Genomic DNA, 62837 nt, shown 5'->3' with positions numbered 1-62837 from the left:
TGAAAGTCTTATTTGAATGAGAAGTGTATTGACTGATCGCTGTTCTTATTTACTGATGGTGGTGCAGCTGTTACACAAAGTATGTCCACAATGTAATACAAACATCTAGTCAGTTATTTCTCATAGAGTGAAGAGATCTTTTCATCTCTCTGCAATAAATTTACATGAAACTTGCTTTAAATAGTGAGTTGAATCCCAGTGATAACAAATAGCTAACAGATAGCTGAGGTTGGACACAGAGAGTTTTAAGTTAGTATGTTAGTGCCTTACAGCCAGAGGGCTTTTCAGATGGCTGAAACAGTGTTTGAAACCTTTTAGCCCTTTACACTGGCACATTTCTGAAACTGTCACTCGGCACACATCACCCAGAGACTAATCCTGTTTTGTTAGGTGGAAGTGAGAAAGGTTTGAAATTCTCTTGCATGGTCTGTTTTTGTTGTTTGCAAAGCTGTTTGTGACACTTTTGATTGAAATGCAGTGTAACGTGAATAATGTCTTCCAGGAGAAAGCGCGCACCACGGTTCACATCTGCGTGGCGTCGTGACGTTTTTTACTTGACCTTTATGTGGCCTTTGATTGAGGCCAGCCTAAAATAAGAGTATCAAATAGCTTGCCTTGCAAGAAGCATATAAACCACAGAGAAGGTTTGAAAATTGAGATCATCAAACTGTGAGAAGATTAATTACTGGTTCAAATCACAGATATGGTCAGATGGTGCGGTGGGTATTATGGTCTTATCTCCGCCTTACTGAAAACTTGCAGAGCACCCTTAAAAGGAAAATCTATGAGAGGGTCTTCAGTATAGCTGCAAACAGCAGCATGTAATAATAACAATACTGACATCCTTGAAATGAAGTCCTGCAATGAGCTTAAACAGTGGTTAAAAACAGCTTTTTTTGGCCACAGGATGATCTTAGGGGCCGCATCAAAGCAGCATAGGTCAGTATGAGGTCGCCAAGGATTGCTTTAAACTGTGAACTGCAATACAAAGCTATACTAGCAGACTAAAAATATGGAGTTGAAAATTAGCACCACAGTTGTTTAATTACACATATTGAACTGTTAAATGTTGAGGGTTTTTTTCACCAATTCACAAACAGTTATTCTTTGAAAACTTTTCCTACAGAGAGTGTGGTCTTTGTGGTCTTTGCTATGTTTGAGCTGCTGCTGTGTATATGGTTCAATCCCTAACCACAGAAAGTGTATGGTGACTGCCGACCTGAACGTGCCGTACTGTTTATCATGCATGGAGGCAATTCTGCCAACGATACTGTGTTTAATGGGTTGGGAACATACTGATTCACTGTAATGACTCAAATGGAGATATCAGGATCATTCACTGTATGACAAAACAGCAGCCAGCTGCATCCAGGGGAAAATGTCACTCCCACTTGTTGAGTCATGACAAAAAATGAAACATGGGGTGTGGAGAAATGACCCACACTTTAAAATAGGGAAGTGTAATTTAGCAACTGGGTTTGCTCTTTACCCTTTTTGGTAATGTAACTGCATGAAAAGGTCAACAAATGTCACTTAAAAAGCAAGAGATTTGTGTGTTTTAGAAAAGCAAGAATGTCTTAATACATATCTAGGCTGCTTGCTGCTGTTCACTTTCACCAGTTAATATTTATACTTACACATTATTTAGACTGTAGGAAATATAAAGTCTCTATTTGAAGCCAAGTCATTAATATCTGGAATTGATCTGAGACCAAAATGTCAGAGCATTTGAACACTATTATATGCATCCATTCATGCTTTATTTATTTATTTATTTATTTATTTATTTATTTATTTTATCGAAATGTATTTTATTTTTTTTACCCGCTTCTCCAGTTGAGGGTGCTGGCCTGGCTGGAGTCTATTCCAGCTCTCATAGAGTGGTCACGTCTCATGTGTATTAACTCTAAACATTGCATGGGAGGTTCACAGATAATTTCACATTCATCTGTCAGACTTTTTACTTCTGCTTGATTTATTTACTAACCGGCTGATTGCTTGTCAGAATTAATTAAGGAAGCTCGTGAGCAGTATCGCCTTCTCCACCATACTTATTGTAAGTCGGTGTTTCCTGTTAAGGATATTAACTCGGCTATAATATGTAATTCTACTAAAACTGACAGCAGCACGGAAAAAATAAGGCCCGGTTGGGATGTACCCTCCACTGCCTAGACTACTCTCAGGTCTCGTTTGAAGTCGCTGCAGGGAGGGAGGAAGGGAGGAATGTTTTTTGGGGGGGCGGGATCTTGTGACTCACCAGCAACTTCCTCAGTAGTAGGACAAAAGTAGCCGGCAAGCTGCATCCCTCTCTGCCGCAGAGGTTTATCAACAGTCAGAGGAAACACAAAAAGTTGCACAGTTGCGGGCGACACGTCGGAGGAGCGATCTGCGAACTGATCCCAGTCCTGATCTGAGCGAGTGCCTGCAGAGGAGGAGGCGGGTTACCACTTTGAAGTTCCAAAGGTGCCTCCAGACTTCAGAGACCCCTGGTAGGATTCAACTTTCTTTTAAAAAAAATATAGAGAGAGATAGAGACTTTTCCTCTCCTTATTATCACGGTATTCCTTTTTACTAAACAATGAATTTACCTTTCAAGCAGGAAATTACTTCGCAAAAGATGGATCATGGCAAAATAAAGTAACTTATACATACTGATTCTTGGTGAGGTATTCAGCTGAAAATACATTTCACAAAGAATCTCGAGTTTAAAGAACTTAAAGTGTTGTAATTACTAGTTGTGTCATTACTATTTTATATTCAGTAAATGGATAATAAATAACAGCCTATGATTGTGTCTCGTGGCAAAAGTTTACTCTTTGTGAAATGTATTTTCAGCTGAATAGTGATCAGCTTACTGAAATACTGATTATTATTAGTTGTCTTTCATGTGGTTGTACTGGTAGCACTGCACTTAGCTGCACAGTATGAGCTTCATGTATAATTTAACATCTTAAGATCACATTTACTCTGTACTATTCATGTTGGGAATTGCAAGAAAAGAGCAGGCTTGGGCTTGACATTATGACAAGTATTAATCCTTCACACCTTAGTCAAACACAGGGCCCGTGGATAAGCCTGCAAAGTAAAACCCAGAGACATTTCAGGGGGTCTGGATCTTTTCTGTCTGTCTATGTGTTTTTCTCCTTTCTTTTCTCCTTTGCTTTTCCTTATTATTGTAAAACAGTATATGCAAACATGCAAATGAGGCATAAAACAAACAATGGAGAAACAGAGTGTGTTAGTTTGTGTGACCCACTGAACTGTGTCGAGGAAGGATTAAGGAGGAACTTTTGTGCCACTGAAGCTCCTGGCTGAGCAACGTGTGAAGGCCTCACGGAGCAAAGTCCCTCGGGCTTAACTTGTCATTTCTCCAGCAGAACAAAGTGGGGTATGGCAGTGTGCGTCTGGGATGGGTGTGTCTGTACTGCAGCTTTGAGGTTTGTGTTGGGCGTGTATCGTGACATCATAATGCATAGTAGCAGTGTCATCCTTGTGGTGATTGTTTGGTGTTTCATCTGTTGTGTCATGCGGGTGCAGTGGGCATGCGGTGAGAGTAACGTGTTCACAATGGGATAAAGTTTAATCCAAGGATTGAAGATGGAAATGGTGTTTATTTTTATTTCTACAGCGTAAGCAGATTACAGACACAAAGTATTGTGTTTTTTCTCGGGTATAGTTGGAAGGGCTTTCAGGGACATAACGACTGCTGTTGTGCTGACACTACATGTGATGCCAAGTTACAGACTGAAGATGCAAATTCAGTTTTTCCATTGTGTTAGGAGGGTTTTTATTACATTGCAGTGCCTGTAACAGATCATTAACATACAAAGATTTGGTCAAGTTAAATTCTAACCATGCTTTGAATCACTAGGGATCTCAGAAACACAGAAACTGTTATGCAGCACTGACATACGATATTGTCACCATATAAAGTTGATATGGCACTTACAGTTGCATATTTGCATATCCAGCAGATAAGGAACAACACAGGCTTTTGTTTAGAGCTCTGAAGCTGGCCAAACAGTGAGCATAGCTGTGATATTGACTTTCCTTTCTTAGTTTTGTTCTCTCAACTAGTTCCTGTTTGTTAGCTTTGTCTGTCTGGAACTCAGCATGTAGTTTACAGTCACACTTTCCAGCTTTAGCTGGGAATAGGGTTTAATGAGAGCAGAGATACGCAGTGAGCACAATAAAGTTAGGATGAGGACACGAGAAATGAGAAAATAATGAGGCAAAAATGCTGATACTCTTTGCAAATGAAGGAACCTGTGGATCTGGGTGATGTCTTTGTGATGAGCGAATGCTTATGCATAGTCTCTTGATCCATTGTTAAAATTAAATTATTATTAGATTTAAAGTAAGGGCTTGACTCCTGAAACCCAGTGGTTCCTTAAAAACATATGTCTTTGTGGAGCAGCTGAGGCCTAGGAGCCAGAGGCAGTCCTCTACTAATTAGAAGGTCACTGGTTCAATCCCTGACTACTGTAATCTGTATGCTGAAGTATCCTTGGGCAAGTTTTTGAGCCCTGAGTTTACCTCAGTGCATTCATTGGTGTGTGAGTGTTGCTCATGATGGTTAGGCAAGGTGCTTATACATAAAGTAACGTGATGAAGGCTTGTAGTAGAAAGTGCTTTGAGTCCCCATTTAATGCAGAAAAATGCTAAATGAATTATTAAATAAGGTGTGTTTTAATGCAAAGACAACAACTGTTTAAATCAACATTAGATCCAGCACCCTTGTTTTCTTTGTGTCACTACAGAATTGAAGGGATGTGCTCTTTTTGAACTCTCGTTGTGCTTTCACCATTGACAGGTTATGTTTATTATTTTTACACAAATGCTTTGCCACAGTGACAAGCAGAAGTAATACCCTAGCAACCAAAAGACAGTCATTCTGTCCCATTTAGCATCTGGGGAGCTTGCCTTGACAGAGCCCACGGGCTGTATAATGTATTTGTTTGCTTTTTTCCCTCTTCCTCTCTCCCTCTCTGTTTCATTGACCATGGTCACATTCTTCAGAGGTCTCAGTGTTTTCTAAAGGTTTCTCCCTGCATGGTGGTTGGACCATGGCCAGCTCTAAACTGTAGTGGGACTGCAGCTAAATGACTTGAATTGGCTGTAGCTAGTTTTATGTGTTGGCACCATTTGAAATAAGGCCAAGGATAATGATGGAGGAACTGGTGGTCAAGTGCTTGCAGGTGGTTTGAGAGCAGAATATAGATTTGTAAAGAAGTGGTTCTCCCCTGACATTTCGCATTGTATTTTTCCTGTCCCTCGGTGGTATGTGTCAGAGTTTTATTTTGATTACTGCTTCAGCTTCTTTCAAAGTTAAGGCGTGTGTGTCTTTTAAAAAGATAGCGGTGTCTTCCTAATCCTCACTTGCATGCCCCCACGCTTTGGTTCTTGTTGTGTCTTGTTTTTCTTTTCAGTTAAAAATCTGAAAATTTGATTATCCCAGTACAGATATGAGACTGCATAACTTGTTTCCAGAATTGTAATGTCTGTGTTACATGTGAGACCATATAAGGCAAAATGTAGTCCTTTCTGCTTCATATACATACATATATATATATATTTTTTTTCTTTTTTTTCTTGAATGTGTCTCCTCCACCGTTACTCACTTCCCTCTTCATTAGGATATGGGGGCGCGTGGCTGGCAGCATGAGTGTGTCTGCATTCCGTGAAAGGGGGGAAATGACCTCAGGTTTCCTGTGTGGGGAAGGCCCAGGTGCTGTGCTGTTATTGTGAGGGTCGCAAGACTTCCTCCATGGACGCTTTGTTGGTAAACGTCTGAAACATGATCCCTTGAGCCAGGGCCCCTGTGGGAGGTAGTGCCCCCCTCGCCCCACCACCACCTCACAATTCATTCATTTTGCCTAACACGTGTAACTGCTCTTATTTCTCACTGCCACAGTGTTCAGTCCATATGAGATTTTATGTAAGGAGAACTCAAACTTCATATAGACTGCAAAGGCGTGTTAAAGGTAACTGACTCTGCGCTAATGGGGTAATTATGCTCCTTTAGGAGTGTAATTACGGGTCTGTACCTAGCACTTACAATACAGTACCTGCTATCCTTAAAGGAAATACTGTTTTCAGAAGAAATACCAAATTGTGAGGATGGAATAATAGGTAACTTATAACTACACACCTGCGAGTTTAATACAAGCTAATTATATGGCATGAAAGAGTACATCACTCCGCCTTTCACCTTATCCATTCAAGTTTTCCACACGTGTCCTATAAATTTATTACACATTGAATTTATGGAAATCATTCATAGCTTATCAGTGTTTCCTTTGCAGCCTCTCACATGAAACAGATGTTGTTTGGGTGCAGAAATCCTGTCGATTCAATGCTTCGTCATCACATTCAGTTGTGCGCTGAAGAAATGTGTTAGTCACTCATGACTCTTTCTCTGCGCCCTCACCTAAAGGGAAGAGAGTAGGGTCATGTGCCAACAGATGTACGGGACCTGATAAAAGGAATGTCATGTAAAACCTACGGCCGTTACAAAGCCTTCCATCATCTGTGTAACCTGACTTGTTCCTGAGAGCAGGATCCCAGAAAAAAACTTTCGTTAGTTTCTTGGAACTCATTCAAGTCCGCTATGTGTTGACTGAAACTTTGCCAAAAGGTGTGAAGATCTTTGAATTGCATAATGTAATTGGTTGCTTAAAAAGTTGGCACCCATAAATGATGCTGTCCTGGGAAAGTAGTAGATTTTGACAAAGAGGAAGAATAGTTGCAAGTCCCATCAAGAAAAGGGAGAAGGGAGGACTCAGAAGAAAGCTCAAATTCAAAGTCTGTGGACAAATTGCAGGGCTTTTATATAACTGGTAATAAGATGTGTGTTATAAATTCATATAACTAATGGTTATGTTGGGCTGTGGCTAAATCATAGGATAACCTATGGTTAATGGAAGTACTTGAGGAGAGGAATGTTGAGTGAGGAGAATTTCTTCAAGATCCAAGGTAATAAGATGTTATTCCATCCTCATATGTCTGCTAGGGAAGATGAAAAAATAAAGAACCAGTGCTTACACTTCAGATTGTAACACCACACTTTTTGCATGTGGAATAACAGAGAGAGATTCTTCTGGATAATATAATGAGGGACTCACTGAGTTGAAATGATCATGACTTCTGTCACAAGTAGATGACTCTCAAGTTGGTGTGTCTGTTACTTATAGATCCCTGATCCTGATCCTACCTGCTAAAATGCTTTGTAGGTTACTACATGTACATTAATCTAACAGCAATCATCAACTGTATCATCCTTTCCATTGGATGGTCTTGTACATTGGCTTAATTAGGTAATAATTTGAGAGCATGTGGCAAACAGTCCTTAACCACGCAGTGATGCACAGCAGGCAACAAACACAGCAACAGTGCCTGCAGCTTAAAATGCCACCTTTCAAAACACTGCAACCCCCAGAAAGAATGGGCTGTTAGCAAAGAATTTCTTCTAAACAACATACTAGCAGACCTCTGTTCTCATAACAGATGTCTTGGAAAGGTAATTAAAGCTTGGCTCTGTATACCTGCACTGTTTGTTCCACCACAGCACTACTGTATCTCACCTTTACCCCATGCTGCAGTAGTTGTGTCTTTATTTGGCTGTAACTTCAGTTTGCCGCAATGCCAACTGCGCTGGTGTTGATTGCTTCCCAAATACTTTATAGGGTCGGCTCTCACATCTGCACAGAATGAGCCCAGACTGTGACATCACAACAGAGGAAGTGCCGTCAATCGAGTTTGGGTGTGAAGCAAGCTGTTTAGCATGTGCACATTTTTATTTGACTGCTCACAAATGTTTGCTGTGTTGCACAACTGTCTCCAAGGAATGAACCCCAGGGAGTTTACACGATGTCCTGTGTGAAAAGCTGGTACATGTTCAGAAGTGAATTATCTTGTCTCTGATAAATACAACTCTGTTTATTTGGAGTGAAGCTGTAAGAGAGCACGTTCCCCCTTGCTTAACATAAACACTGTAAAAATGCCTGCTCTGCATGATGAAACTAGCAAATGATGAAGAATGTGATTCTTTAGCCAGAATATCTTGCTCCATCTTCGTAGTTCTTTTTTGCCTTTTGCGCGCACGTATCGCAGGCACACATGCATACTTTTCTACCATCTCACTATAATCTTTACGGGTCTGTGGCAGAGACAATAGTCTCTACAGAGAAAACAAGCTGAGACAAGCCAGACTCGCTGCATACACAGAGGTGTGGATTTATGTCAGTCAATAAATTGTGCTGTATATGACAGTTGTGCCCTTTTCAAAATACACAGAGGAGAACGCGTTCACTACTGCTTGGGTAGCATTTGGCACTAATTGTAAACCTGTCAAAGTTACATAGAATAGGTGTTCGAAGAGGGCAGGATATTTTTTGGCCTCCCTTGCTTCCCTGTCTTCTCTCACCTTTACTGGATACTGACTGGCCCTCATTCAGTGCCTTGGAGGAGCCATAAATGGCAGAAAGTGGCCGTTGTCTGGCTATAAAAGGACGTTAGCTTCTCTGTGAGAAGACGACGGTGATGTACGACTAAAACGACTAACAGAGAACTGGGAAGGGATTTTGTGGCTTCTTTGGTTGAAGTGAAAAGCGAGAATGAAAGGGTGAGATGGCTAGGAGAGGTGAGCGCACGCATTTATCAAAGGACTGTTACAGAAAGGTGTAATCAAAGGCAAATGTACATCCCTACTGTTTATAGTACACTCTGTGCACCACCTCTCTGTCTTAGAGAAATTTCTATTAATTTGCAATAATTTCAACAACTATTTACTTTTATTTCAAAAATGCAAACAAGCAAAAGAACACATTGTGCATCCAGCGATGCGTCTGGCATCATCTCTCCACTATGAAACTCCTTAAAAGTGATGCAGTGTAATCTTAACAATGAAATACTGCCGTGTTTGAAAGTGTGTTCACAACCAGCCAATCACATTCAGCTCAGGATGTTTTTAGTACTTTCAGCACAGCTCCTAATGATTCAAACTTTTCCAGCACCCCAGAATTATGTAGGCGTTGTTTTACTTTTGTTTTAGCGTAATCACCTGGCATTGAAAACCATCATTGGCTCTGTAGCAATTCCAAACCTTTTTACCAAGGACAGAAAGTCCACGCATGCAACACTGAGCATGGAGCCTTTCACTGTTTTTGAATATGAAGGGTAACTATATATTTGCTGAAAATTTACAGACAATTTCAGACACTTAAACTTAAATATTGCGTAAGTTTACATGCATTTCATATATAATTTTTGATTATTTGTTTATTATTACTTATCGGATATATGTTGGGCTGTGATGCAATTATTCTTGGATATAGTTGTCTGCACAGTTCAAAAAATTATATTAAAAAAAAATCTAAAGCCAAGATGTCGTCATATGATGACTATGTCTCTGCCACAGCTGGAAAAACATAAAAGGGCACACAAAATAGGCCTTTTTGCAGAACATGTGGTACATCAATACACATATGGCTAAATGAATTTGAAAAATAGTACCTTGGAGTGCTTTTGCAGCAATTCAGTTTCATTTGATGGGGAAAAATTATAAATGTCTGGACCTCATTGTTGCAGCCTCAATGAAGTGTATTTTTGTGTCTTTGGAAATGTCTTCTTTTTGTTCCCTTCTTGCAGCTAACCGTATAGTGTCTATGTTGTCTTATCCGAGCATTATAAGAGTCACTGTGTAGTTTTCTGCCCTTATGCGTAGAAATAAAGCTGTCTTTGTGATGTTGTAGAAATTATGTGACAGATACAGACCCCCCATTACAACTAGCAGCTTGATGTATTGTGTATGGCCTGGGCAGCGAGTCAAACCACCTACAGAGATGGTTTTTGACCGCATTAGTGGCAGCACAGTACAAATATAACATTTCTCCAACACAATGCAACATCCGGGTTTTAAAAAAAGTTTTTTAAAAGTTAGGATGCTGATGTGCAATAATTTGCAAATCATTTAAACCCCATATTTAACTGAAAATAGAATATAGGCAAGTCAGATTTTGAAGGTGAGATATTCTACTGTGTGTTTAAAATTATATTTGATAATAACTACCAGCAACACATTTGAACATAAAGATTCTACATAAATGGATATAAGCTTTTCTGACGCTTTGCTCACATATGATGCACAAGAAATAATTTGGTTTTATTTATATAAAGCCATTACACCACAACAATTGTCTCAAGGCATCTTTATATAGTAAAGTAAAGATGCTAGAAGGTAACGTTAAGGTCTCGCCTTCTTCCATCCTGCTAAACGCCCCTCAGAACGAGACAGTCTTCCATATTCATACTATATTCTCCAGTCTTTTCAGAAGCCTGGCAAAAAACACTAAGTTGTTTTCCTACTTGTCCTAAGGTCCACCATACGTTTGCAATTCTGTCAGTACTTTAATGGACCTAAACATTCAGCTTCAAACAGAACCACATCCAGTGTTGGCAATGGAAATTAGATCAATGGGTAAAATGCAGGCCAGACGGTGAGCAAAGCAAAGCAGAGGGCCAATGACACAAGCGCCATGACTTCACTGTGGAAGTATTCAACCCCCCTTAAAAAACCCCATCCCTCATCGCATCGCACACTTTCTCAACACTGGTGAGTGGAAACTGTTTAAGGTTTAATGATTGCTGAAGAAAAAAGAAGGAAAAAGTGTCCTATAGTATGAGAAGACTTGCATGATCAAGCTCATTTGAGACACTGCGTGTTTCTTGAGAAGGTCAGGCATTGGATTATCTCAGTGTCTCTGCACAGCACTTTGTGCCATGTAGCTTTTAACCTTTATCTACTGCTAGTCTAATAGTGAAGGTGGATCCATGTATCCTGATAATTTACACTTAGCATGACTTACATTTACACTTTACTTGATCGATGAAGAGGCTGTGAAACCAGGATGCTATCCTTGTGGCTTTAGCTAAGTCCTCAACTTGTGTCTGTTTTGTGTTCAGCACAGTTCCCAAATCATTCTTCTATATAGGAAAGAGAAGCAGGACAAAAGCTGAATAAGGTCAGACAAGAGTCGGGTAGGAGCTCTGGTTAATAGATTGAAAGAGATAGACAGGTCTTCTTTGGAAGCAACATAATTCAGCAATGCTATCAGTGTTTACCAAAGCACCTGTTTTCACATCTCGCCTCTCCATTTAACAACTGCAGCTGGGTCTTTGCATTTTATCACCGATAATGAATTAGGTGGGGAAGATGAATGGTGTTTTGCATGGCTGCATGATAAAGAGATCCCAGTGTGTGACACTCTAAGATAAGGACCTGACGGATTGCAGCTCTCTTTCGGCAAAGTCAAGAAACAAGCTTGGATTTCTGAACTTGCGGCTCATCTCGGGGACTTAAAACAATCTCAGATAAATCTACTGGGATGTATTGTGTATCACAGGGACTGCTGTTTTTTGATACTAGTGCTAATCACTTTTAGGTGACTATACGCTTACATCTACTACTATCACTCCACCTCTCCCTGGTTTTTCTGCAATGTTTTTTTTTTTTTACTCCTACGGCTTTGCCTAGGTCACTACACAAATAAATGAATGCACTTGTGCGATTGTGGCCTTGTGAGTGGATGCAAGAGCTCAAAACATAAATGATCAGAACTAGTAAGGGACAAAAGACATATAGTCTGAAGCTTTGTTCGATGGCGGCAGAGAAAAGGGGAAATCGGTAGGTGTAAGAGCAACTGAGGGACGTGGGGAGGTAAGGGTGGATGCATGTCAGTGTGATTTATGGACACCTTTTGAAGTGAGCTCATTGCAGCCACAGAGCCTACCTGCTGCATTTCAGAACCGAGACATTCTCCTAGCAGTCAGGCGAGGGGGATGTCTGACCTCTAGGTCACTAACCTCCACTAGTGCACCGCTCACATATACACATCCTGGTTTTGTAGCCAATCATCATGTGTTTTGTTGGGTTTTTTTTTCCAGAAAGCATACATGCACTGCCAAGACATCAGGTAGTCACATGACTTGGCCCAGAGTAACCTATTTAAAGGTTAAAGCAAACAGGGAGACTGACAAAGAGGAAAAAGAGGCGGCTGATCTCCGGATCCTAAAAAGTGGGTCACAGGAGATATGTTCCTACACAGTCCTTTCTTCTTTTTTTTGCATCAGTATGCAGAAATATAAATGGAAATTTATACAATCTCAAGTTGAGTCTGAATGGAAACTGATTTTTATCGTCCCTTGCACTTTAAATCTCACTCTACGGTAGTCTCACCAACAATGACATCATTGTTTGACTAAGTAAGGCTTCCATCTTCCGAACTGCTGGTGAGGGTTCGAGTGTAAGGGGGCGCCTGATCATCAGCCTGGTGTGAATTCATCAACTACTCATCATGTTTAGATTGTTGTTACCAAGATCTTCCCACTGTGTTTGAAACTCATTTCCTTAATGCATCAGACTGCTTGACCCTATCAGCTTCATTTATGTGAGCAGAAAAGCTGGAGATCATAAATATGAGAGATAATTACACCCAACAGGAAGTCCCCACAAAGAAAGTTAAACAAACGGTGTGTGTGTGTGTATGCAGCTGCTCATTGCACTCTTCGTGCCACTTATTGCCCCCTGTTTTGGTTGCAGTGTTTATTTTTTGTTTGATCTCTCTACACTCTACCCTCAGCTTTGTGTGCACTTGCATTAGGTGTGTGTAAAAACGTCCACAATTTGCTGCAGGTGTATCTGTGACTTTGCCCTTCCGCGGGACTGTTTCACTGTGTTTAGACATAATACATCTGTTTTTCATTGTGACTGTGTGTTTGCAAAATGTATGTGAACATCTCTCTGAGAAGTCCCAGAGATGTCTGTGTTTGGGGTAACAGGAAGAAGCAGTGTGTGTGTGCATACTGTCTTGGACTTCTCATTGTTATCCACCGCATACGGGTGAAAGCGGTCATCGGCCAGTAGGAAATGAACCTGGGTATGTTTCTCAGACTGATTAGCAGAGTAAAGGAAGTGGACATCACATCTTTTTTTTTTCTTTTTTTATGACCAGGGAACATGACGCTTGCGTTACAGGCTTCGCTCTTGAAATAGTGAGGAAGTCCAGAGTCGCCTTTTCAGGATGGCATAACACATCAGTTTTCACATTGCACCAGCATTCCTAATAAAACGTTGGGTAGTGCCCTCAGGCAGAAGTGAGCAGGATGAAATGAGAGCTAAACGTCACTGCCAAGAGGTTTATGGTGCTAGGGAATGAGGGCACTGTTTACTTGTTGCCATGGAAATGTGTCTGAGAAGGGAAAGAATGGCAACATGTACTGGAAATGACTTCTAAGCTAATCATCCCAGCCAGTTCACAATTGGCATGTTACCCTTATTTTCTTATCCAGTGAATTGCTTTTTTGTTGTTGTTGTTGTTGTTGTTTAAATAAACCTGTCTTTTCAGGGTAACAGTGTCAAAGGGGGAGAGAGGTGAGTGTTCTGGTCTGCTGCGGTTATGAAGGACAGTTTGTGCAGCTGTTGTCAGGAACGTAGATTTCTCTCACCCCTTATAATGCATAAAACTCATAAAATCCCTGGCGCTCAGTGAATGAAAACATCCACCTGCTTATTACAAAATGCTGAATATTCATGTCTGGGGATATTTGGATGAATGTCTAAACAGAGAAATAATAAAAAGCTCCCTTGCCTTGATATTAACCTCAGGGTCAGGTGCCATCACTGCAGCCACGAGCCGCAAGTCTAAATGAGTTAAAAATAATTGCTTGCACTTGTGAGTGTATACTCAACAGTTGTGTGTGGCATGCTCAGATTGCTGAGTGTGCGGGCTGTGAAACTCTAGCCTGATTCCTTGATGTCCTGGCTAGTTATGCTGACTAAGCAACATTAGGAGACCACCTGGGAATGACCAAGAGTCTGAAGGAGCCATTTTGTGTCTTTTGGTTCTTTAGTTAGCCTCAGGGCTGGTTTCCCAGCCATGAAGTAAGTATAGTCCTAGACTACAAACTTTTATCAATGGAGATGTTCATGGATTTATTTGCTTTTTGCTCTGTTTTGCGTTGTTTTTTTTAGTCTGGGACTAGGCTTAATCCTCGTCTGGGAAACTGCCTATAAATTTCAGTGCCCCCCTGTGACTAATAGCCACAAAATCAGTGTCTAAGGAGCAGAGGTCTGAACATGTTTAAGTTTCCCACCTCTGTGGCCATGCTTATCCAGTATACTTTAAGTTTAGACATAAAATACAAGTGCATAGTTAATTAATTGTGTTTAGCAGGTATGTGAAACATTGGTGACTCACATTATAGGCAGGATTAAGTGGATTTGTGCATGTGTGTGAGTTACCCCCAAACATTACAGTTGTTTTTACAAACTTTGTTACTACAAAGTGTCAGTTGCCTGAACCCACTTATTGAATCAATCACTCTTTTGGCAAAACCATAAGCATTTTTTACCTGTTTAGACACATCTTGTCAACACATTGTCATTGTGATGCACCTGTGTTGCATAATGGTGAGCACAGGTGACAAAAGTCAAACACAAGTAAAGCTCAAGTGTCACTGGTTGAACACAACAATTCAAAATTTATCACACTTGTGGCTAATGATGTGAGGGTACATATAAGTCAGAGCACTGGTTTGTGAGGCACTACAATGGATAGACATCCAAAAAAAGGAGTTTGTGTGAGAGGAGGTTGAGCAGGTCGAGGTGGTCAGCGAGGACAAAGAACAGTACGGTAATTTCAGATGAAATCAGAGCTACTGTGATTGATCATGTCCTTGTCCATGGTATGACAATGAAGGAGGTCGGACTAAGGGTACAACCAAAAATCAGTAGATTCCACCATACTCCCCTTTCCTGAACCCCATTGAAGAATTCTTCTCCTCATGGCGGTGGAGGGTATATGAACGCCAACCTTACACCAGGATAAATTTCCTGCAAGCCATGGAACTGGCCTGTGGTGACATGGGTGTGGAGGCATGTCAAGCCTGGATACGGCATGCCAGGGGTTTTCCCCCCCATTGCCTGGCCAGAGTAAATGTGGCCTGTGATGTAGATGAAGTCCTGTGGCCTGACCCAGTACGGAGAAATGATGCTGTGGCGGAGTAATGCACTTCTTTTCTTTGTACTTCATTTTTAATATTTGTGTGCTTTATTTCTACGTACAAGTGCTACATGTAAATGCACAGGATTTCTAGAAATGCCCAGGTATTTTGGTTTGCAACATGCATTTAGCCTAAATAAACATTTATTTCTACCACTTCATGTCCTGAGCATTGTGTTTTCCTTTTTTCTATGTAGTGTTTAGTGACTACTCAGTAGAGTATTTAATTTAGATTGACTTGAGGCATGATTTGATGGCATAGTTCAGTTTTGAGCACAGATTGAACTGTTTTGGGGTGAAAGTTTGGTTTTGAAGAAGAGTCAGAGGTTTTGTGAATGTAGCTTGAAAATTGGGTTTTGTGTTCACAGTTTGGGGAAAAGGAGAGTAGCTTCCCAGGAATGAGTCTTAACAATCGAGAAAAACTGTAAGACTTGATTTTAGGTTTGATGTTAGAATGACATAACAGTTTGACTGGGCAGTGTCCTCTCAGAGACGCAAGTACAAATGCATGTGTGTTTGTATGTTAACTAATGACAGATTCAGTCACTGTGCTACATTACAATGCATCAATCTGTGGCCCTTTCAGACAGGTCTCTAAAGGAACTCTAAAAATGACTGCTCCTCTTGTTTTCACTCAGAGTGAAAACAGCCATTCCTAACAAGGTCAAAAGTTGTATAACACAGATTTAAGTACAACAATAAAGACATAGCCATAGCAAATAGAAAAGAAAAGGAGAAATGTCCATGACTCCATCACAAGTTATTTTTATTATATCACAAAGCATGGAAAACAAAGTCAAAGCATTTCCAAACCACTGTGTAATTAGATTTAATTTCCCAAAATGCCTTAAACAGGTTATTCTGCCCTCACTGATACACTGGATACAGTTATGCAGATAGATAAACTCCTCGACAACTGACAGGTGTATCGTCCCTTTTATTGACGCTGCCTTCAATTATCAACGGAGTGAAACTACAAACAGAAGAAATAAGCAATATTCAGTCTATATATTCACACGATAATGCAAATCAGTTGGCTAAACTAGCTAACATTGGAAAGAAAGTAAATCTGAATACAGTACACCTTTAACCATAAAAGTGCATAAATAATAGCCAATATAGTTGCATTAACTCTTGTTCAACTTAAATACTCACAAGCGATGCTTTCTGTAAAACAACGAAGAGGATGGATGCAGATGTTTATCTGAACAACATGCTGAGTCAGTCTTTTCTCAAAGTGTGCTGCATTACTAACTCTACAGCTAATAACAAACAAATCTTGGCATGAAAGAACTGTAGCGACTCTTGCTGGTGGGAAGAAGAACTACACCAGCACACAGGTCAAAAGTGCCTGCCTCAAATACAAAGTAGGACCTGTGTAAAACAAGGGGGGGAAAGGACTTTGTGCAATTTATTAAGGTTAAAACTCACAAAAACCCATGCATGGAGTATGATACTCTTAACTTTATGAAGGGATTAATGGGGAAAAGTTCAGAAATGTTGTGCAATTGGTTTAGTTAGCAGGTCATTACTGAATCTGACTGTTCATGAAACAAAGGCACAAAGAGACAGACAAAAATATATATCGTTTGTTTTGCCATTGAAGATATTGTATCAAAAGGGCTCCCCCCTCCCCCTCTGGAGCATGGTCTCGTGAAAACATCCTCTCCTGGGGCTTGCAAACCAGTAAATGAATCACCCAGCTTGGAAGTGGAAGTACCCTGACCTCACTAAGCATACTTCTGTCCTTAGATCTGAATGGAGACTAGGGTGGCCACACTGAATACATGAGTAAAGAAGGGCTGTTAAAAATGGGAATACATTTATTCAAATGTTATGCACAGCATTACAAAGCAGGTGACTGAAAAGGTTCTCCACTAAACTGTGAAGGATTCAGATTTCAAAGGGATTCCCTATCCTGTGGATCATAGGGTTGGGGATGACGGGGAGGATGTGAAGATAGCAGTACAGTGACTTTCCATGCTTGTGCACAAATCTGCCATGGGGAACTTTGGAGAAACAGGTTCTTGGTTTTAAACTCTGTGTTTCTTTAAAGAGAGACACGGTCGTGGTAAATCCTCTCTGAAAGCTATATAGAAGGCTTAGAACAACTCTGTTCATTTTAACTATTCAAAGCAGGAGTAAGACTTTGAGAAAACTGAATTTTTGTCTTGAGATCTTTCAGCACCTTTATTGGCTTCCCTTTGTTGTTTGCCTTTGTTTTCTGCAGGAATCAACTTTTTGAATCGTTTGTTGTGAATTGGCTGTTTATCACACATTCTTTTCAGCGCCATTGTTTCTGAATTCCTTACTTTCCTCTCCTCACTCCACACTGTTTTCCACCTTTAAATATATTCAAAGATTAACTACAGAGCAGACTGTCAAGTTTTAGTTTTTTTTACCTTTCTTGCCAGCTTTTACATTTTTTTTGTCTTTGTCCTCGCTCCCATTCTAGTTTTCCCCATGCCATCTAAATACCAGCACAGAGAAATAAAAAAAAGTAAAAACGCCGCTTTTCCTGCATTCTCAAGGCATTGATTCTCCAAAACCTCCACTGGCACACAGGAGTTAACTGCATAGTTCCTCCAATGCAAACCAGATGTGAGGCACTAATGTATGGCAGCATTTTTTTTTTCTTCAAAGGAAGACAAATGTAGGCCAAAAATGTAGCCTTTTGACCATCTGCACACAGTGGTACAAAAATACATTCAGATTCAGTTCACTTCCAAGCTTTCCCTCATGGTGGTTGGGACAGCACTGTATGATTTAAAGTAATTGTAATGTTATTGTTTGGCGTTGGTGGAGTATTGTGGAACACTCGGATTGAGATTGGCTTCTGGAAACGGAGCGGTGACGTGTGACAATTGCATTTTCAGCTGGGTTCTTCTTCACGGAGTTTTGTGATCCATGCACACATGGAGGCCCTCTAGCTAACACGTCCTCAACTCTCAGTTGGGCCAAGTGACTGTCAGACTGTGAAAAATTTATGTTTTAAGTATAGCTAAATTAAGTGCAGTATGTGCTGGGCTTTTGTTTATCTTTTGTACACACATAAATCATTGTGTCAGATCCTTTTAATGAAGGACTCCAGAAGGTTTGAGATACAGTTCTTTCAAGCCAGCTGATATTCACTTGTAGCTTTTCCCTAATACTGCTGTGTGCACAACACAACAGACTGAAGGCTAATATTAAAAGACATTAAGTCATTTCCCACACTGGTCATTAAAAGCTGCCAAGAATGGACAAATTACAAAGGCCATGGTGACATTTGCTGTTGCAGGTACTCATTTTCTTCCTTTATGTTTATGATGTTGGCTTTAACTTGAGCCTTCTGTCGCCTCCCACTCCACACCAGGCGGTGTTTAAATGCTCAGAGGCAATAACAGGTTAGCCTTCCAGTGTCTGGTCCTGCACCCTGTACTCTGTTGTCAAGTCTGACCCATGCTTCCACAGAAGAGCAGTCTCAGGTGACCTCACACCAGACCATAGCTACGTCTCTCTGCCCTGCCACATCTTTCTCAACCATGTTGTTGAAAGAAACTCAGCAGAAGAAAGTGTCTCTGTGTACCTTTATATTCAGATGCTCCTCTAATGTACTGAGAATGTGGGTGGCCCAAGATTTCCTCTAATGAAAGACGGAGAGTGCAAAAATGACAACAGATCTAGTGGAGCCACTGGTTATCTACCAATAGCATCTTAACAGTGGCTTGGTGCCGACCCCATCAAATAAACTCTGATGACTGCAGAGTTTATTGCAGAGATTGCAGTTTGGATTTCTTGCTAAGAGTCTGCATAACAGCTACACTAAACAGCGGCATATTTGACTAAACTGTCAGTTCATTGTGGTGGATTTTTTTGCTACTTTTAAGTAAGCAAAGTTGTTGCTTAACACTAGAATTAAAGTGTTTTTTTGTATTTCCAAAACCAGCACTTATATGCTTGTTTAAATAAGCACATCTGTCTTTGAATAGAGCTGCAGCATTATCTCTCATTCATGAGCAATTTCCTTCTCTTCCTGTGATAAGACTCAGTGTGTCCTTTTGATTGCTGGACTTTATTTATCTGATCTAGTGAAAGCCAACAGGAACAGCGCACCAAACAACTGACTAATTTAGCAAATACATAGCAAAGTCCAACCCTGTTTTTGTTTTATTACAACCTAAATATTTCTGACCACTTTCAATGATCCTCACAAAAACAGCCATACTGATGGGATTTCGTTTGTTGAGTGACTTGTGGATTTGGAACATTTTCCCAGAAGGTCTAGTTGCGAGTCACTTGAAAAGAAAACAGAATGCAGTTCTTGTGACATTGTGTCATAAACCTAAGCTCTGAACCATTAAAAGAAATCTTCATTGTGCAATTCATACTTTGACTGCATTAGTCACCATAATGAAATTCTTCCTTGGTTTTGAGGAACTGGAATGAATGAACTCATCTCCATCAGGCTCTTTTCATATAGCCACTGGATGGAGACACAATTGTTTTCACAAGTGTTTTTCTTGCTAATGTGCTTTATTTTTCATATGCTCAAGTAGGCTCTAAAACGATATACTGAAATTTCTCCTATCTCAAAGCCAGAAAAGGCTTACTGTGTTTGGAAGATGTCCAGGCAGCAGACAGGACACAATGTGATCATATGTGTTTATCCAAATGCAGCTGTTTCACTTTTTCTCTAATTTATTGTAAGACTTTTGTAAGACAACATGCATTTTGCTTTTTATCTCACACTCTTTGCTCATTATCTGTTTTTGGGCTTCATTTCTACTTCATCACTGTCTCTGGAACCTTTATAGATGGTGTACTACTTGAAGGTGACCCGCACAAAACACACTCCAACTAGTTTGTGAGTCTTTTTACTGCCGAAAGATTCAGTCAGTTAAAGTGATTGAGTGGCTTTTGTTGCTACTACTTTTTCAAAGTAAATCAGGCTTTACTCTCCACAGTAAAATCCACACATTACAAGTATCCACTTGGATTTAAAAGCACACATGTCACAAAGGACGTATAAACACAGACCTACAATAACAAACAGCAGTTGCTCTTATGCTTAAATGGCTTCTTCTTAACTACTTTATTGCATGCATGCCTCATATTACAATGTAACCACAACTTTTCTGTAATTTCCACCTTAAAATTAAACAGAACAATTTTAAAATATGCTCCTAAAGTGTCACTGCTGTGCCACGGCCGTGATGCTATTTCCTCCAGTTGTCATGCTGGCTTATCTTGGTCCAACCAGTCACACTGCTTCTGCACTGGCACTATTATTAATCTTTGATATGTGACATTTCCCCATTAACTGTTTAATAAAATAGTCATAAAATGTGTTTTTCTCATTCTTGTTGCTGAAAATTGATTCAGTAGTTTCTCTGTTAATGTGGAGTATATGTATATATCTTTACATATATAAATAACTATAGGAGTGTTTATTACAGATCATACACAGCCATCTGCTTTCTGTGGTCAAGATGATCTCTGTCCCCAGTTGGTGTAGCATGATGTCAGGAGATATTTTACAAACATGTTCTCCAGATAAGCTGCAGAGGACAAGGGACAGATTTCGCACATTTGTTCCCAGCAGGCTGTGTGACTGTTCATTTGGAATTAACCAGAGCATATGCAAAGTTTGGGCTGGGGATTAACAGGCCTGCCTGTGGGACTGGACAGGGTGTTTGCTAGCTCTTCAGTGACCAACCATGACTATGTTGCTCAGCAACAGGATACAGTCTGCATGCTCTGGTTGGTCTGTTGCTTTGTGGTGTCTCACAACTGACCCTGAACTTGACCTCCTGATGCCAATCATGGATGGCTGTAATGACTATTAGAATGTGGCCTTGGCATTCTTCTGCTATCTTATAGCCTGATATACGAAAACAAGTCTGAAGGTCTGTTTGTAGCAAGTTTAAACCCAACTATAATTCTATAGTTGCGTTTTGATATGTGGTTGGAGCAAGAGCAATTATTGCAAGTTCATCCTTGGCATAGTATGAATTTGCAATTCATTTTACAGAAATTTATTAGATTTTATCTTTTGGGGTGACTGAGAGTTTGGTTGATAATGGTACTAGAAACTAAGGGCAAAACATTAGAGACCCCTGTGTCTCAAATGTTTTTGAGAGAGTTTTAAGATGACAGTTGACTGTCAGCTCTCAAACAATACCATTTTTAAACTTAACTCGTACAAGTTTATTCTAAATATGACTGTGACATTCCTGCAGAATCAACTTCACCGACCCCGCTGCTGAAACGAATGTTGCTTTGAAAATCTAGAGAATGGTATGCATCGTTGTCTGCGTAAAGTCTCTTTCTGAAGAAGCACTATATTTGAACTTTCGGCAATAATTTTGGGCCTATGTCGATTCAGTGGCGATTTTCCTGAAAAGCCCACACTTTTCCCAGGGGAATGAGTTCAGTCACACTTCTGGTATTTTTGAACATTATTAACCCAGAGTGGGGCTTTTAGTCACTTGGTACTGTACACAAAGGCAATGGAACTCTGCCAGAAAGCTAGTATATACAGTAGTAGATACACAGCCCTCTCCCTGTGAGAACTGACTTTCAGAGTAGAGTTCACTGCGGCTGTCTCACCATCTTCTCTTCTCTTCTCTTCTCTTCTCTTCTCTTCTCTTCTCTTCTCTTCTCTTCTCTTCTCTTCTCTTCTCTTCTCTTCTCTTCTCTTCTCTTCTCTTCTCTTCTCTTCTCTTCTCTTCTCTTTTGATTAGTGGCCAACAATTTCTGCATGCAGTCACGTCTTAAGCCATCACTGCAGGGTCAGTGCACTGACGTCATGCCCCTCTCTGTGAGAGTCTGTGCTGTTAGAACTTCATTTTAGGCTTTGGATTGGTATTTGAAGTAAATCACTTCACTGTAACACTAAAAGTCCTGGGAGTAAAAAAAAACAGCCTTTGTTCTGATTCTTGAAGTATTACATGCAATATATTTGTACTTGGTTCTGGAAAATTTTGCAATTACTTCTAATGTTCATCTGTGCTCCACTGAGTTCTTTGGATACTTAACCCTAAACTAGTTTTTAGACAGGGAAACTAGACAAACCTAAAAAAAAAAAAGGCAGACTGTTTAGTACTCTTTAAGGAATCGAAGTGTAAACATCTCACTTCTCTACTTTAACAACTTCTATATACTTTATTATCATAATGGACAGATCATGTATGAATATGAAACAGGCAATAAATACGTGTGTGATTTGCTGTGGAAATTTAATCTGATATCAGACGTCATAGCACTGACTCTCTGGCTTTGTGAGTCATGCCTCATCCCGTACCTTTGCCTGGAAAGCAGTGCCAGGTATGTTAACGTGACGTGCAGATAATATTAAGGTCGCACTGCTGCTTTTGAGCTTTATACTTTGCTGATCTAATCCTGACGTTGTAGTTATGTGGGCCAATGGCAGCCGTTTCTTAGATGGATGGTGTATCAAATGTACATAAATATAGTGTTAAAACACAACAGAACCACAGCTGCTTATTCTGATCTTTTCGCATAAGCCCCAGAATTTAAGACATTCAGTCATTAAATTAGAGTGACATGGCAGTGTAGTGATGTGCGCCCGTTCATACACATGTCCAAAGCGGCAGAGACGGTTGAAACTTGAGAGGCTGAGACTATTTTTTTCTTTGATGGTGGATCCTGTGTGACTTGGCTTTGTTCTTTTTTTCCCCCTTTGGTACAAAAAATGTCAGTATGTGTACTTACACGCCTCCTTTGGGATTTGTGTGTAATATGCTTGTGTGCATGCAGCCGTGGGTGTTTTTCTAAGGGTGTGGGTGTAAGACAGGCAGCAATGGAGCAGTTTAAAGTTTGATTGATTGTCTTATCAACGATGATTGTTGTTACTGGGTGGTGGGAATGAATAGCCAGCACTAGAGCCTGCCAGAGGGCGGTATAGCTTATCACTGGGCTTTTCTCCAGCCATGTTGTAATGTTTTGGCAACCTGATACTGTTACCATAATGCTCACACAATGTTGTTCTGTCACTTTGTTGTTCACTCAGTCATGATCAAGGGTGCTTTCGTACAACGGAAACCATATTCATAGACAGTTACTGCCTATTATCTATAAGGCACACACTGTAGCTGCATCTTGTCCTGCAAGGAAGCCACTTGCTGAGCAGTTGTGTTCAGACATACACACACAAACACACTTTCAAACGCTTCACCAGATTTCTGTATCTGTTGGTGGTCCATGCTATATACAAAAAAAAAACCTTGCATCATAAATATTTACACGCACGTGGATTTCATGTGATGTGCGCAGATATACTACGTCTTTCTGTCATAATCGCAGCAGAGGTTGTTCAGTTTGGCGTTTTACTCGTTAGCTTACGCTTCATAGAAACAGGAAGGTGTTTTACTCAAAGACAGCAAGTGACAGCTCCCTCTTTTGCCCCCTTCCCTCTGCACCTACCACACACTTTCATCACACAGTAATAAAACGTTAAAAGGCATTTTGAACTGCTCTAACTCCCTCCCTCACTCCTTTCCCTGCGTCTCTTTCCACTTGCTCCCACTTGCGCTGTGTATTTTGTTTGAGCTCAGCTCCATTGCTGGTACAAGCTGAAGTATTTACAGCATAAATATTGGCAGTGAAAGTCTACACTGATGTTCGGCTGCTGTGATGGAAAAGGTGATTGAATCATTCTTGAGCACGCTCCCTCCTTGTTCCCTTCTCTTGTGATTTTATTGTTTGTTCTCACTTTTGCTTTTTAGCATTTTACTTTAGAATCATTGATGACCTGAATGCATCTTTTCTCTATTTTAGGAAATTACGATGACTGACCGATTTGACTGTGACAATTGCAAAGAATCGCTGTATGGCCGCAAGTACATCCAGTCTAATGACAGCCCCTACTGCATCCCCTGCTATGACACCTTGTTCTCGAACACATGTGACGAGTGCAAAGAACTGATTGGCCATGACGCAAGGGTAAGGCATCCATTTCAACGTGACCCAACATGCAATCAGCTATGTGCTCGACAACAAGAGTAACAAGTGAAATATTTTTTTAGATTTGCAGTTGAAAAGCATTCGATAGTTGTTATAAAAAGATAAAAACATGATTGTATATATAGGATTTCCTTATGTAATAAACTACTAATAATGATCTACCTCTTTCCACAGTGTGGACTTTGTATTAACTGTTTAAACAAAGATAAATCACACAAAAGAACTACTCCAATGAGCTTTATGCCATTTTTACAGTGTTTGGACATGGCTTTGAATGGCTAAAACAGAAGTTATGTCATGTTAATGATGCATAATTCATAGTAAACGAGGCGTGATCTATATATTTTGCGTAGCAAGACATTGTAGAGGCTAATTTAACAAGCAATTATGCAGGTAATTTCCACAGAAGTCCATAAATGCCAACTAACTAATTTTGAGATCGTAAAAATGCAGCATTAGGCAATGTCTATTTCTTCCCCACAATCAAGTTAAAATGTAATCCTCCCTCAGTGGAAAACACTAATATGAAGTGGATCAGCTAAAGCCAATATGGTCCATAATGGAGTCAAATAAGTGGAGTTATGACACAGTGCTTGATAGTTTACTTAGCTAAAACATTCCATTCAGTTATCAACACCCTTAAGAGGGGTAAATGAAAAATAAAGCCAGCATTTTCCTGGCTTAAAGCCCTGTATACAATGAATTCACTCCACATGCCTGACCAATAAAATCACAGTCATGCACATGTGCAGCCTACTTGTCACTGCATATACAGACATTTGACCTAGCCCAGGACTAAACTCCTCAATGCTCATGCTATAAACACAAATTATTTTTTAGTATTTTTGTTATCCCCTTAGTTTATATGCCTGGAAATGTCACTTCATTTCTTGGACACATTTGTAAGTGTATGAAATGACTTTCAGTGTCCTTGCCTTTTCTTTGCTCTGCTGCCAGGAACTCTTTTATGAAGACCGGCATTACCATGAGCACTGCTTCCGTTGCTTCCGCTGCGATCGCTCTCTGGCAGATGAACCCTTCACTAGCCAGGATGATGCACTGCTCTGCAATGACTGCTACTGTAATGAATTCTCCTCCAAGTGTGTAGCCTGTGACAAGATTGTCATGCCAGGTATGTGTGGATGCTGCAATGTTTCTGTGCAAAGGGACTTTGAAGATGAAATGTGCATTATAGTCTTTTTTCTAAATTTTGTTTGTAACAGTTTACAGTTTTTATTTTTTGTGTCTGTATGAAGTATGCTTCCAGTGGCATTTAGAAAAGTAAAGTTGTGGGGCATTTTGAAACATGAGCCGAGCCATAAGATGAAATTCAATAAAATAGAAAAACATTGTCATAAAATATGATACCTTACTAACCCCCTCCTCCTTGTCCCTCCTTTTATTTTTATGTATTCCACTTGTTTCAAATTGAAAAGTTAAAATATAGGCACATCATTTTAAAAGAACTGTAAGATGGTAAACTCCAGAAAGCAGGGTCAAATGAAAAGTGTAAAGTCAAAATTATAGAAAAAGGCGAAACAGGATGGATTTAGAAAAAAGGATGACCAATGATAAAGAGGCAAAGACGAGGCTTGAATAGTCTGCTTGTATTGACATGTTTAAACTAGATCCCAATGGCTGACAGACTGGAAGTAAACTGATCATATCAGTAGAGAAAGCTGCAAATTCCAGTCCCCGGTACTATCTTTATCAGCCCTCATAATCTACAAATAATTCAAGGAAGACTTTGGCTTCCCCCAATTACTCCTCTTTTTTATTCAGTATTATGTAAGACAAATTTACAGGGACACTTACTTCATCCTGTTTCATTTTTGTGCGTCCAGTTGCCATCATTTGTCATCAAATAACATAAACACCTGTAAAAAACAGAAGCATACTTATCATTGTGTAATAGCTGAATGATAGCCTTAGTGCTAGCGACTTGAGGAGAAAAGCACAGTTTACACTGAATCAGTATAAAGATTCCACAGAAACTGTTTTGGTTATCAAGATTGTTCTGATAAAAGTACTGAAATTATTCCATTGCCAAAGATCATCAACCAGATGTTGTTGTGCAGTCGCAGACAATGGTCCTCTTCTTCACTTCTGAAAATCATTTAGCGTTTCTGTTGTTGTGGCGACTGAAGTCTTGCATAAGTTCTTTTCTATTTTTCAGACAGACAAAACATACAAGATATGTTCTGCTTCACCTAAAAAAACACCAAAAAGTTTAAGTGATTTAACTTTTACCTAAGCTAACTGATATCATTTTGAGTTTTTGGTCTCTGGCTATAAACTCAGACACCAAATAGTATTTCCAGTAGACGAGCTTGGAGTTTTCAAGCCTGAAGAGCAGTGCATCAGGTCAGGCACACTGGGAAATTTTCCCATAAGATCAGACTGAGAGTGCCCAGTTCTACTGTCTTAAAATGGGATTCATGGTACTGTATTTGTGCTCATTTGCGTGAGTATTCGTTTATCTCTACAGAGATGCGCTGATGCGCAGTCCTCAAAACGACAACAGTGCATGGCTCAGCAAAGATGATGCTGTGTGTAGATCGAATGCTGATGGGCAGGAAAGGGAGCATTCACTGCAAAGGGGAGACAGAAGCATGAAAAAAGAACAAAATAATACCAAAGATCAAAACAGTAGCGTGAAAAAGCCCAGACACTGGCTGCAGTTGTTTTGTTTTGAATGCTTGGTTTCACTTTAACTCTTTGCATGTTATAACATCAATCTTCTCCATGGCTGGCTGAAGGATCAACAGCATCACAAGAACAGCCCACAGACTGGTTCTTCCACACATTTTTGACTCTGCCACCTGGTGACAGTAATCAGTTACAGCATATAGATGACAGTCTGCAAAATTGTGCAAAGGCTCTGCACAGCCATGCCAGTCCTTTGAGACGTCTGAGCAAGGACGTTATGTGCAAATGAACTACAGCACACACAACTGTCCTACAAGGGCACAATCTTCACTCACCTCTCACCCTACTCACCACTTTTAGTTACTTGCAACTTGAAGGGTCGCTGTTTTGACAGGCTGGAGGAAATCCAGTGTGTATCGCAAATCTACGCCTGCGACTAGTCAAAACAGAGCTTCAAGCGAGTGATCAAAACGTAGCAGTGTATGGCTCAAGGACACGACCTTGAATGAAACGTTAACCAAATTGAAATCCTTTTATCCCTGTGCTGTAAGTGAAAGTTTTTGATTGCATCTCACATATATGGGAAATCCATTTATGGAAGTGTACTGTAAACGTGTACTGTAATAAGCAGAGTACACAGTAGTTTTGTGGTGTAAGATCAAGAGGGCCTGTAGAGTCAAGAGACTATTTAAAGAATACTGACTTTAGACTACATGCAGAAAGCATTCTTTAGAAATTCGGCTTTCTGTGCAGAGATTTCGTGCTTTGTTATAAACTTACTGCCTGTTTATAACGTTTTTAAAGCTTATTGCTATTCTTTTGAAATGCTTTCTCTTCTAAAAAAAAAAGAAAGAAAAACAGAATTCTATTTTAGCATGTTCACTTTTATTGTTTTTGTCAAATAGGCATGTCTATCAGTTATTATTATGCTTCTTGAGCCACAGTTATTAATGTCAGTTTCTAATCTGGAAAGATTTTGCTGGGGATTTCAGTGTTTTTGATTAGAGATCACAACAGCACATATACCCTAAGGCGAGGAAACGTTAGCAGTAATGCAAGATGTCAGCCCAACACAAACCACTGCGTCACTGTAGAATAAACCAACCAGTATAATAAAAATCTCAACAGCTGTGGAATACAAGATGGATTGGTTGAGGACACAGAGGGGGAAATGGCATTATCCCTTTTCTTTTAAGGCCTGCCACCAGTTTCCAGTTGTAGGAGAGAAGTATGGGGGCTGTGGTATTATGATGAAAAATAAATCTTAGTGAAACAAAATGGATTTATATGTCTTCATGCAATTCAACTGTTTTATTTCCTATTTTAATAAAACCACAAAAAATACCAAAATGATCGTAACTATCCTATAAAGACGTGTAGATGATGCAAGCTTAGCACTTTTATATTCATTCTTTCCATCATTCATTTTCTGTCTCTTGTTTCCATTCTTCTGTTACTGTAGGCACAAGAAAACTCGAGTATGCAGGTTCGACTTGGCATGAGGGCTGTTTCATCTGTCACAGCTGTTCACAGCCGATTGGCTCAAAGTCCTTCATTCCTGACAAGGATGAGCACTACTGTGTGGCCTGCTACGAGGACAAGTTTGCTCCACGTTGCACACGCTGTAAAAAGGTCAGCAAAGCTGCCACATTGTTATAAAGACTTATTACAGTTTGAGAAACTGGTAAACTGCCACACTTCAAAAAATGAGTTAAAAATTAGTTGTATTAAATCTCTGCAGTAGTGTGACAGATTTCCACATGACCCTTGATCTTTTTTTAAGACTCTGACCAAAGGTGGAGTGACCTATCGTGATGAGCCGTGGCATAAGGAGTGTTTTGTGTGCACCAGCTGTAAGACCCAGCTGGCAGGTCAGCACTTCACCTCCCGGGATGACAGCCCTTACTGCCTCAAGTGCTTTGGAAACCTGTACGCCAAGAAGTGTGAGGCCTGCAGCAAACCCATCACAGGCAAGAATGCATCACGGTGTATACATCACTATCTTGATTTGTGAATATACTTGTAGTGCTACCTTTATACACTACATACATTGAATTTCAGTATGGTATGGAAGACTGCTTGGACCACAGAGGGTAGATACAGAGAATTTATGGCAAAAAATAGTGTTGAATGCATTGAAGACCTGAAACTAATCACTAACTTATGAAGACGTTTAACATTTATTCCCTCAGATATACAAAAAAATACAATTTCAAATATTAAAAAATATATATTTATATAAATTTATATAGTAAATAATAGCGAAAAACATGAACTTTTCTATCATGTAATTTTTTTATCTATTACCTAACTACACTGCTGTAGTATAAATGACCATTGGTCTGGTGATGAAACTTTTGAAAACAGTAAAAAATTCAAAATGTATCCACTCGTCGTTAACATTTCTGAAAGCCTTCCTAACCCTGGGCCATATTGGAGTCTTTGCCTGGCCGATGCTGTCCACCGGGCCTTATGTTTGACACCCCTGTTATAGACAAAAAAAATGTCAGGATAATTTAGTGTCAAAAAACTGATATTTTATTTTCAAGTATCAACTTTCAGCAGTCAATTTGTTTTTCCTTGCTCTTCAGGCTTTGGAGGAGGAAAGTACATCTCATTTGAAGATCGTCAGTGGCATCAGCCGTGTTTCACCTGCTCGCAGTGCTCTGTTTCGCTTGTTGGTGCTGGGTTTTTCCCTGATGGCGACAGAATCTTATGCCGTGACTGCCACACCAGCCTATAGAGCATTCATTTCCTAAAATCCCACCTTTCCCTCAACTTACTCTTTATTATGGCAAGAACCCTGAGTAATTACCAAGACAGGAAACACAGGCTAACACATACTGCCTCAGGTCAATTTCTTTATATAAGACATCAGTTACTCAATGTCCCGTCTATGTCAGATTCTAATCTAAAAGCTGGTGTCCAAAATCCTGTTTTGATGCTGCATTGTTTGCATGAACCCTCACAAAGTTAAAAAAAAATTTTAAATAGATTTTGTTCATGGAGTGCCTTATTATTATAAGTGCGAATTGCTTGTAACTGTGTAAAACATTTTTTTCCATCAATAATGTAACTTCAGGTAGAAATCATACTCTGAAGAAAAGACACCAAACACTGATACAGTATAGTAGATGAAACTTGCAGTCAATATTTTAAAAGTGTAATGGAGTTACTGTTTTAATGCTCTTATAACTGCAGTTTTATGCATTTTGAATGTTTCCTTTCCTCACGTGTCAGTTGCCTTTCTCTATTGTATGTCTTTCTTTGTTCAACTTAACAATTTACTGTATATAATGATCCAGAAAGAGGTGGGACATTTTAAAGAATTAGACATTTTTTTGTAAATGGTAAAATACGAATGAGAGAACATGAAAAGCTGAGCATATGTTTATTATTGTAGTCGGTTCTTATTATTCACTCCAAATTATTTGCACTTTGGGTAAGATATGTACGTGCACATAAAAACATTCACTTTGCCTCCCTGTAGCTGTTAATTGCTGTTATGAGGACAAGGCACAAGAAATACAGAGCATTTTTTGTCTTGTATCTGCTTATATTGAGCTTTGCAATGACACTTTTTACATAACATTTTATCTTATTTCCTTTTTTAGTTGTTTTAATAATTCTTTATACATATATACATATATATATATACCTATATATAGATATATATCTATATATAGATATATAATCATTCTACAAAGAGCCAGCATTAATAACCTAAAAGAAGCTGAAACATCAACATTACTGTTGTGTGTGGCAGGCTGTGGCAGCCTGCCGTGATTGGCCACACTAATTATTTTGTTTCTGTTGAAGCTGTTATTGTTTGTTTTTTTCATTGTAAGTTTGTTTGATACACTTGTGAAAATTCTATTAAAAAATACCTTAATAATTTCATTATTTCAGCTTTGATGCTGGTGAGTCAGAGTTGGCAAATATACATTTTAAGATGGAGAATAGGCCATCAGGATTAAAACTATGAACATACCTGTAACTCAGATGAAAATTGATATGGCTGAATGCTTAGTTTTATTTTGAAGACTTGTTAAATAAATTCACACAGATTTTGATGTTTCTTAGCAGTTTTTATATTTTCTATGTTTATATTCTGTGCATCATTGTGGTCATTATGTATGAAGATTTCTGTGAACTTGTGTTTACTCTGTAAACCAGAAACCTCCCCACTTTGGCAAATGTCTTTCTAGGAAGAAAATATCTCTGTGTATGTGTGTGTGTAAAGTCAGGGGAATGAGTAGTCGAGCATGAAAGTGTGAGTGCGAGAAAATGGTAGAGACAAACCAGACGTAGGTAATAAAAGGGTGAAAAGTGTATGCCTTTAATTTTCTGATATTTTCAAAATATTTGTGTGTATGTGTGTGTGTGTAGGTGTGTGAATGTGTGTGTGCTCGCATGTGCGTGTGAAAAATGGAGCACGGGTGCAAATTTGTGTGTATGTCCCTGAATGGATATACATGCACCCGTGTTTATGCTGAGTCGACTGTTTCATTGCCTTGATGAAGCACAAATACACAGACCTCCAGATACACTCTCCTATCGGCGTTGGCGAAATGTCCTCCTCCCTGCCTCTGTTCCAGATTTTTTCACCAAAAAAGGAAATGGAAAACTCGTAGCTGCCTGGGGGAGGGCGGGTGCACTGGTGGTGGAAGTGGGAGAGTGTGGGAGACAGAGAGGAGAGAAAGAGAGGGAAGATGTTCACATCTGGAGTTGCTCTATGGCACTTTCACTAGGGGGGTCAGCTCCGCTCAAAGCCCCCTTTGAATTTATTAGAAGAAGGAGGCAGGCGGGGAGGTGATGGCTAACAGGAAGGGTCAGAGGCAGACAGTTAACTGTATCATATGGCACACGATCCCAACAAGCAGTTTAATCATTCACAGTTATTGCTTGCAACAGAAGAAAAATGTGCTTATTCATATGAAAACCTGACTATAACTGCCCTTTACTGGGGGTCATTCTCTTTGTGGTTTTCAACAACAGAATGTTTTTTCCTTTCCTTTGAGTCTGCCAGACATGTTTGTGGCCACTGTCATTCAAAATGAAGTTTACCTCACAAAACAAGTTCCTCAAAATCAGGACAGCTCAAAGAAGGCATGTCCTTGTTTGCCTTGAAGTGTGTAGACAGCAGCATTATTTGGGTTCCTACGTGATCAGTCACATAAAAATGATTATAATCACCATTTTGCTGTTAAACGTGTTTCAGTAAAACATCAACCCTTAAATAAACAGTTTGACTTGTAGGACCAGAATGCAGAAACAGGCAACAGTGATTACAGAGAGATGCCATGTTACAGGATTTGTGGATTTAAGGTCATATGTAATATAAACAGTTATCTATTTTAGCGCTTCATGCTTAAAGACAAAAATAACATTCAAGTTCCCAGTGCAGAAACGTAATTTTTTACAGTAGGAATTAGAAAACATGACTATAAATGCTTAATGCTATACAAACTCTTTATCCATTATCAAGACATTCAAACAGACAGTGTTTAAAAAGTCCAGCATAGCATTCACAAGTTCTGCTGAAGGTTGCATGTAAAGGCTGCTTGTATGGCCTATAAAACACCAGTAAAAGGAGTGAGACTGGTAGAATCATATGGGCTAAGAACCCAAAGGTTTACAGAAAGTGAATGAAAAAGTCAAATAGGACTATCAACATTTTTAAATTACTGTTTTTAACCTCTTTTAAGGCCAAGGCACTTGTTTAAGATGCATTTTCTTAAATTCTCTTAGCTATTTGGTGTTGGCTGAGCCTGATACAAAACAGAAAACAGAAAAAACTGAACATCATCTCTGAACAGAAAGCATGTCTTCATGGGAACAGTGAGTTTATTTTACAGCACAATAAAGTCCCTTTAATTTAACCAAAGTTTAAAAAACTTTAATGAGCAGAACAAAGCAGAAAAGCCCAAATGTAATGTTCCCATATGAGGACTCATGGTCTCCTGAGGATACACGGACATCCTGCCTTAAAAACCAAATACGATTTGTGCAACTCTCAAAGGCTTTAATGTTTAAATGTTTGGATTAAATTAAACTGAGTTTAGAGTATTACATTATGATCAGTTTATAATGACACAAAGTTTTCTGTGAAACTTTTCTGTGAAAAATAGTTTAATGAATTCATGTCACATTTTCCTGATTACATGATTTAATTCATTTGACTGAGTCAGTGTGTATGTGGTCTCTTCCTACAGAGCATTTTCAAAGCTGTGGTTACCATGAACAGCCTTTCTTAGTCTGGTAAATGTGTATAGGTATAGAAAATAGAAAATGACACTTTAAGCAGCAAAAAAATTGATAGGGTTAACTGAGTAATAGTAAAAAGTATTAAGATGTTATGGTTTGCTTTCCTGTGTTTGAAAGTTGTTTTCTTTTTTCTTCACTTGCCTGAAAGTTTTATTTCTTCTGATTAGAATTTGCAGCTTGCTGCACACCATCTATACAGCTTTACAACCATATTAAATCTGAGCAGTTCTAAACCTGTGGACCCTGGTCCCTCACCCAAGACCAGTTTGCCTTGGATGACCCTACGAGAAGCAAATGCCCCCAACAACTTAGCTCCTGGGATCACTGGGCCACACAAACTTGTACATCATGATAAGATAGCAATTCAAAGAGGGGACCAGACAAAGAGTAATTCATACCCCAAGACCAACAGCTGTAGGTCTTGGACACATGAATATAAAAAGGGGCGATGGTGGTGAGCAGAGATGGGCGGTAACGCGTTACTGTAATCCGATTACTTTTTTCGAGTAACGAGTAAAGTAAGGGATTACTATTGCAAAAACGGTAATTAGATTACCGTTACTTTCCCGTAGGAATGCTGCGTTACTGCGTTACTAAAACCGTGATTTTTTTGCGAGAATGTCTCATGACAGTGACGTAAGCAAGTGCAACGTTCGTGACAATAGCTGTGTGCAGATCAACAATGGATCGCCTGCGGGAGAGAGTATGAGCATGCAGCATTTAAAGCGTGGGAATGGATAAGTTTGATTCCAAAAGTGACAAAAACATTAGCGTCCATTAGCATTGTGCGTGGGAAGAAAACTTCTTTTTACAGCAAAAAAAACCCCTAAACTTCCAAGCAAGCACCGAGTGCGCCGTAATGGGAAATTCACAGAGAAACTCGCGGATTCTTTTACTGACCGCTGCGGCACACCTGCACCAGGGTAAACCTCCACCTACGCCACTCCTGCTTTACAGGTGAAAATAGAGCAACAGGACCGCTTGTCTTTGACTTTATTTATTTTCTGCTGTGTTTTACTTGCATCTATTTGAAAGACTGAGTGTAAACACAAAAAAATATATATTTTATGTGCTGGAATGTGCAGAAAATAGGTTTAAATAGGTTTAAAACAAATTTCTTCCAGTCAGAGAATGTTGCATATAATTAAATTTTTGCTTGATGCATAAAGTTAAAAGATTAAAACTAATAAAACAAGTTTTAAAAAAGGACTTTTCCATTTGATTACATTTTGTATGATGGATTATGCAGAAAAAGTAGAATTGGGCTGAAAGATCTATCGCTTTATCACCTATTCAGGTTGTAAATCGTGTTTTTAAAAAGTAACTAAGTAACTAAGTAATTAATTTTGTAAATAAGTAATCAGTAAAGTAACGGGATTACTTTTGAGGGGAAGTAATTAGTTACTGATTACTTTTTTCAAGTAACTTGACCAACACTGGTGGTGAGTTGGATCAGGTGATGAGGATGGATGTTAGACAGGGCTGGAGTATCCAAATGTATAGGGAGGGATATTTGAGATTTTATGGGAGTTTGCCCAACCACTCAACACATGTTTGGTGAAATTGGGGAAGTTAATCAACCACATCCCATGGGGAATTCTGTTACACGTGCTACTGGTGCATGGGGTACTTGACCAGTTGCTATTGGCCAGTCAGTCCCTGTTCAGCTACAGTGAGAGCTTGGTCCATATTGCTGGCAGTCAGAGCCAGGTCAGGTCCATTCCAGGACTACACCAAGCCTGCCTTTGTCACTGATTCTGTTCATAACTTTTATCATGAGAACTTTGGTGGCTGCAGGATTTCTTCTCTGCTTTTTGCAGATGATGTGGTTTTGTTTGCTTTATCAGTTGGAGACCTCCAGCTCACTCTGGGTGTGATTGCAGCCACATGTTAAGCAATAGAAATGAGATTAGCTGTAAAAGGGTGTAGTGCCTACTCAGTTTCAGGGATGGGTTGTTGCCCCAAGTGGGGGAGTTCAGATATCTCTATGTATTGTTCACAAGTGAGAGGAAAGGGGAGCGGGAGATTGACAGACAGATTGGTGCTACTTCTGCAGTAATGTACCAGTCCATTGTGGTAAAGCGAGCTAAGCATGAAAGCGAAGCTGTCCATTTACTGGTCGATTTATGTCCTCACTCTCAACTTTGGTCTTCAGCTCTAGGCAGTGACCAAAAGAATCACACTGCAGATGCAAGCAGCAGAAATTTCTTCCAAAGGGTGGCTGGGATCTCACTTACAGATAGGGTGAGAAGTTCAGTCATTCACCAGCATCTCAGAGTAGAGCCACTACTATTCCACATTGAAAGGGGCCAGTTGAGGTGGTTTGGACTGGATAACTACGGGTTGTTTCTGACTTAAATGCCTCCTGGTTGCATCATCCATCCATCCATGGGACAAACCGCAAGTGAGAGATATAATCTCTCTCCTGGGTTTGCCTATGGGCCTCTTCCCAGTGGGACACTCAACTGGTAAAATAAGTATTGAACACGTCACCAGTTTTTCTAAGTAAATATATTTCTAAAGGTGCTATTGACATGGAATTTTCACCAGATGTCGATGACAACCCATCCAATTCATACTTTACAAGAAATCAAACCATAGATGTCCATAAATTAACACTGGGAAAAGTACTGAAAAAGCTTACTGAAATGTATTTAATACATCTTACAAAATGCCTTTGTTTGTGATGACAGCTTCAAGATTTTCCTCTATGAAGAAACTAGTCACAAGGGTTACTCAGTTGTGATTTTGGCCCATTCTTCCACACAAACAGTCTTCAAAACCCGAAGTTTCTGTGGGACCCTTCAATGAACTTCGAGCTTCAGTTCTTTCCACTGATTTTCAGTTGGATCCTCCCGCTTTTCATTTGCCATAAGATCAAGACAGTCACAATGACAAAAAAAGAAAAGAAAAAAACTTGAGCAAACTTTAACAAGCCGGATGTTGCAGCAACTTCAGGTCATGTTTTTTTTTAGTGTCTAGACATCCGCACCATGAGTCAGTTGTACAGTACTATTTTTCACACCGCAGAAGTATGCAAAAAAGAAAACACAGAGCTGTTCTATTTTTTAGAAATGGGCATAGACAAAAAAATGATAAGCCTTGCAGTTCTTACATAATGAAACTTTAAATCTTTGTTAATTTTCAAGTAATTCATTCACAGTATCGATTTTAGGTGTAGCCACAAATGACACATCTATGAGAAACAATTACTATATGAAGGTTGTCTCGCCTGTTAATGACATATTGGGAGGCCCACCTGTGGTGAGTAATAAAGGTCTTTCGTTTGCTAAAATGTGTGATTTGGTTTCGCTTGTAGAGGTTTGGTGGCATTGAAACAGACTGACTATGAAGTTTGAGCAGTTTTCAAAATTTCCTTCATTGGACTCATTGAACTCCTTCAAAACCTGCTGTGATAATGTTGAACGTAAAAAATGTTACCAATACATACTTTATACAGCTTAAATTTAAAAACGTTTAAATAACATGGCTACTAATATCAGGTGGTTACACCACAGTGGGTCCTATTAGAATTCAAACCTTAAGTAAAGCTAATATTGAGTAAAATATTCCCGCAAAAACATGTGTAAGGGCAAGTCTGCAACTAAAGATGACTCCAAGAAGAAACTTACATGACCTTTTAACTGCTTTAAATTAGGTTATTCTGTAAACCCATCTGCCAGAGTTTCATGTAACCCTTTTATCATGCTCCCACATAGTGTGAGAGGAAGTGTGTGAGTCTAAAGCCCACTTTTCAGCTGTGACACAACAAAAGCTGAAAAAGAGCCTTTGGGGGAGGAAAGGTCTCTTCTTTCACACCACAGTCAACAGTGGGCTTCTGACGTTTGTGTATGTGAGTGAGGATCACTACGTGCACAACATATGTAATGCACACTCACTCACACTTTATTATGTACACTTGTTCAACTGCTCGTCAACGCGAATATCTAATTAGCCGATCACATGCTCGCGTCAGCAAAAACAGCAAACTGTTCACATGGAAAAACATTACCTGGTCTCGATTTCTGAAACATTCAGACAATAGAGACAGACTGTAGCATAAACAGCATGAAAGCATGGATCCATCCTTCCTTGTATCAATGGTTCAGGGTGCTGGTGGTATATTGGTTTCTTGGCACACTTTGAGCCCCTTTGGTACAAAGTGAGCATTGTTTAAACACCACAGTCTGCCCAAGTATTGTTGCTGAGCATGTCCATTGTTGTATGACTACAGTGTACCCATCTTTTGATGGCTGTATACGGTGCCTTGCCCAAAAGCTCAAATCATCTCAAATTGGTTTCTTGAACATGACAATGACTTCACTGTATTCAAATGGCCTCCACATTTACCAAATCTAAATCCATCAGAGGACCTTCAGAATGTGATAAAATGGAAAATTAACATCATGGATGTGCAGCCAGAAAATCTGCAGCAACTGTGTGATGCTATCATGTCAATATGGACCAAAATCTCTGAGGAATCTTTCTATTACCTTGTTGAATCTCTAGGAATTGCAGACTAAAGACATCAGTGTACGTTAAACAAATCAATAACATGCAATATGTCTTTTGATTACTGCATATAATCCGAAAGAGCAATGAGTTTTGACAGAAAACAGACTTTATGAATATTTTCCACAGTAGATCACAGAAGCAGCCACAGCTGTCAAAAACAGAACTTAAAACGTGAGCCATACATCTCTATGGTTTCATCCTGGCCTCCAATGGCCTGAGGATTTTTCAGTTCAGTGTTTGGTGTCCACTTGACGAAGTGCACTGGTCCACCGCAGCCACGCCTTCAGTATGTAACCTCAGCAGACGTGGGTTAACCCCAAATGTCTGAGAAATTATTCTGTCATTGGTAATAAAGGATACCTCAGTGACTACTTAACTGCATGTTTGCTGCTTTGATGATGCACTGTCAGGATGAAATGGAGTTACAAATCATGACAGTTTACAGTTTAACTTGTATACTGAAATATTCCCAATCCAGTAGCTAAAATGGTAAATGGACTGCCTCTTACAGAGCTCCTTTCTGCTTTGCTTTAAAACTCAAAGCACTTTATACTACAAGCTTCATTCACACAAACACTTGCTTCACTTGTATATAAGTACTTTCTTAACATTCGCACTCTCATGAACTACTCAGGCAATTTCAGGGTTCAGTATCTTGCCCAAGGATACTTTGGCTTGCAAATTTGAGGAGCCTGATTGGGACTGAATCATTAAGCTTCTGATTAGTAAATGACCTGCTCTACCTCCCAAGCCACAGCCACTTCAAAAACACTCATAAGGAACAGAGGAGAACTTCTCCCTCCATAGTGAGCTGTCTGGGAATTGATCCCAGGTCATGATATTGGGAATCACTACTCTAGCAGCACAGCATTCAAAGTAAGGCTGATTTCAAATAATTTTGTGAGCGCAGGTGTAGGTACCAGGAGACACCACCATACCAAGTTTGGCCGCTATCAGACCAACTTCAATTTTGACTCAGAAATTTCCATTACAGGCTAATATTTGTTGCGTTTTTATATTACCGTCAATTTATAGAAGGAAATAGTTATCTGTACAAATTAGGTTAACTCTTTTTGATCAGGTGCTTTAGACTATGTTGAACACCAATGATCTTATAAAGAGATAAAATATAAATAACGAACAGATGGGAGTTCGGCTCATTGGTGCAGCCTTCCACAACAATCTTAGTTTCCCATGCGACTCCTTGGGAAACTACCTCTGGGAGGGTAATTAAGCTGATACCATATGTGATAGCAGAAAAAGGTTTTATGAACCCATCTAATTTTCTTAATTGTGTGATTGGATTAATTTAACTGAATTACTGCGTACATGCCCCGACCCTGCACTCCAGATAGCCACTTTCAAACTGAAAATTTCTGGCAGCAACTGGGATCACAATAACTTTTATTTATTTATTTTCATTCCGTCGCTGAAACGTGGACTTTTTCCTTCTCAGCTGACTAATCGTTAATGAGTTCTAATTGTGTGTATGTGCATGTCTGTGTCTTAGACATCTTAGCAAACAACAGTGCCTAACGAGCTAATAGCATTAAAGCATTGATGTAATTGAGAGGTTAACTGAGTTGCAGAGTGAGTAAACATGGTCTCTTTTATAAAGACCACAAGGTTAAATGTAGGTCTTATGATCTTAACAGGGAACATTTTGAACAAAAAGAGAATTCTAGATAATTGATTTTACAAATAGAGTGTGGGACACTCACTATGTGTCTTGGTTTTTGTAATTTATTAATTATAATTTTATTTTATTTTATTACTTTTCCCAGTAAAACGCAAACTGAGTTAGATATTGCAATTTTGTAATGAGATAAGACAAACAGCACATTCTCTAACTAGAATGATAATCCTTGCTGTTTTCTCTGTATAAGCAAGGCCTTTTTAGTAGTGGTTTATGCTTAGCTGACCTAAATGTTTAATGCAAGTTAAAACAATAGGTGACTGTGAGCACCTGTGGCTACAGACCCATAACAGAATGAAGGCCTCCAATACATACCCATTAAATCCAATGTCTGCAGGTTTGCATTTAATCCATTTGAGAAAATCAGGTCCAGAAATTTAAAGTTATAGCAGCAAAAATGTAAATTTCTGAGATGTGTAATGAAATGCTTCTGGGGATCTGGGGACAAAAGCACATTCTGCTGTCCGATCTGTGAGTTAGCTATTAAATGACCTTGGTAACCCTTCCGGCCAGGATTGTTCAAATACAAAGGTTAAAATTTAATAAAAAGAGAGACTTAAGACTTATTCTTAGGAAGTTAGCACATTTATACATTGCTTGTATCAGTATTTTGCATCTGTATTTTTGTATCTGTGTACAAGGTTTTGTAGTAATGGAATGAGTGTGGAATTTGTAGTTTTAATTGAAAATGGTTTTTTTAAACACAATGCTGACCTCATATTTTCAGTATTTTCATGGTTGTCATAATTTTTTTCAGCAAATCTTTTCTTTCTTTTCTTTTCTTGTCGATGGTGAACTGATCAAATATATTGCTTATATAAAGTGATGTGATGATGAGTGATGTGACAAAGATAAAATAACTAGAAAAATACATTCCTACTATGCAAGAGTCCATTAGAGTCATTAGAGCCGTGTTTATCCTGTGGACTCTGTGAATAGCTCCCTGTCCTTTTATTGACAATAAGAATGTTTCCACTATGAGGACTTCTTGCAAATATTATACAGATTGTCTGACGAATAACCAAATTCTAACATGTTCGTATGTTAAATGATAAACAAAGAAACGTATGAGCGAAATGTATTGATATTTTAATAGTGAGTGTGTTAACAAAGAACAAGTAACCATGACATTTCTCATCGGAGATCTCCCACAACTGATATGAATAAAAGAGATGCTTTCTCATCCTCAAACTTCTTCTGAAACCTACTCTCTTTAGCCAAAGTATCACAGGAGATTGTGAGGCTCCACACAGCTGTAGTTACTCAAAGTGTTGTGAAGGTCTGTTTGCTGTGCATGGAGGGAAAAAAAACGATATACATCTGTGTCCCAAACTGACACTCCTGGGGCTGGTGCTTGTTGGTGAGGTTTGGAGTCTGCCTCTGCGGTTTGGCTCGACTTTCGTCCTCTCCATTCACTCCCATCTGAGGTCAAGGAGTTGTGCTTGTTTGTGGGAAGCGCCTTATACTGTCTCGTAATGAATGCTCTAAGCAAAAAAAGTTTTTCCAGACTTCAGAGTTGGATGTGTCCACCTCTCTGATTTGTCCTCCGTTGACAATCTTAATGTCCTGAGAATGACTAAACACAGCTCCAGTAATGGATGCATTACAGAAATGTTGTGCAGTCACTGTTGCATTTCACACCCACACTGTATTTCACACATTTGCCTCAAAATGTGTTAGTGCAAGTTGTTTGTTCTGCTGCCATTTACTCCCCCCTCATACATTTTACACTTTTAAGGGTTTAATGTGGTTTCAGACCTAAAACAGTGTATTAATGTGGGAAAGCAGGAATGTGATAAATTCCTACAAAGCCGTTCAGACTTGAACATCCCTGGGACAGAAGGACATTAAGGACACTAAGATCTATTGTCTGAATGTGGTTTTGAACTTTGTCCTCTTTTGTATTTGGTCTGGTGAAACCACAAACAATACAATGCATAAAATGTTCTGTATGTAGTAAAAGTATCTTCTTTTTTCCTGCAGAGAGGAAAGATTTGTGTCAACAGATTATTAGCTTTGCTTACATCTCTTTCTTTGTTCTTGACTTAGACTGAGAGAAAAAGTATATCTTTTCACTTATAATGCTCACAAATTCTGAGGTGAAACCAGTGGTACCGATGAAAGCTTGGAATCTCAAAGCTTGACCTTTTAAAGCAGCTAAAGTGGAAATTAAGAAAACAAAGAAATGGGCTGTTAATAAATACAGTTTTAATACCTTTTTGGGCTTTATTTTTACTCTTCACTTGACTTTCAGTGTGAAAGATTGGAGTACAAAACAAAACTCAAGAGGTAACAGGAATCAAGACAGCAATGGAGAGAAGGTCACGGTTCAGTGATTCTCCAGCAATTGTTTGGAAATACAACAGCAGTTGAAAGCAGGTCAGATCACTGGGGAAGACAATGAAAGATGGCTCAAATCACCCAAATGTGCTGAGAGGAAAAGAGGAACCTCTTGATTACTTTTCTGCTTCAGTGGGATTGAACAGTGTCTACAAAAACATTTCTTCAGGAGGATGTGTTTGAACTTCGTGGCTTATTGAGACATGAGAAAAGTAAGTGCAAAGGGTAAGGTGGAAAGTTGCTGATCACGCATGCTTTTATTTACCCAGTGTCAGATCAGTGGTCACACAGTTGCGCTGCTTTCCATTTTGGAGCAGTGCAGTATAACTCCAGTCATTTAGTGCTGCCAGCTGGGCAGCTCAGATGGAACAGTTGTTTGGGATTAGATTTTTGGAATGCAAAAGGTTTGAGGAGTGGATTGACCGTGATTGACTGTAATTTAAAATGTCAGAAAGATTTAGCAATGGACAAAACCAGGAAACCTCTCCAATTCTTTTTTTTTTTATCAGTCCTCTAATTCATGTCTTTTGTTCAGGTTAAAATAGTTAATAATAAAGTAAATTGATGGAATAAAAGAGACCAACAAAGCCATGGACGAGGGTAATCTTGTAAAGTTCATGTGATTTAAGAGGATTTATTCAAACCTACTTTAAGTGTTGAGTAAGATTTCAAGAGGTCAGTTTTCTTTTAGTATTGTAATGTGGGAAAATAGTGCTAACTGAATAGGTTTTAAACACATTCTGAATTCATCTTTATAACCTGTAAATGCTCGGCAATGCCCCCACAAAATGTAAATAAAATTAAATGAAAAAAAAAAAAGTTCTACAGGAAAGTGCTATGAAAATTTGAGGACATGAAATTAAAGTCACATAACTGTGATAAAAGCAAGGTCACCAGAAAAGCACATTTTTCTGGAGCTACTTGAAAATTGAATTAGAAATGAGATTTCCATCAAAATAAAATAAAGCAGAACATGATGTAGGGGTCGCATGATTTAAGTTATTCTTCTAGATATGGTACATCTTTCCATTTGACCTGTAACAGCAAAGATCTTTTCTTTTTACTCTTTTTTTTCCATTTTTCTGACTCACTAACTTTCTGAAATCTAACAAAATGTATTTCAGAACGGACATTTTTCTTGCTTATTTGGAATGTCACAGTGAATACTTTGTTTATGATGAAAACCATTGTAAAAATCTCTTTCTGTTTGTTTTGTTTGTTGTTGCCTATTTTGTATGTGTTCATACCTCCCTCTTGTGTCCAATTCAGTTATTGCAATCTTGAACCAAAAGGTCTTAAATTGCAATATGATATAGAATAGGGCAGCAGGTTGGCGTGGTAGTTAGCCGAAGAAACATCTTGAATTTGGCATCGACCATCTGGCTGGTATCTTTATATGTGGAGTTTGCTGTTCTCTGGGTACTCCACCTTCCTCCCACAGCCCAAAAACATGCAGTTAGAGGGGTTAGGTTAACTTGTGAATCTAAATTACTCATAGGTGTGAATATGAATGCAAAGTGTTGACTGTCTCTCTGTGTTAGCCCTGCATCACATTGGTGACCTACCAGGGCTGCAGGGATAGACTCCAGGCCTCCTTTCAACTAGATAACTTGGAGAATGGATGAATGGATGCAGTAGAAGTCTTGACCAGAGATGGGCAGTAACGCGTTATCAGATTACTTTTTTCGAGTAAAGTAAGGGATTACTATTGCAAAAACGGTAATTAGATTACCCTTACTTTCCCGTAGGAACGCTGCGTTACTAAAACCGTGATTTTTTGCGAGAATGTCTCATGACAGTGACATAAGCAAGTGGCAACAGCTGTGTGCAGATCAACAATGGATAATATATCGAGTGCGGGAGAGAGTATGAGCGTGCAGCGTTTAAAGCGTGGAAGTACTGACCTTACTTTGAGTTTGATTCCATAAAAAGTGACAAAAACATTAGCGTCCGTTGTCCGTGGGAAGAAAACTTCTTTTTACAGCAAAAAAACCCCTAAATTTCCAAGCAAGCACCGAGTGCGCTATGACGTAATGGGAAATTCACAGAGAAACTCGCGGATTCTTCCACTGACCGCTGCGGCACACCTGCACCAGGGTAAACCTCCGCCTACGCCACTCCTGCTTTACAGGTGAAAATAGAGCAAAAGGACCGCTAGTCTTTGACTTTATTTATTTTCTGCTATGTTTTACTTGCATCTATTTGAAAGACTGAGTGTAAACACACACAAAAAAATTTATTTTATGTGCTGGAATGTGCAGAAAATAAGTTTAAATGTTAAACTAATTTCTTCCAGTCAGAGAATGTTGCATATAATAAAATTTTTGCTTGATGCATAAAGTTAAAAGATTAAAACTAATAAAACAAGTTTTACAAAGAGACTTTTCCATTTGATTACATTTTGTATGATGGATTATGCAGAAAAAGTAGAATTGGGCTGAAAGATCTATCGCTTTATCACCTATTCAGGTTGTAAATCGTTTTAAAAAGTAACTAAGTAACTATGTAATTAATTACTTTTGAAAATAAGTAATCAGTAAAGTAACTGGATTACTTTTTGGGGGAAGTAATCAGTAATTAGTTACTGATTACTTTTTTCAAGTAACTTGACCAACACTGGTCTTGACCTATCACATATCTTGATAGGAACTTTGAAAGTGGGTGCACTGTTTTACTAAAATATGTGCATGGAAATTTAAACGTATGAAGTAGTGTATAAAGTGTATGGTGTATAGTGTATAGAGAGTTTGTAAGATTCTAATATGCCTGAAAGTAAATATTTGGTTTGACCACCTTTATTCTCCAACACAGCCTAAACTCTCTTAGGCAACTTTCAGTTATTATTCATCTATGTTAGATAGCTGTTAGGCCTGTCAGCAACTTCTTGTTGTGTCGTCCACCTGTCCAACTAACTGTTTTGAAGTTAGGTGTAAAAAGGTGTCCACTTTAAAAGCTGTGAAATGTTCAGATATATGGACTCAAAATAAACAACAAAGGAGCCAGTGTCTAAAGGAAAACTTTGAAAAACCTTCAGACAACCTGAAGAACGATTGCTCAACACCGCTTTAGAAATGACCAAAAAGAGAAAGCCTAGCTCTTTGGAAGGATAATAAAAACAAGGTAAAAGACTGTTACAGCATTACAGTCTTCAGCAAGGCATTTTCAAAGATCTTATAAGCTCATGAAATTTTTTTGTAGTGATACAAAACATTTTTTAAAATAAAAATCATTTTTACAAATGATTGCTTGACAAATTTGGCACCACTGTATATAAAATATAATAGAGTATTATAAATAATAATTAATGATTACTAATAAAAAGGTATGTGATCACTGTAAGTGTATTTATTTTAAACGACACACCTTACAGACCTTTACCATTTAAACATATAAACAGACGCAAACGTCAAATCAAAATTACAGTTTTTCTCAGTCGCTTTGGTGCGTTTCTCAGAACACCATTAACATTTGCACAGCAGTTAGTGCATTTCCCAAAACAATTAGTGCAAACTGCAAAACCTAGTGGATAGCCTGCAAAAGCACGTCACATGCACAGAATTGATTATCCATACCTCAAAAGCAAGTATCCATGTCAATGAAACTGTCAGTGCCATCAAAATGAAAAGTCTTGACACCATCTTTATGAACAAGATAGTCAAATGGCATTGTCATGTTTCCACTATGACAGTTTATAATTTCAGTGTTTCCCATTGCAAAAACAATTGGTGACACCTGAAAATGCTGACAACAGCACTATGGCCTACCTGTACAGCCATCTGAAATGTGCAGTAAAGTCACTGTAGATGTTATGGGAGTCTTGGGAGTAACTAAGACACTGAATACGTACGTTTCACATTTCCATTGTGTAGAAGTGTTTGTAATCCTACAGAATTGTGCAAAAGAAAAATATGCTACAGTCACTTGTTCACTGTAGAATACATGTAAACATAAAATCACCCATTTGGTAGAGCCTCCTCATGAGTGACAGCTGTAATTCACCTGAGATCAATTGTTCAATTTCGGAGACATTTCCAAGAACAATGATACAGAAAGGTACAGGATTTGCTTGACAGATGGCCAATATTTGGCATGTGATAACTAGTTCAACAATTTTGTGTGTGATGACTTAAGCAATGGATGTATGACTATTAGTTTTATTGGGAATGACTATTCAGCATCCATAGGTATGATTACTTTTGACTGACATGACATAAGCAAATGGAAATGTCAGAAAGCAGCAGGGAAATGTATGGAAGCAACTGATTCATGTCCAAAATCATTTGCAGTTTGTTCAGAGAGAGGAGAAATTGCTACTATGATGTGCACAAATGACTGAGTGTTGTGGAGGTTGAACTAATAGTGATGAGAATTTCAATTCTGATCTGAGAAACGCACCAAAGCGACTGAGAAAAACTGTAAAAACTGTCCCTTCTTTTAACGTGTAGTACCATTTTATAACCAAAAGAGGGCAGTGCACTTCAAGTATCATACCTTCCATCCTACAAGCATCTCTCAACCTTTCCTCTTAAGTATCAGGAACTACTGACGACCTTTTTCAGCCAGTCCCTTCCAGTTAAATCAAGCTATATTTTAAACTTTCTTAAAAATAACTTGACAGCTGACACAAGTTAAATCATTTTCCCAGCCTCTTTCTTTAGTAAGTGTTGAGTGAAGACTACCAGAGTTGAGAAATCCACTGACACCCTAAAATACCCCTATGTTTGGGTCTGGCACTAAACAATGAACCTAAGTTTCCATATTAAAGAAAAGGTCCTTCCTCACTAAGTCTTTTGGTTCTGATTTCCATTACACGTGTGTGTTTAACTGTTGTCAGATGCACATTTGTGATTTGTCTTTTCTCACAAAGCATCCTGGCTTGCCCTAAAACACAAAATACTTCTGTTATTTTGATTTAGAAGCCCTGCTTTTATTGATATCTGCTGCTGGTCAAACATGCCAAACTGTCAGTACTGATGTACAATTCTCTGGAATATTTTTGAATCAAATAGGACATTTTCTTTTTGTAGATTTCCAGAAACGGCCTCTCAGATCTTGAGCCACAGAGAGGGTATGTTCGGCTTTAGAAATGATCAAATCGGATTGCTGATGGGACATCTGCAGAGGCTGATCTTTAAAGTCATTAAAGTTACTGTAGTGTACTGTGCATTCAAGTTCAGATTAAAATTTATATCTCTGAGATGCCTTTCAAATGTTATCATTTTTAAGTTAAATTATAAGCATTTAGTTATATATTCACAACACCATTCAAATCAGTACACATTACACTGTAACCTTACAGTATTTTAGAGCAAAAACTCAATTCCCTTGAAGTATAACAGCTGAAATAGGCTCTAAAGGCATCGCTCAGTTACTTTATATGACAGCCTTTATTGACTATGGGTTATTCTGAGGAAGCTGCATAGTATCAAAATATATAAAAATAAGATATGAGGAGATAGATAGATAGATAGATAGATAGATAGATAGATAGATAGATAGATAGATAGATAGATAGATAGATAGATAGATAGATAGATAGATAGATAGATAGATAGATAGATAGATAGATAGATAGATAGATAGATAGATAGATAGATTTGGTGTGTTTTGAAATAACAGTATAAACTTTAACTTGTATGGATAACTTAGAAATACCACAAACAAGGAAGTTCATTCTTGGAAACAGTTTGACAAAATCATCAAACAGATGAGTCAGTTTATAAAAATAATTTATGATGATCACAAGAAAAAAAGTAATGAGAAATTTCAAAATCCTGTAACTGAATCTTCTGATCTGAGATTATTTTAACTACAAATGCCATCAGAAAACAATAACAGATTTGATTTAGTTGCTCTCTAACAGTAATCTTTGTCATTGTTAGATTTTTTTTTAAGGGTTGTTATAGTGATAGTACTATTTTGTTTACATTTGGTCAAAGCATTGTGCATTCAAGTCCAGCAGGGTGTTCCCTGTTGATGTGATGCACTTTCTGGGGTCTGGGTTAAAAGCCAAGCTAAAGTAATGAAATCATTTAGTGTTAAGAATCTTGGCAAATCAAGGGCACCCATATACTCCAAAGATTTACCATTCATTTCTCTTGGAAAACATGGGAGCGGGGAACAAGAGAACGAAAAAAGAGAGTGGGAGCTGAGGGAGAGCTCCGTCCAGTGGAGCCAGGGTAAGAATTTATGGTCAGGAAGAGCGATGAATGTGTAATTTACGGTGCATACTCTACCATTCCCCCTGCCCTCCCCTTTGGTAATGAGAAACGGCTGTTTGTTGTGGGGCCAGTGCATGGTATACCCCCTCCCTTCTGGCTATGACACACCATTAGTTTTTATTTCTGTCTCTGCTTTTACGACCCCTGCCCAGGCGCCAGCATTTGGCCAGTGATCGGGACCATCACACCATCTAAGCCCTTCCACCTCTCGAAATGGCTTCCTGTAGCCTGAGAAAAAACACGCCGTAGCTACAGAAATCTTTCAAATTGGAGATAGATAGCAACATACTAACAGCTCCAATCTACCAGGTTTATATTCAGCACAGCGAGGAGGAAATGGCTACTTAAGGTACAAAACTGTCCAAAATAGATCACATTGAACAGGACTGACCTTCCTTGTCACATATTTTGTTTCTCTCTGAAATGAATAAATAATTGCTATTTTCATTTTTGTTATGATTATAATAACAGTCCTAATTTTGGTTTGGCTATCATATCGATTGCTTATGTAGCTGTATTCACCTAAAGTCATATTTCTCAAATTAAGGCAACACAGCTGCATTGAAAAGCTAGAAAAAGAGCCGCAAGAGCAGCCATCTAAAAGAACAGGATCTTAACATTGAAGTGAAGCAAATTATAGCAAATATGTGTTTTTGTTGATACTGATTTTAATTTATTCTGTATCTTAACTTGTTTTCATGGAATTCAAGTTTCTTATTTAGTTTTACTCTAATTTGTGTGCAGTGCTTTGTGACAACTTGCTTGTAAAACACACTTTATATATAAATGTTACCAACTTAACTGAATTATCTGCTGCTGGAATAAAAAAAAAAACCCACCCATGATGCAGATTACAAGTAGGATCATTTGTTTATGTGGCCATAATGACATTAAAAAGATCAAAGTTAAACCACAAAATCAGAGGCAAGTTGATATTTTGTTTATCCTGTTCCTTCTGAATAAGCTTGACTAAGCTTGAGATTTGTACATAAGTAGTACTTTAACTAAGTTAGGCTGACTGTGTTTCTTTCTGGAAGTGAAAAAAAGACTAAAAGAAAGGAAATAAGACCACCTTGCAAAAAGGAATGAATTCATTCAAGTATACGCATAGTACTTGTTTTTACTGTAAACCCCACAGCAGCAATTATTTGTCATTTATTGACAAAATAATAAAACAGCCAATCTAAAATCAAACAGACCAGGTGCAACATGAGCGTAGGAGTGATGCTCGTTAGCTTCATCTGAACTTTATTTAGGCTTTCACAGAATAAGCTATACATGATAGTACTAATACTTTTAAATTTGTTGATAAACACAGCTTGACATATTCAGTATCACAACTCATAGTATGAATGAATAATAGAGCGTGTAACTTTCCCCGAAACTAATACCTTGTTTAACAAACAGACCCATGGAAAACACTCCATCCGCAATGTCATAAAGCCAGTTTTTACAGTATACGTTTATAAAATGCTATTATCGTTCTGAAATATGAGCAGTAGGGAACATTATATTTGTGCAAAATCTTCAGACCCTGTTGCAAACATACTGATTAGTGATGATTTGATGGCTTATATAGTAATAATTGGCTTGTATTTACTGCGTATTCAGTATATCACTGTGCATTTACATTTTTTTGCTGTTTTCCACATCCTTTTCCTTCAATCTGTTAGATCAGTATTACCATATACTATATGTGCAAACATCAACAAACCTACAAACAACTAAGTTCTGTCATCAAACCACTTGAATTCGTGCAGGAATGCATATAAACAAACACCCAGACTTCAGTTACAAACAAACAGATGCACACGCATACACACACTTGCACACACATGTAATCGTTTGCCATGCAAATACTCATTTCTGTGCAGAGATATTTTCAGATACAAACATTTTTTTTTTCAAAACAAACATTAAGCTATCGAATGACAAAAGTTTGTGACTAAAGACCAGAGGATATAAGATGTGCGCCCAGTAATCCTCCTCTGCATTTTCTTCAGCTTGTTTTGGAACAACGACTCAATTTTTGTACACAACACAGTGGGTTTTAAATCAAACAATAAAGATGCGACTGGGGTACAGACTTTCAGCGTTAATTCAAGACATTTGACAGAAAAAAATGTATTAACCGTTTAGGAGTTTAAGATGTTTTATACACAGTCCCCAATTTTCAGAGTATTGATTGACTAGCAGTTTTATGGCCAGGTGAGGCCTATTCTCTCAATATTACACAGCAAATTAAACAGATCAATGATCTGAATTTGAATCTAAGGGTTGTGTGTATATCTTCAAAACTCTCAATATGAAGTCCAAATGAAAGTAAAGGAGGCCATCATCAGGCTGAAAACCCAAAAAAACCTACTAGAGAGATAGTCTTAAAAAAGAATGAATGGACCAACCAGCAAGTAGTTTTATCATTGTCAAGGTCTACAATCAAGAGATGCCTCAAGACTAAATACACTCAAGAGTAAATACAGAGGGTTTACAACAAGGTGCAAATCACTGGTTACGCCCAAGAACCAGAAGGTCAGATTAGATCAGCCTTTGCTAGAAAACATCTAAAAGAGCCTGCCTCCTTAGCTAATTCTAAAGAGTACAGGGCTATAGTCTGCGCTCAGATCCAGCCGAAAGCTGCAAAACCGATCTGGTGCTTCACAGTCCAGATGGATTAGGATCCACAGCACTACTACAGAAGAAACCCAGTAATTTTTCAAGGTAAAGAAATGGGATATTCTTCAGTAGCCAGGTTAATCATGTGATCTTGAAGTCAATAAAGAATGAATTTCAGTTAATGGAGACAAAACTGAAGGCAGAGAGACTGACAAGCAAGGGCATATTGAAAGTGACTACAATCACTAAAGGACTAATGGAGAATCTAAAGGAAACACAACATTTGCTAATTCATTGACTGTAAAGGTTTAAAAAAAAGCATGAAAAAGAATCTTTCATCTAAATTATGGCTGAATTTGAGCCTTTTAAAATGGGGGGACTATGTATAAAAAAATGGCTGTAATTCCAAAAAGTAAATGCAATACTTTTATGAAACCTCCTGAATCAGAGCTCAAAGATCATGTCGTTTTTACTTGATTTAAAATCTGCTGTTGTGGTCTACAGATGACATGCTACAAAAAATGTGTTTGTCCAACAAATTATGAGCCTAACTGTATAGAAGACTTCTGTCCTCAGCAACCACAAGTGATTTCCAGTGCCTTTCTTTCTGTTTCCTTTCACAATAGGAAATAAAGGTACCAATACATAATACTTTCTTTGTCTTTACATCACAGACAGTGACAGTTGAGAAAATCCATCTGCCACCTCTTACAAACATGAAAACAAATGGAGAACAGACGGTAATTAAAATCAGACTGGAACAAAATACATCATGGACCAGAGGAGATTTCGGCATCCCTTCATTCATAATCAGGCTTGAATGCTGCATTTAAAACACATGGTCTGGTCTTAGTTTAAGAGTGGTCAGTTCATCACACAAATCAAGTCCAACCATAGTCTTCATTTTGGCTTTGCTGTCCAACATTAGGACAGCATGTCTCTTCCAGATATGGTGAGCTATTCAAAAAGCTTCAGGGAATCTTTTGTGTTTCAGCAAACCTCCAGTTCTCTCTGCATCTTCTACAATGCAGCATAGCAGCATTAATCCCTTCCTTCAACATCAATCTGTGTCTGTGGCTGACACTGCTGGGCGAGGCATTGTCTCTGGTTTTCTCTCAGCCTCATCCAGCAGGCGTCAGCGCTTAGGTGACAGAGCTGGTTGTGATGCTGGGAGCAGTGGTCGTCCTGCTCTGGCCTTTTCTCCGCTTTCCTCCTCCTCCTCCTCCTCCTCCTCCTCGACTATCTTGTCCTCGCCCACGTGCGTTCTCCCTTTCTCTCCTGTTTGTATCGTCTTGTCGGTCTCCTTTACTCTTCCTCTCTGAAAAAAAAAGAATGTATAAGGAAAAAAATTGGGGTTATACTACACATTACTGTATTTCTTATATAAAAGGCATCTGCCCCAACAAAATGTTGCACATAGAAATACTCCTGCTTGGCTAAAAACCTCCTGAGGGGTTGTGTTATGCATCAGAACTTTTAATACAGGCTACCAGACATAAACCATAGTCAAGAAATCCCAAACAACAAAAGCTAAAATAATGTTATGTTTAGCCATGGTGACAGTATATGTATAGCAGCAATTACCGCACAACATGCAGCCAGCAAAAAATAACACATCTAAACATTTGGAGCCAGTTTGTCCACGACTGGACTGAAATAACCCAACAGCTGTTGAATCAGTCTCATGTCTTCAGTTCACGGCCAGAGGAGGTAGAATGCAAATCCCTTTAGAGTCTCCCTGACTTCTGTGGCATCACCTTTCACCTTTGTTGTTTTCAGTAAAATATCTTCATAACTATCGCACCTGTTGCCTGGAAACTTGATACAGACACCTGTATTCCCATGCAGACGGGTTGTCACAGTGATACTCCCTTTACTTTTTTATCTCCAATGCAGTCGGGTCCCAATAAAAAACTGTGTAACACCAGCAGAAAATGGTAATCGTAATTAATATTGGATCTACTAACACCTGCATATTGATATTTTCATAGCATAGTGCCAAGCGCTGCAGTACCTAAGTACATTCTCACAAAGGTGTCATCCACACGCTAAGCTCTCAGTCTGTTTAATTTCTCTTTCAGCAACCCACTCCCTTGTCCCACTTGACATACACTCAAACCTCCCCGTTAGTACTCTTGCATTAAAATTCACAGCAGTCACACATTTTAAGAGCATAATTGCTCTCTAAATGCAAACATCCATCATTGTGTGGTTCATTTCCACACTAAACCTGTTCATAAAAGTGAAGGGCTTAGATCGGCTGGTGATTTTAAATTACAGCACACGTACTGACTGTAAGAGCGGAAGGGACAGACAAGTGACAATTTGCTGTCACATAAATCACATCTGGCTTAATGAGTTAAACATCGTCAAGGACCCAGTAATGGCCCACAATGATATGAAGAGCTGCCGGAAAGTGCAAATGGACACGAGGCTTGTGTCTAGTGTCAGGTTTCAGTTTAACTTTGTCAACTTTAACTTTGTCAACTATTGTTTAGGCAGCACTGAAAACTATTTGATTTTGTATATACGAGGGAGCATAGTTACGCTGGAGTGTGTTTGTTATAAAGTTGTGTGTTGAGACTCTCTGCACATCCGGAAAGCTGAGAGGACACGTGCCAAGGGCTGGACAGTGTTCACTGCACGGCTGACAAACTCAGAGCTTATGGCGCCACCATGTTTGTCTGCTGCTATGCAGTAGTAACTTTATGTCTGTGTTTATCTCCCTACCAGCACTTTTAAATTTGTCACCCATTCAATTATGTTCAAATTGAAAGAAAAGAAAAAAAAAACTCAAGCCATGATATTTCACAAACTTGAAAAAGAGCAGAATTCTACAGTGAAATTCAGTACATGGGCGTGACGTAATTTTGATGTGAATGTGAACAAACCTAACACAATAACATTTATCCACCACTGACCCATGCATGTCACAGTTACTTTAGTCTGAACTGTAAACGAGAAGGCTCAGTCCCACACAGTAGTGCACAAACAGGAATAACATGTCTTTTTTTGGAGCTATTAGTGCCAAAAGTGGTGGAAACTTCACTAAGATCTCATTTGTTTAGTTGACTTAAATTACATAAGATGAGTTTGTCCAGCTTGTTCATCATTTGTCTTGAATGAATAAACATATTTCTAGACTTTTATAGAAACTATTAAAATAAACACTTAATATTGAGAAGTAACAGATTCGCTTTAAATCACTGAGACACAATGAAAGAGAATGGCATTAAGTAAGGGTCTTCAATCACACACTGCAGCCTCTGAGATGATGTGCTTACTGTGTAAGGACTTAATTACTTCTCTAACAAATCACTAATGGAGCCAAGAAAGGCGGACTCCATCAGTTTATGACAGCTCTGATTGCAGCTCCTCTTCATCCAAGCTAAACAATTTTGCCTGACAAATGAAATAACACATCCAGAAAATTTTGTTTTCGCGTGAGACCTTTTTGTGGAGCTTCAGGAAAAGGGTGGAAAAAAAATCGCAGCCAAATCAACACAAAGCGTGAGATCTGCAGACCACTAAATCACTAATGTTATACAAGGTCTGCCCCCTGTGTTTTATATAGCCAGTTGCCAGCCAACTCCCACCCCACAGATGAATCCACAGCTGCGCTCTTTTTGCGGAGTTTACCCACATAAACTAGTTCATTGGAGTCGTGGTACCATCACGCATGAATGATCTCACAGAGGGAAACTCATCCCTGTACGTTTTAGCACCAATAAGCGTCTTCAGTTTATACACGTTTACCTATTTAACAGTAGCTTACTCAATGTGAACGATCACATCCACAAAGCTTCCACAACTCATCTCCTCAGATCAAACCTAACACACCCTTTGCTTAAAATTCGACAATCTACATAGCAGTTGTTTTTATAATATTTCACTATTCAGTATTATTCTGAACCAAAGGCTGAATTTTTGTTCCAGGATGCTGGCCCCACACAGAGCAAATCTGCCACTCGTTTGTCAAACTGCGCTGTAACAGCCTGTCCAGTGAAGCGGCCCCTCCTCACTGAGCAGTTACGAGCCATGCCAACCTCTCTCATTTCCCATTACCGCAGATCTATGGGAAAGTGTCAGATCATGTTCTGTTTTTTAGACTCAGACCCCTGGAGAAGAAGAGAATGATACCAGAGTATGTAAGCCTCCACCATGTTTACTCACATATATCAAGCCATGTCATCTGTTACGTGTTGCAACATCTGTACTGTGGCCAATTAATATTGTTATGCAATGCTGCTGCTGTGCCCGAAATCCCCAAAGCGTGCCACCGAAAAATAAAGACCTTAAATACTCCTCATTAACAGTTCTCTAAGTCTTGTAAATAAGTTTACAGTTGAAAATTGGCATATTATGCAAAGCAGATTAATATGGGGGTATTTAAAGACAAAGAAACTTTCTAACAACATTTCATTAGCAATAACTCCTTTGCACCTAAAGAGACCAGAGCCGATGATATGAATCAGGAACAGGGTTAAACCCATCCACTTATTTTCCTGTCGTTTGCAAGCTTTATCACCCCCAGAATTGCTGCTGATACTTATTTATTTGTTTGACTAAGAAGCAAAATATTTAAATGTAAAATAAGCCTTATTTCTGTTTTTGTTGCATTTTTGTATTTAGTATGCTCAGGATGCTTGACTCAACTGAACAGACCGGTCGTTTAATAGCCGTAGCAGCAAATAAGCCCAAGAGCACTTAATAAGATGTTATGAAAACTGATAATGACCACTAACTGGTGACAATGATAGTTCACCCACTGGAGAGCAAGCTGCTATGTGGATGAAAAGACCTCAAGCAAACATGTCATGGGCATGTAAACCTCGCGCTTCAGCAGTCCTCAGAACAAATAGCTCTTTCTAGCTCTGATCCTTATCCAGCTTTGCAGTGCGTAATGTCCGCCCTTCATCTGCTTGGCTCGCAGATGAAGTTTATTGTTTACATGCAGAAAAGTCAAGAAATTCTGTGTTCTGCTGTGGACTCTGCCAAACCAAACCCAATCAACACGCTGCGGGTCACAGACACACTGGCGAGAACGCAGGCCTTTGAATGTCGAGTACTGGTTCCATCAATCATCATACTGACTAAGAAGGAATTGCATAAAATACATGCAGTATAATACAAAATACATTGCCTCTTAACATGTTATCTAAGCCCATAAACATTTTAGTATTTGACATTTATTAAGGGTTTCATCTTCAATCCGTTTGTTCGGTGCGTGTGTATTTGGTTTTTACCCCTCACACACGGCGTTTTGGTCACGACACACTTCCTCCTCTCTGTCTCGGCAGCACAGGTCTGCGAGGGTACAAAAGCAGGGGAGGTATCCGGACTGTGAACCTGCGGAAGGGGCACACGAACCCGGGACTGCGTGCCTTTCCTAAATCCGCATGTTTTGTTTTTCTTCATACAGGAACCCCATTGGCTCCACTCACCCAGTTCACACTCTGAGGCACGTTGACCTGGAATGAAAAATAAATAAATAAATAAGTACATAAAAATGTGGAAACCACTAAGGTACTGAGTAAATGGTTCACAGCTCACATTTGTTTCACAGCCTCTCAGCAGTTTTAACTGAGGATAATGAGTTTAAGTAAATCTGAAAACAATTTTTGCTTGTTTGATCTCTGATGAGAGAAGGACAGATAGATGAAGCTGAAGGAACCTGAAAATGTAGCAAACTGTACAGCATAAAGTGCATGTAACAAAGTCTCGTTTTAGGGGCCCATTCAGTATATTCACTGTGGATGAGCAAGGCTAATTTAAAAGAACAAAAAGGCAGCTTAAGACTCCAGGTCTCTGGAAAACTGTGCCAAGATGTCTGGAGAGCTTTGAGTTTCCTTTGTGTTTTCTAACTTATGACAGAATCATTTTCACAAGAAATAAAACAACAAAAAGGGTCAGCCCAAGAGTTTGCTTTTTTTGTAAGAGTTCGCTTCGCTTTTCCAGACCCGAACATAGATGACTGATGAAATTAAGTGATAAGTAAAGTTTATAGATTCCAGCAAATCACTGTGAGTTGGTAAGCAGTAAATATAAAGAAAAAGACCACTCACCGACACACTCCATGGTCTCATTGACGGTGCGTTGGCCTGGAGGGCAGCTGACATAACATCTCCCACTGTGTGAATACAAGCCCTCCTTACATTTTGTGCAAAAATTGCGATTGAAACACGCTTCACAATTGTCTATTTTACATTCTGCAAAACACAGGGAGACAAAAAAAAAGGAGTAAGTATTCTGTCAGTTTAAAGTCACGTTGAGACTGGAGACTGTGTTATTATTTTGCCTTCAAATTTTTGGTATTGGTCTGAAACCTTTCTGAGGTTAACGTAGAAATAATAATATGGAATATTCATTGTTCTCATTCATGGTTGTGAAGACTGAGGACAAGGGGAACTTAAATTTTATTCCCTCTGAGAGATTTATTAGTGATGGGGTCTTTTAAGGGGGAGTAATCCCTCTAAAAACACATGCACCACAGTCCTTGTTTTTTTGGAAACGGGGTGTGAATGAGTACAGCCAGAAGTCTATCCCTTCACTAACTTTTGGAAAAGTGGGTTTCTCCACACCTTAGTCTCATTAAATCTCTGACTCAAACAACCAACTTCTTGAAATTTGGATAATGAGAACCATAAAAGGATAAAAACCAGACATCGTAAAGGACTCCCAAAAGCTCAAGCTCCATCATGAAAGGCATTTCCTTATTCATTATATCTGAGAAAAACAGTGGAGGCAGGTGAAAATATCTCAGTATAGGAAATATATTTATAGCTATAGTTGATGTAATAGCATGTTAAGAATGTCTACTCTGCAGCTCTGGTCTGATACCAAGATCCAAAATGATAAAACGTCGAATCCCTCAGTGGGATTCTTCCGTCTCCCGATTACTATTTTCAAACTCTTGACAGCTAAATTTGACCGTCCTGACGTTTGTAGCCTTATAATGTAAGACATGTGTTTGTAACAAGACATTGTGGAATGGTATGTATAAAGTTAGATGATTGGATAATGACCCAGGTTAGTCACCGAGGGCCTCAGAAAAGAATTCAGCAGCCTTCTGCAGCAAACTGGGACGGTGAATGAATGCCGCATTGAGAAAAACAGTTATAAATGAGATTCCATTTGTTGCAATCTACTAAAAACACACAACTGTGTCATTAGCACTGATAAAACAAACTTTACATACATCTGAAATAACCAGTTGTGAAAAAGTTACATCTTTATAATCAGAATTATAGGCTTTATCTGCTTTTGGTTTATGAAATCATTATTTAGCCCTTGTTGACAGATACTAAGTGTTGTAAAAACGGGCAGTCAAGAACACTAAACTCAAAGCAATCACTGTCACTAAAGCAATGAATATCATTAAATGTGGTAATGACCAAACAACAAAGCAGCCCTCATTATATTTACCTTAAACAATCTTTCAAATGTTGCTGCACAAAGAATAATCACAAGTGATTTAGTGCACACTCACATTCAAAGGAACCCTTTAACGCAGTTACTTAGTAAACAGGCGTGTATGCAGACCGTACTGTGCGTGATACATTAAGGTTCCATCAGAATAACAAGTGTGTAAAAGGGAAACCGAGACTATCACGACTGTGGCCTGGCATGAACTCTGCACATGAAGGCTAAATAAAAAACACAGACATCCTCTTAAAAAACAGACAAACAACAATGCATTACGAATGTTTTGGTTGGGATTTTTTTCCAGTCTTGTTTTCTGCCCACACATAAGAGGAAACAGACAACAGGCGGAGTTGCTGAAACTGCCTCTTAAAAGTATGTAATGTCAGTTTGTTAAGTACTGTGAATGTGACCGTGCTTTTGTCCATATTCCAAATGAGCCAAACCTGTCTGTAACCATAATAAGAACTATTTCAATTAAAACTACTGACATTCATTCTGATTAGGAAATAATTTGCTTTAGTTCATATTTTTCGTGCCCTTTTCCCATGAAAACAAGAAGCAACAGATGATTTAATCACCAAGTGGCTACTTCTATTATTACTCTCGCCTTTTTTGTAACGTGCATTATGTAATGAGGCGCTATATGGTATTCGGTCACAAACAGGATCACATAAGACAACATCAAAATCACATAAACTGCAAAAATATGCAGAAATAGAGGGTGTCTATTATAGCAATAATAGTTTGACTTTGTTAGATTCACAAAGGGATTTAGAAAAAAGGTAAAACAATCAAATAAGATACACAAGACAAAACTTAAACAGGTGAAGATGAACCGAGGATAAACACTTCTGCATGCTTGTTCTGAAACCAGATGTGTGGAGTATCACAGAGTAAAGAGTTAGCTGGATCTTTTTACATATTTGCAAGATTCCATATGTGTATCTACAAAGTTAAAGCGCCTGCTGGCATCCTGTTGATATATCACTAACACTTGCATCATTCTGTGGTCAAGAGGGTACAACACAATTAGAACTCACGGGTGCATCGATTGTTGCCTTCGGGGTTCCTCATGCCAAAGTATCCCATGGGGCAGGAGGCAAGGCACACGCCTATCTGACGGATGTCATTGCGCTCCAGGAAGATGAAGAGCTTGGGCTTGCATTTAATGCAGCCGTTATACTCAGAACATCGGTCACAGCCTTTGGGGCAAGACGGGGGCCCCTCAGTGCTGACTGTGGAAACATAAGGTAAACAATGAGAAAGAAAAGGCCACACTGAGGTAGGTAACAGCATGGTCCACCGACGGGAAAAAAATAACATAAATTGTTTCCAGCCACATATGAATTTTAATGAGGAAATAAAAAAGGTCCAATAGTCAACAACCTGCCTAGTAGAAAAACATCAGGAATTGCAATATTTTTTTGGCGTCGTTACCAGTCATAAACATGCAAACATTTAATATTCCAACAAACAAGGGTTTAAGCTTAATTTAAGGGGGGTTTGGCCAGACATGAGTGGTTACTCAGTGTTTACTTCCAACTGCTTGTCGGAGATGCTTAACAGATTTTAACTTGGAGAAAGCCAGGTAACTGCGGCTGACAGTCAGGACCAAGAGCCTCTCAGATTCAGCCAACTGTCACTGGGTCCGGGCAGAAATGCTACGGTGACCGACATGTCCGAAATATAGTTGGTGAATGTGTTGAACGAGTGAGGAATTTTAGCATTGCAATGCATTTACATTTCCTTTAATCTAATCCCAGACTTGGACATGAGTCCAGTTGCCTCACTCTCCAAAAAGGCACAACCTGCAATCTAAATCAATTTTGGGTAAATTGTGTAAAAGTGCACATCATTTTTGAAGAACCATTCTAAGACAAAAACAACAGTCGCCTGAGTTGATTTACTGTCGTTTACTTTCAGCTAAAAATACACACAATCTTACACAGCCTGACCTCCCGCCTCCCTGACATAACTCGTCCGATAAAAGTATTAAACGTGTTTTTCTATGAACAGATTAGTCTATCATTATCCAGTTACCGCCAAGTCTTATTGTTACCACTAGTAACTATAAAAGTAGCTTGGGTGTCATCTTTAGCAACAGTAAATGATATAAGTTCAAGAACTTTTTTTGGCAAACAGTGTAGAGAGTTTGTGCTCTCGGTATGTTAAAATTGACCAGTCTGCTTTGATTAGTCAAGTCTGCACGATACTAAATCCTTTCAAAGAAGAAAAACAAACAGCCCTAAGGCAGCAGAACAAGTCGCTCTGTCCTTTGTTTATTATCATTTTCTTGTTGTGGGGGATGGATGAAAAAAAAATGAACATCATTAAATCAAATAACTAAAGAAGAAGCGCAAGTTGCAAACGTTTATTTAGTATCTAGAGGGAATAAGACTGTCGCAGTCTGCATGGCACTCGTGTATATGGCGAGTGACCTCAATCCTTCTGTCCAAATGAGATGAACTGCAACGACGTCACTGTCTACATATACATCAGCGGACTTAACACAAACTGACACAAACAATAGCTATTCCTTCCCAGTATGTGTGATTTTAATAATGCCACATCTGTTATTGTGGATAATCTTGGTATTATATGAATTCTGGTTCAGGAAGGTTGGGGTTAGCTTGGCATTGGCTGAAAGCTCCTTGTGTGTAAGGGAAGAATTATTTCAAAGCTGACAGTAATACCAGATCTGAGGCTCTGAAGCCAGAGATATACTGCGAGCCGACCTGAACACTGTCTTTGCGGTTGCGTGAGGTTAGAAAAATGCTTACAACAATATCGGCAGCATGGTCCAATTGAGAGCTAGAACTGTCAGGTACTCATTCCATTATGTGCCCACGGAGCCAGACACGAAGAGAGCGATGGCTTTGAGAGGGAATCCATCAAAAACCCCTTTATAAACAACCCTAATACCCAGAAAAGCTTCACATAAACTGAGAGAGGCATAATCTTAAAAAGAGGAAGAAACACGAGCCATTCTGGGGAAGCACTGAACCGAACATAACCCACCTAGGAAAAACAAATAGGAATGATGAGAAAATAAACAAAACGTTATCTTTACTTTGCTTGTTAAATGTTTATAAGGCGTCCACCACAGTGACTCAGACCACAGAAACGAGAAGCAGCAGTGCTGCTACGAAAGAAAAAGGAAATCAAAACAAACTGACAAAGTGAGAACTCACCACGTCTATGCCGTCTCGCCTTGGAGAGCTTCAGAACATCACTGTGACCCATGGAGCTGAGAAAGACCATTGCCAGCGCCACCAGTCCCAGCTGCATAGTCTCTGTTGCCTTCCAGGCTATGCAGGGTCCCCCCCCTGCGACGAGATGGATCAGGTGGGGGGGCCACCTTCCTATGCGGGACAGGTGGATGCTTATCTTACTGGGATAGATGATCCCTCCTTTCTCTTGTAGTACTGCACTTCTTCTCTGTGTGTCTGTCCCTCCTCCCCAGTCTCTCTGTATCGTTCACTCTAGTGGCTGACACATCTAGAAGTCTGTGTAGTGGTGTGTGATGACGCAGTTGCTTGTCCAAATGTCCCCGCGGCACAACAAGCCATCACACTGGTGTTGGTTGCACTGGCAAGGCAGTAAAAAGGGCACAGCTGTTGATGAGGGAGGCGAGGTCACGGGGTTGTGCAGAGACTGAAGAAGAGCAGAGTGATGGAGTTCAACAGGGTCATCACAGGAAGCTTGGGCTGAGCTTTCGATCTGTAACAGCGGATCTGCTGTTTAAGGCGGGTTTATGGTCAGTTACTGAACAACTAAATGGTTGCAGAGTGACAAAAGAAGACTGGCTGATTATGACTACAGCTGAATAAAGATTTGCTGGTATTAGAGCGTGCTGAAAAAAAAGAAGACAGAAACATGTTGAGGAACTGGACTGTTTCTAGATACAGATAGATACTAGTTGTTGAAGAAATGGTAAATCAATATTTTAACACTTTAACTCAAAACCCTTTTCATGTCTCTAAGATGAATATAAAGCTAAAGCCAGTGGTTTAATTGGCTCGATCAAAAGGTGAAAAGGTCACTCGTACAATGTCATGTCACTTAATCACTATAAATCTGCGGTATAAAAATGAGAAACTGCAGTCTTTTGCATCCAACCAGCTATCCTACCTCCCGTTTAACTTAACCTCTTAGGTTTTGCAAGTTGCCTATCTTAAGGGTTATAAAAGAACACTAGGAGTTTAAGTGCCTAGTCAGGAAATTGCCCCTACCCCACTTAACCGCTCATAAAACTGCAAATAACACTAAGTTAATATTCAATTTTTGCCTTTTTATCCACCCTTTATGCCAAGCTAAGACAGCCAGTTGGTGACTACATCTTCATTGCTCACATAGCAGAATAGCAGGAAAGCCAATATTTAAGTTTCATATTTTCCAAAATCTCACTTGCTTTATTATGTTTCCCAGCAATAAGAGAAAAGCTTGCTATCACTGCATTTATATGCACAAACCAGCAACATTGAACAACAAAGATGTTTTAGTTGGCCCAAACAGCATTCGCTGCAGTGTGATGCATACTTTTTCTCTTTAACATTAGTGGTTTCTGTAATTTGAGGAACTAAAGCCATAACTGGATAAATCAAATGATCAGTCGTACAAAAAGGAAACCAAATCCCACAAAACAAACATAGACTTGGATAACAAATTGAACATGTTTATCCTTTGGAAATACAGTGAAGTAAGTTTTTTCTGAGAAACGCACCACACAGTCAGACTGAAGGCCTTTGTCATATTTGGTGCTGAGATCTTTTTTCGATAGTGTCATGTGCTGCCTGTATTTACAGCTCTTGTGTGAAGAGGACACACAGAACATGTTAGCATCGGAACAATGGGAGGTCCTCCCTCGCAGCTCAATAAAGAAAAATAGGACCATATTTGGGTGTTGAGTCGGTTGTGGCTCTGAATCACACAAAGGACAACGCCATTTGGTGTGTTTAAACATTCCAGGAGGCAACATTGCACTCGTTGCTAAAATACAAATCAAAAGGGATGAAATAATTTCGTCCCTTTCGATAATTTCACAAGATTTATTTTAGGTGGCCAGAGACGAAAACATTTTGATCA

The 62837-nt window shown here is 39.1% G+C and overlaps 2 protein-coding genes and 1 long non-coding RNA gene across 3 annotated transcripts in view; 1 reads left to right on the top strand and 2 right to left on the bottom strand.

Moving 5' to 3' along the window:
* The first annotated feature begins 2270 nt into the window (after nucleotides 1-2270).
* On the top strand, nucleotides 2271-30224 carry fhl3a (four and a half LIM domains 3a). The gene is made up of 6 exons (XM_026183947.2): nucleotides 2271-2489; nucleotides 23841-24005; nucleotides 24984-25158; nucleotides 28138-28307; nucleotides 28459-28645; nucleotides 29267-30224. Exons 2-6 carry the CDS (start codon nucleotides 23850-23852, stop codon nucleotides 29416-29418), a joined length of 840 nt encoding a protein of 279 aa, XP_026039732.1. The 5' UTR covers nucleotides 2271-2489; nucleotides 23841-23849; the 3' UTR covers nucleotides 29419-30224.
* LOC145431831 (uncharacterized) lies at nucleotides 15809-16333 on the bottom strand. The gene is made up of 2 exons (XR_013912133.1): nucleotides 16215-16333; nucleotides 15809-16032 (listed from the first exon to the last, which is right to left on the bottom strand). It is a non-coding gene; the product is annotated as an uncharacterized LOC145431831 (long non-coding RNA).
* An 18706-nt stretch (nucleotides 30225-48930) lies between the features above and the next one.
* The window catches only part of rspo1 (R-spondin 1), an 18342-nt gene continuing 4435 nt past the window's right edge, over nucleotides 48931-62837 (bottom strand). Inside the window, exons 2-6 of the mRNA XM_026185329.2 lie at nucleotides 60944-61605; nucleotides 58793-58987; nucleotides 56393-56536; nucleotides 55574-55798; nucleotides 48931-51645 (exon numbers count right to left, since the gene is read on the bottom strand). Coding sequence (XP_026041114.2) covers nucleotides 51470-51645; nucleotides 55574-55798; nucleotides 56393-56536; nucleotides 58793-58987; nucleotides 60944-61040 — 837 coding nt within the window. The 5' untranslated portion in view covers nucleotides 61041-61605 and the 3' untranslated portion in view covers nucleotides 48931-51469. The remainder of the gene's footprint in view (nucleotides 51646-55573; nucleotides 55799-56392; nucleotides 56537-58792; nucleotides 58988-60943; nucleotides 61606-62837) is intronic.

The sequence above is a fragment of the Astatotilapia calliptera genome, chromosome 11 (genome assembly GCF_964374335.1).
Source record: "Astatotilapia calliptera chromosome 11, fAstCal68.1, whole genome shotgun sequence".
Classification (NCBI taxonomy): domain Eukaryota; kingdom Metazoa; phylum Chordata; class Actinopteri; order Cichliformes; family Cichlidae; genus Astatotilapia; species Astatotilapia calliptera.
The sequence above is the reverse complement of the archived record's forward strand: the minus strand, read 5'-3'. Positions and strand labels throughout refer to the sequence as shown.

Excerpts from the sequence above, each read along its gene's own strand:
- fhl3a (XM_026183947.2), top strand. The coding sequence starts at position 23,850 with ATGACTGACCGATTTGACTGTGACAATTGCAAAGAATCGCTGTATGGC. Across the intron at positions 24,006-24,983 it reads TGATTGGCCATGACGCAAGG|GAACTCTTTTATGAAGACCG; the intron begins GTAAGGCATCCA and ends CTCTGCTGCCAG. Across the intron at positions 28,308-28,458 it reads GTTGCACACGCTGTAAAAAG|ACTCTGACCAAAGGTGGAGT; the intron begins GTCAGCAAAGCT and ends TCTTTTTTTAAG.